The sequence below is a fragment of the Trichosurus vulpecula genome, chromosome 6, assembly GCF_011100635.1.
Source record: "Trichosurus vulpecula isolate mTriVul1 chromosome 6, mTriVul1.pri, whole genome shotgun sequence".
In the NCBI taxonomy this organism is placed as follows: domain Eukaryota; kingdom Metazoa; phylum Chordata; class Mammalia; order Diprotodontia; family Phalangeridae; genus Trichosurus; species Trichosurus vulpecula.
In genome coordinates, this window is record NC_050578.1 from 261,564,110 (window position 1) to 261,636,198 (window position 72,089).

The 72,089-nt window shown below is 36.5% G+C and overlaps 5 protein-coding genes across 5 annotated transcripts in view; all 5 read left to right on the plus strand.

The window, feature by feature from the left end:
• Positions 1-874, plus strand: part of LOC118853463 (olfactory receptor 4C15-like) — a 933-nt gene extending 59 nt beyond the window's left edge. Inside the window, exon 1 of the mRNA XM_036763569.1 lies at positions 1-874. This exon is cut by the window's left edge and continues 59 nt beyond it. Within this exon, the coding sequence (XP_036619464.1) occupies positions 1-874 (874 nt within the window).
• Positions 875-10,232: 9,358 nt separating this feature from the next.
• Positions 10,233-11,138, plus strand: LOC118853477 (olfactory receptor 140-like). Its single transcript, XM_036763583.1, has one exon. The coding sequence runs from the start codon at positions 10,233-10,235 to the stop codon at positions 11,136-11,138; it is 906 nt and encodes a 301-aa protein (XP_036619478.1).
• A 9,505-nt stretch (positions 11,139-20,643) lies between these two features.
• Positions 20,644-21,588, plus strand: LOC118853462 (olfactory receptor 4C15-like). Its single transcript, XM_036763568.1, has one exon. The coding sequence runs from the start codon at positions 20,656-20,658 to the stop codon at positions 21,586-21,588; it is 933 nt and encodes a 310-aa protein (XP_036619463.1). The 5' UTR covers positions 20,644-20,655.
• Positions 21,589-36,597: 15,009 nt separating this feature from the next.
• On the plus strand, positions 36,598-37,527 carry LOC118853768 (olfactory receptor 4C11-like). Its single transcript, XM_036763969.1, has one exon. It carries the CDS (start codon positions 36,598-36,600, stop codon positions 37,525-37,527), a length of 930 nt encoding a protein of 309 aa, XP_036619864.1.
• A 15,300-nt stretch (positions 37,528-52,827) lies between these two features.
• Positions 52,828-53,754, plus strand: LOC118853711 (olfactory receptor 4S2). Its single transcript, XM_036763897.1, has one exon. It carries the CDS (start codon positions 52,828-52,830, stop codon positions 53,752-53,754), a length of 927 nt encoding a protein of 308 aa, XP_036619792.1.
• The last annotated feature ends 18,335 nt before the right edge of the window (positions 53,755-72,089 follow it).

Sequence of the window (72,089 nt, forward strand, 5' to 3'; positions counted from 1 at the left end):
TGTTGATAAAATAGTGTTTGTTGTCTTTTTACTTTTGTACCTTGCAACTCTTGTGGGAAACTTGGTTATTATTTTGACAATCACCAACACTCCCTCTCTCCTAGGCTCTCCTATGTACTTCTTCCTGGCCTTTTTGTCTTTCTTTGATGCATGTTTCTCCTCTGTTGTTGCCCCCAAGTTAATAGTGGACTCCATCTACGTGAAGAACACCATTTCTTTTGAAGGCTGCATGACCCAGCTCTTTGCAGCACATTTCTTTGGTGGTTCTGAGATGATTGTCCTCACATTTATGGCCTTTGACCGATATGTTGCTATTTGCAAGCCACTACATTATGTCACTATTATGAACAAGAACCTGTGTGTTCTGCTGGTTGGTGTGGCCTGGGCAGGAGGTTTCTTGCATTCCTTGATCCAGGTAATATTCATGGCCCAGTTGCCTTTCTGTGGACCCAATGTGATTGATCACTTTATTTGTGACTTGTACCCTTTGTTGAAACTGGCCTGCACTGACACTCGTAGCCTTAGTCTCATGATTATTACAAACAGTGGGCTCATCTGTACAATTAGTTTTGTTCTCCTCCTTATATCTTATGGGGTCATCCTACACTCACTGAGGAAATACAATGCTGAGGCTCGGCACAAAGCCCTTTCCACCTGTGGTTCCCACATCACAGTTGTCGTGTTGTTTTTTGTTCCATGCATTTTTGAATATGCACGTCCTCCATCTACTTTCTCCTATGATAAAACAGTGGAAATATTTTACACTATTCTAATCCCTATGTTAAATCCCTTTATCTATACTTTTAGAAACGCAGAGGTAAAAAATGCCATGAGGAAGTTGTGGACCAGACCGACCATTTCTATTACAAAATAAATAATCAAAATGAAGGTTTCTCATTTGATATATATGTTTAAAAAGATCAATGTCGATTCACTTTTATGTATTAAGATGACAAATGTCATATAGAAGACATACTAGACTAGGACAAGGCATAGGATCAAGGTATTGAAGGCATGAGAAACATTGCAATCTGATCTCTTCAAATAAGTAAGTCATTTCTGCTGTGGAAGGTATATGATTTAAGTCTCCACATTTTTAAAGGGTATCCAAAGGAAATTGAATAGTTAAAAGTATTTAATAGGTGCTAACTATCTACTGGATATGATATCAGACAGTGTGAATAAAAAAGGTAAAACAAAGATTTCCTGACTTCAAAGATCAGGCAATACATATTTATATAAGCATATGCCAAAAATATGTGTATTTAAATTAATTAAAAGTTGAAGGAGAATTGCATGGTAGGATCAAGAATTCTTTAATGTGGCACTTAACAAAAGTTTTGGAGGAAATTAGCAAGTATGAGAGGAAGCAGAAGATGAAGCATAATGCTTCATGAGGTACATAGTCTTTTTCAAAGGGACAGATTAGGACAATATATTTCATTCATCCATTGAGCAAAAGACAGTAAGTCTGGTTGGCTGGACCACAGAATGTGTCAAGAGGAATAATGTGAAAAAAAAACAAGAACAAAATAAACAAACAAAAAACAATACCTGAAAATAAAAGGTCACTTCATAAACAAATTAGAAAATCAAAATTTAGAGATACTTTTTACTATTACATCTAGGGGAAGAGTGCTTGACTAAACAAGCCATAGGGAAGAAATTAAGAGATAAAGTGGAAAATTTTGATAAAATAAAATTTGAGAACATTTGTACAAACAAACCAATGAATTAATATTAGAGAGAAAATACATAGCAAAGAAAGTATATTTGCAGTGAATTTCTCTTCTAAAGTTCTCATATCCAGGACCATTATTGAGTGTATTTAGATATCAAGAAGATTGATAAGGCATAAGTAGTCAAAAATACATAGGTAGTTCTCAAAAGAATAAATGTAAACTGTCAACATTCTTATTAAAAAAAAGTTTCAATGAAGAATAAGAAAAATTATATAAAAGCAGCACTGAAGTTGTTTCTTACACCAATTTCACTGTCAAAGATCACCAGTCAGTGAGTCAACAGCTATTAAGAACTTATGTGCTAGGTTCTGTGCTAATCCCTGGAGATAAATATAAAAGCAAAAACAGAAAAAGACAAACCCTACAGTGAAGGAATTAATATTCTGACATGAGAGACAACACGGAAGCCACTGTACAGAAATGAAGGGGTTAAATTTCTTAAAATATTTTGTCTAAGGTCACCCACCTGATAAATTTCTGCAGGGAGTGATTGGATACTGTTCCTTCTCATGTACAATCTAGAATTTTTTACTGATACAAGTATACATATAGATCATGCTGGTAAAGGTACGAGTAGGAGAGATGAGACAGAATCATGTCATAGTTGATTTTTAAAGAACCCAGAAAGGAATGAAAGAATTTTTATAGCTCAGGTTTTAGCTGATGGGGAGATGCCAAAGGAATGTTTTAAATATAAAGTACGCAGTCAACTGCATTACGGGAATAAATAGTGGTAAGACCCACACCAACAACCAAACTATCTTCTCTTTTCTGCTTGAATGTCCACCATTATAAATTCCTCCCAAGCAGTGTAGTAGATGGAACACTGAAAAAGAACTAGACTTAAGTCCAGTCTCAGATATTTGTTACCTCTATAAACCTGAGTAAGTCAATTAATTCCTCGGTCTTAATGTCTTCATTTATAAAATAAAAGAGTTAGACTCAATGACTTTTCAGGTATTTTCCAAACCTAAATGTGTGGCTACTGGGATATTTCATTGTGGAAGAAATAATCATTCTCTTTAAACTGTTTTTATTTTTCCTTCACTAGAATTCAGTTTATCCATGCACACTGAAAATACATGCATTCACATTTAGATAAAATAAGAAAAAAGATGATCAGTTTAAGTAACACAATTGGATGGTTAGCTCACTGAGATCACTGTGGACTAAAAAAGCCTGATTATTTCCTCTTTTAGAAGAGACAGCTTTATATGGGCTATGAGGCAGTAGTTGAGAGGGAACATTCCAACATTAGTACATGGAAAACATTTTGAGGATACCACATGTATTTTCATTCTCAAGGTCAATAAAGTAGACACTACCTTTAAGTAATGAGTCCAGGGGTGGGGAACCTGCAGCCTCAAGGCCACATGTGGCAGGTTCACCACTCCTGGACTAAACTTTCTTACAAAGCTGCCCATGTGCATAAGCATCTCATGATAAAATAGGCAGCACTGCATTGAGATTGACTTCTACCTAGCACCTCCCAAGCTAAACTGTCCTGATGTTGCTACCGTAGAAGATCTACACCCAGTTAATTCTCCCATTCATTTAATAAAATTTGTTTTGTCTGTACATCAGGGGAGGGTCAGACTGGCACTGTTGTCGACACATTTACAGTAGTTTTGTTGTTGTTATTGTTGTTGTTTTTTTTCTTACCTGATGCTTCTGGAAGAAAGTTTAACAAGACCATATATCCCCAGTGAGAATATATTCTACCTAATATGCCCCTGACAGAGGCACTAAATTCTAGGTTATTGGAGGAAATGAGAGATGATGTCAAAGATTGTGTAAGAAAAGAAAATTTCTATTCTTAGCATCTCAAAAAAATCCAAGTCAGTTAATTATATGTTGCACTCACTTAAATTCAGATTGATATTATTACTGAAAAAAAAATAATCTTTGGATAGTCAACTGACCAAGATTATAAAATGCAAAGGAAGTGTCTTTGGTGAAGGAAGTTCCTCACTTTCTCACTTTACAGAAATGGAAGTACAGGTTCAATATGTATTCTTAAACTTTATGGATAGGTAATATCATAAAATTTTTTTTAAGAAGCAAATCAAAAACTATCCTCTCCAAAATATGAATCTATCACCAAATATTTACTAAGAGTCTAGGTATATGGAAATTAACAAACAGCTATAAGTAAAGAAAAAAATAAGATGTAATTTTATTTCTGTTTCTTGTGAAGTACTTTAACTGTACAGTCAAGAATGAGAGTATTATTTAGAAGGGACCTCAGAGGTAATCTAGCATAATCCATATACTAAAAGATTCCCCGTTATTACATATGCAGTAAGTGGTCTTTCAACCACTGCTTGCAAATCTTCAAGAGTATCTCCCAAGGCAATATTTCTCCTCTTAGAGATGTGGTTATGTGCATTGTTATCAAAATTTTGTAGTATTATTGTTGCTTGGTGTTTTTGTTTGCTTGTTTTCTTTTCCTTTCCCCACACCCACTCAAATCATACCTAAATTTGCCTCTTAACCACTTCCACCCATTTCCTCTGGCTTTGCTCTCAGATTCCAAGGAGAACAAGCCTAATCCCTATTACACACGACCTTTTAAATGCCTGACTACAGCGATCCTATACCTCCTTCCACTCTAAACCAAATTCTTCTTTTCTTCAGACTAAGCATCCCTGGTTCCTTCAAATTCCTATCACACTGTGGACTCCTAGACATTCACAAATACAATCGTCCTTCTCTTGATGTGCCACAACTAACACATTTCCTCACTGAAATTCAAATAAAGTCTTAGTGAGATAGAATACAGAAGCACCAGAATTTACTTATTCCTAGAAACTTTACCTTTCTTAATGTTATTTAAGATCACATTACATAGGTGCTCTTCATGAGAATTATCAAGTTCCTCAAGCTCTCTGAACATCATTTTTTGCATGACATTTGCACTATATTTCTCACAAATTTGTTCTTATTGCAAAATGTGATGATATATACAAAAATAAAAATTAAATTATAATAGAAATGCCATCATTATCATCATTTGAAGTGTAAAATTTTATTATTGGATATCTATTTCTTTGAGTTAATCATATACAAATAAACAATCACAGGGTAATATATGAACTTCCTAACAATTTAACATGAATGGGACCTTGGAATTATAGTTTGGGTGTCATTTAGTCTTACACCCTCTTTTTCCCCAAATAAGGAAGCTGAGTCTCCGAGAAGTTCAGTGGCTTTCCTAAAGTGACAACTAAAGTATCATCCAGATCACTAGCCTCCCTTTCTAATGTTCTTTCTTCTACCTCCAGCTGCACATATCTGATTTTAAAAAGACTTTTCCTTCTTATAGTAGTGGCTGGATAAGCATGGGGGCAGTGGATGTGAGTGTAAAAGTTTGACAGTCTCAGAGAGAAATTAGACACCAGCAAATCTGAGCCCTTAATTTTATGATTAAGGAATCTGAGGCTGATAGGTAGCTTAAGTGTCTTGACCAGGATTATAGGACTAATAAACTTTTTATGTAAAATTTAAACCCAGGTCCAAGACTAAGAACCATATCCACTATACAGCATTGTCTCGGAAAGGATTTAGGTGAAAAGTGGGCCTTTGGGGCAATGGGGCTAAGTTGCGCAGTTGTACTGGAGATGACCTTCAAAATTTTTATAATTCTGACTTTGGCCATGGAACTTCACCAACCCCAAGAATAAATTGTTGGACAGGATAACCAAACAGCAAAATAAGTCTATCATAGTTCTTGGTGACTTCATGAGAAATTAGGAGCTGGTGGTAATTCTATCCTGCTGCAAAGATTCTGGGAAGAGAAGTGCTATTACTAGAAGCACAGTGAAAGTAACAAGAATTTATATATGGTTAACAATCTATCTCATTTATATGAAGAGCTTTCCCACATGATCCCCCTTTCCAACCAGTAATACACCTGCTGAACACACATCATTCAATGTCTTTCGAAACATCAAAAATTATTTTCCCCTGTGGCCATTTGGGGAGATTGTGCCACAACATGCTTGAAGATGTTATGAAATACAATGCAGAGGAGCATCTGAGAGGTAGAAATGAAAATTATTTTTAATTTGAGCCAAAGGTGAATGCAAAGGGATTAATTAGAAGCAGAGTAGCAAATGGGCTCCAACATTCCGAGGTGGAATAAGAGATATTTGAAATCCCTTTGACTGGCAGGTTAAGTACTAGGATAATTTCCTCAATTGTCTTATGGTACAATTCGAATATTCTTTTGCAATGTTAAGGAGCCATAGTTTCTTTTAAGTTTCTCCTGCTGAACATACCTTAAAGAAGTTGCAACTGTTAAGGAAACTTCCTTAGAGAAATAGTGTGCCTTACTAACTCAAAGAAAATATATAACAAAATTTATATATTCAGTGAAATAATGAGCAAATGGGACACAGTGTGATATCCTGAAAACCACACTGGTTTAGGAGTCAGGAGACCTAGATTTTGCCATTAATTGGCTAGTTGTCCTTAGAAAAATTATTTAACCTCTCCGGGTTTCATTCTTAAAAATCTTCAAATGGGAAAGTTGGATTGAATGATCTCTGTAGTCCTGCCTAGCCTTAAATCCAGTGGTTCTTGCATAAAAGAAATGGAAGTTGATGCAAGTGAACATTGATGGACTCTTACCTGTGTCTGTTGCTACTGGAATTCCGAGTGTGAGACTTAGGATGCCACTGAGAAAACTTTAGCTCAGAGAAGATCTCACATATGGAGACCCACTATCTGGCCAGTCTCATCCATTTCCTTCCTGAAAAGAATATCTTTCATCACATCAAGTTGTTTAGCATAGATATTTTGCTAGTTGTATAAGTAGTTGACTATGTTTTTTCTTTAACCAAATGATGTGATGTGAAGTTAATTGGAACAGCTGGCCTCCTAGTATAATATTCTGATGTTATGATAAAAGTGTGGCAAACACAGAAGTTATTAACATCTACATGGACAGTGTATGTAAGTTTTTTTCTTTTTTAAATGCTGGCTCTTAATTTTTGTTAATATGTGGAAAAATGTAAAAATAAGATAAGGAAATCCTGTTCTAAAAAGTTTAATCAAATATACTCAATTATAGCTGATATTCATTGATTGAACAAAAAGGGCTTCCCTCATCCTGTAATTTTTTAATTATTTGCTTTTTTTCTGAATTGGATCTGTGAACCAGGAGCTCAAGAAATATTATTTTGTAAAGAGTAAGGCTTGTTATATCTAATACTATGGTTTAATCTAGTTTCCCAATTATTTTTTACAGTTTTCTTACCTCCCTGAGTCAGGAAAAGAGGTGATTTATGATAGGATTTACAAATATTTTCATAATCATGCTTTACCCTCTTACCTTTAAGAGAGGAAAAAGCCACAACTGACAGCAGGTGTTTCTCTTTCAGTGATGTATACTTACTTCTTATTCTCTGAATAAGCTTAGTAGATTCTTAGCAAGGGAGAGGATTTCACTGTTTAAAAATAACCTGGGCTCTTAAGTAAAGGGAATTTAATGGGGTGACTAGCTGTGCTAAACTTAAAATTGCTTGAAAAGAGATTTGCTTTAGGAAAATGTTTGGAATCAGGAAGTGCTAAGTTTAAATTTTAAATCAATCACAATTTACTGACTTCTAAAATAAGGATAAACATACCGTGACAATTAAATGAGTTAACATATGTAAAGGACTTTTGAATCTTAAAACATTATAAAAATGCAATCTACTTTGTCCCTTCAACTCACAGAATGGACAATGTTTTTTGTGTGTGTGCATGTGTGTCTCTCTTGTTAACTTATCCTGTATTAGTTTATATTATGACTGTTTTGGTCTCTATGTTTTCTCCCGATAATCTTATGAGCACCAGGAAGCCAGGGACCTTCTATCATTTGCACTTTACAATGGTGTGGTCATGGACAAATAATTCAATTTCTCTAGGTCATATCTATAAAAGATGTCCATGCTTCATCAGCTGTGAAATGGAACTAGTAATGACTGTGGCACCTGATTCACAGGTTTTTTCTGAGGTTTTAATGAAACAAAACAGGTAAAATCCTTTGTAAGCATTAAAGCAGTAAAAGGGGTATCCCAAATGTCTTAGTGAAGTTTCCAACTTATAGCTCCAAATAACACCAAGACTTTCAGGATACCCTGGACAGCACCAGGCATTACTAATAATATAATTTAAGAGCCAGTGTTACATTTTAGATAAAAGAACCATCCTCAGAGTGAAGAACATACAGTTTTAAATCCTTCTTCCAACATATGCTAACTGTTTGACTTTGGGCAAGTCACATAAGATCCAAGTTTTCCCAAGAAACTTTCTCTAAAGTGAAGAGTGTAAGCTTGATACGTTGCTAGAAGACAATTCCTCATTAGGAATTTGTTAAGTCAGTGAATAATTATATATACACACAGATAGATAGATAGATAGATAGATAGATAGATAGATAGGTAGATAGATAGATATAGAGAGATAGAGAGATATATGTATATATACACACACACACACATATATATATATATATATATATATATATATATATATATATAAACAGAGGGAGATAAAGAGAGATCAGATAAATATGTAATAGATGATAGTTTTATATATAGTAGGTAGATAGGTGATACATACATAGAGAGGGAGATGAATATAGATGTAAGTGGAGAAATAAATGATGGATAGAAATATAGATGGAGGACACACAGATGAAGATAAATGGATAGATGGATAAATAGAAGCAAATGATAGATAATTGGTAGGTAGATCGATAAATGATGGATAGATATTGATAGCTGGATAGAAGAGTGATAGTTAATAGGTAGGTAATAGACAAATGAGAACTGGATCGACAGAGATTATAAATGGATCAATGATATAAATATATCAAAGGATGAAAACAGTAAGAAATCATCATGTAAAATGTGTTTCAAAACTCTTTGTGTAGTTTTAACCAACTAAAGCCAAAACTGCACTAAGACTTTTGGGATGCCCTTTTTACTCTTTCTGGCTTTCTTCCTACCTATATGACTGGTCCTTGCCAGTCTATTTCCTTATTCCTAGCAAATGAATATGAAAATGAGACAGTTCTCTTCTTCATTCTCACATCTTTATACTTCACATATTTATATTCTCTTCATCATCATTAGTACTAATATTCTAATCTACTCTGTGCTCAGTAGGCACTTCAGGAATCTTTCTTGGATTGAATGACTAGTTTGAATGAATGAAGGAGTGAAATAGTTTGTGTTTCTACATAATTACTTATTAAAATGACCTTGGACTTTGGAATGATTTGTATCTTTGGAGAGAGGCTGACATTGGTCACTTTCTTACCCTACCTGTTATCTCATCATTAAAAACTATAAGCATTATGAAATGTCCTCTTTTAATGCGAAACTATTTTTGATAAGGTCAAGACAAATAAGTTGTTTGTAACTGAATTTTGTTTCAATGTTCTTTCTACAAACATTTATTTATTAAGTGCCTATAGGACATTTGACACCATAGGGATGAACAGAAATAGCATGAACTCTGGGGTCAGAGGAAATGGTTTCAAATCCCTCTTCTGGTGCTGACTGCAAGCATGACTTGGGAAATCAGTTTACCTCAACGGACTTCAGTTTCCTCATGTAAAGCATGACAGAATTAGACTACATACACTCTTGAGTCTTTTCCACATCGTGGTCTATACACCTGTAATTATTTCCCTTGACACCTTTCTGAGACCAGAATAGTGATTAGGAAATGGGAATTTTGGTGGCATGTCAATGACAGGTCATTTTCAAGCCTGGGATACTTTTCAGAAGAGTAGACGTGATACGGTGGGAACCTTGTGGTATAAGAAATGTAGTCTTCCAGAAAACATCAGGACAGATAGACATCTAGTATTCATTAAGCACCTACTATATACCAGGTACTATGCTAATTTCTGGGGATGCAAAGAAAAGCGAAATCCAGTTCCAGTTCACTAAGAGATCACAGTCTAATAGGGAACATAACTTTGTACAAATAAAATATGTACAGGATAAATTGGAGTTGGTCTTAAAGAAAGGTATTAAGAATAAGGAATAAAGGTAAAGGATTCTTGTAGAAAGTGTGACTTAGTTGAGAGTAGAAGGAAGGCAAAGAACCTAGAAGAGAAGATCAATAAGAAGATAGTTGCAAGCATGTGAAATAGCTAGTGAAAGCACTAGGGAGATGGAGTGTCTTATGTGTGGAATAGTATGGAAGTCAGTGTCACTGGTTTACAAATTACACAGAAAGGTATAAATTATAAGGACATTGGAAAGTTAGGAAAGGATGAAGGTCTTTAAAAGTCAAATAGATGACTTGAAATATGATCCTTGTTTCAATAGGAAGACACTAGATATTTGGGATCCTTTAAAGGTCATTGAAATGTAACCCTAAAAAGATTTAGTTTATGTTCACATTTCATCTAGCCATATTTCTCAAGATGATAATACTTCCTTCTCTGCCCTACAGGTAACTCTAATCTCAGTGTCCCCTTCACAAATGGAACATCAGAGAAATGTTACAGAATTTATTCTTTTGGGGCTCTCAGCTATTCCAGAGGTACAAAAAATGTTGTTCTTTGTGTTCATTATTATATATGTCATCACCATTGGGGGCAACCTCCTCATTTTGGTCACCATTGTTTTTAGCCAGGCACTAACCACACCCCTGTATTTTTTCCTGGCTTACCTATCTTTTATTGACACTTGCTATTCTACCTCGGTGACCCCAAAACTCATTGCAGATTGTTTGTATGAGAAGAAAACCATCTCTTTTAATGGGTGTATGACTCAGCTCTTTGCAGAACATTTCTTTGGTGGTGCTGAGATTATCCTGCTCACAGTTATGGCCTATGACCGCTATGTAGCCATCTGTAAGCCCTTGCACTATGTGACTATCATGAACCAGCGTCTATGCGGTCTTCTGGTATTGCTGGCATGGATGTGTGGCTTTCTCCATTCCACAGTTCAGATTCTCCTTGTCTTTCAGTTACCCTTCTGTGGCCCCAACTTGATGGATCACTTTGTTTGTGATTTTTACCCATTGCTGGAACTTGCCTGTACTGACACCTTTGTTACTGGTATCTTGGTAATGGCCAACAGTGGGGTTATATGCCTGGTGAACTTCTTCATGCTGGCTGCCTCCTATGTCATCATCTTGCATTCTCTGAGGTTCCACAGTGTGGAAGGGAGAAGTCGAGCACTCTCTACCTGTAGTTCCCATTTCACTGTAGTTGTCTTGTTCTTTGTACCCTGCGTATTCACATATGTACGACCCTTGTGTACTCTGCGTATTGATAAAACTGTGGCTATATTCTATGGCATTCTCACTCCTATGTTGAACCCCCTGATCTATGCCCTAAGAAACTCAGAGGTAAAAAGTGCCATAAGGAAATTGTGCGGATAATAATTTAGAAAGGCATAAGAGGGAAATAGAAAAAGACATTGGATTAGGAGTCTAAGGCTCTGAGTTCACATGAAAACATTTCTACCTTATTCATACACCTCCTTATCCACACACATTAGCAGACTAAACTAGTTGATTTATGAAGTGACCTTCCACTCTGGATACTGCAAACCTGTGATTTTAAATAAAGAAATGGTAAAGCTGGAATATGAAAATCTCTCTATTTTTGTTCTGTTAATCTTAGACTGCAAACTTTCTTTAAGTAGATGTATGCATAGAACATGAGGGATTTTTTTTCTTTTTATTCCCCTCCCCTGGGATACTGGCTGATTTGTAGTAAATGCTTAATATGTGTTTGTTCATTAATTGACTGACAGAGCGGTTCATATGTGTGGTGATCCAACCCAAGGAGCTGTTCAATTTATATTTGCAAAGCAAACAAATGAGTAGCAATACCAAAGAAGAGAAGGATAATTGCTGGAAGAGGCCTTACATATTATCCATTTAAAAAACCCATTTTCCAGATGAAATTATGATAATGGTAAGGTGCTTTACGATGTCACAACTACTTATTAATATAACCATAGTAGAGTGGTTCAGTGGAAAAAATGCTGGATTTGAAATCAGAAAAGCTGGATTTGAATTCTTCATGTGGGGCTTTCTACAAATATAAACTAGGAAAAGATGCAATTCTGAGTCTCAGTCTTCTCAACTGGAAAATTTGAGACTGCATTCTCCAAGATAACCTCCATGTGGTTATGTTACTAAAAATAAAAGTTGATGTGCTAAGTAAATTAGAAGTGCAAGGAAGAAATTACCTTCTACATCTACGGGGAAAACTCATAACTAAGCAAGTAACAGAGAGGCTTAAAGAATATACAATGAATAATTTTATTATGTGTAATAAATGATATAATATTGATAGTATGCCATATATAATGCAATGTTACATAATATATATTATTGAATATATAATAAAATTTGTTCATACATATATATTTCAAATATATTATATAGTTAAACTTACTGGGTAATCAGGTAAAGAAAATTTTTTTTCAGGATATCTCTCTGATAAAGATTTCATATGCAAGATATATAAGTATTGATTCAAACATATAAAAGATCTAGAACCATTCTCCAAACAGAAAAATGCTCAAAACATATGTATAGAGAAGTTCCAAAACAAGAGACCTCTCAGCAACTATGTGAAAAATGTAACAAAATAATGAAAATTAGAAAAAAAAATCAAACAGTGAGATTCTACCTCCTCCTAAACAGACTGGGAAATGTTATAAAGAGGGGAAAACAAAAATAGTGCAGACCGTGGGAAAATAAACACACTGTTTTTACCACTGAAGTAGCTGTAAATTGGTCTGGCCATTCCATGTAATAATTTAAAACTGTACCCTAAAAGTTACTAAAATATGTGATTCCACTATGTCCAGTTATGTCATTCCTAGACCTTTTCCCCCTTTAAAGAAAGAGAGAAAATATCTGTATTTATAAAAGATCTTTTTGTAGTAACCCCAAACTGGAAACCAAGTGGGTACTCACCTATTATGAAACCACTAAATAAATTAAGGTATATGAATATAATGGGATATTATAGTGCCATTATAAATTATAAAATAGTTTAAGAGGAAACTGGATAAACATCCAAGGACTGGGACAGAGTGAAATTAGAATAATCTTTACAATGTTAACAACATTTCAAAGAAAAAACAGCTTTGAAAAACAATTCTGACAAACAGTGAGTCCAGAAGACTGAATATGAAATACCTCACCTACCTTAGGCAAAATAGTTAATGGATTTAACATGAAAAAATGAGACATCAATTTCTTTACTTGACCTCTGTAAGGATTTATTTAGCTGGATTATGTATATTTCTATTGAGGATTTTCTTTTGTTTTGTCATTGACAGCAGGAGGGAAGGATAATAAGTGATTGTAGAAACAGTTAGATTGAAAGGCAGACCAAATGGTAGACAAAGAATATTCTAAGTGTATACATAAATAAAGGAGTAAATGAACCAAATGGGGGGAGAATTTCACTGTGTTAGCTCTAATGTGCATTTCAACTAAAAATCTCTAATCCTAGGATCCTGTGATTTTAACTCAATTTCTCTCACATCACTTCTAAGTCCACCCATTCTCTACCCCCTCCAATTACAAGGCATGCAATTCTATAGGATTTTAAGTGAAAGAGTAATTTGAGGTGTTAGCTTTATCTGACAGCCATCCAAGTGGCATGGTAGATAGACACCAGGGATTGGAGTCAAGATCTCTGTTCAAAACTGGGATAAAACACTTGAAAGCTCTGTTACACTAAGCATGTCATTTAACCTCTCTGCCTCATTTTCCTCAACAAATATCACTTAGTAATTTCATTGCAGAAAAAAAAGATTTTGACAAAATTCAACACATTCCTACTAAAAACACCAGAAAGCACAGGAATTAAAGGAACTTTTCTTTTTAAAAAATATTATTTATTTTTAGTTTAGAACATTCAGTTTCACAAGTTTTAAGTTTTAGATTTTCTTCCCCTCTCTCCACTCAAGCTAGCATGCAATCTGATATAGACTCTACACTTACATTTATATTAAACATATTATCACATTAGTCATGCTGTAAAGAAGAGCTATACCCAATGGAATGAATCACAAGAAAGAAGAAACAACACAGAAAGGAGATAGAGCAAATAGTATGCTTTGATCTGCATTCAGACTCCTTAACTATTTCTCTGGATCTGGGTAGCATTTTCCATGTTGAGCCTTTTGAGGTTGTCTTAGAACATTCCATTGCTGAGAAGAGCAAAGTCTATCATAGTTAGTCATTGCACAATGTGGCTGTGCCTGTGTATACAATGCTGTCCTGATTCTGCTCCCCTCACTTAGCATCAGTTCATATAAGTCTTTTGTGTTTTTCTGAATTCCACCTTCTCATCACTTTTTATAGCACAATAGTATTCCATTACATTCACATACCACAACTTTTTCAGCCAATGCCCAATTAATGGGCATCCCCTCAATTTCCAATCCTTTGCCACCATAAAAAGCGCTGCTATAAATATTTTGGAAACTTTTCTTAAACTGATAAGAAGTATCTTTATATTACACAAATAATCAGCTAGAAACCTTTCCAATAAGATAAGAGATGAAAAAGGTTATCCATATAACTATTATTATTCACCATTTTAGTAAAAATTCTAGTTGTAGTATAATAAAACAAGAAAATGAAAATGAAGGACTAAAAATTGATAATGAGGAAATAAAACTATCACTTTCTGCAGATGGCATGATGTTTTATCTAAAGAATAATAACAATTAACAACTAAAGCCATGTTGTAGGATGTAAAGTAAAACCACATAAATCATCATTTCCCTATATTACCAAGAAAATGCAGTATGAAAAGATAGAAAGACAAATTCCATTTAAAATTACACAGACTATAAAAGATTTAGAAGTCTACCTGACAAAACAAACTCAGTAACTGTAAGAACATAATGACAAGACACCTCACACAAATATGATGCAAATAGTCGGAAATATATTGACTGCTCGTGGGAAGTCTAATATACTAAAAATGGCAATACTACCTATATTAGTTTATTCATTCAGTGCTGTTACAATCAAACTACCAAAAATGTTTATAGAGAAAGAAAAACAATAACAATTCATCTGGAGGAAAAAAAGGCCACGAATATCAAGAGGATCAAAGAAAAGATTAAATGCAAAGGAAGGGGACTTAGCAGTACCAATTCTCAAACTATACTACCAAACTGTAGTCATCAAAACAACATGATATTGGTTAACAGGTTTTTCAGAGGAATCAGATTAAGTACATAATATGCAGAAATGCATGTATGGGATTACCTACTGTTTGACAAACCCAAAGATCCCAGCTATTCAGGCAAAAACTTATTCTTTCAAACACACTCACACTCACACACACACACACACACACACACACTACAATAACTGGGAAAATAGTCTGGAAGAAACTTGGAATACACGAACATCTTACAATTTATACCAAAATAACCTGAAAATGATTGCATGATTCAGACCTAAGTGGTGGTTTAAGCAAATTAATGGAGCAGGGAATAAATTTATCTTTCAGATCTGTTGATAGAGGAAAATTTCATGACCAAACAAGACATAGAGAAGTTTATGAGCGATAAAATGGATAATTTTGCTTATATAAAATTAAAACCATTTTAGAACTAATACAAAAAATAAACTTAAACTTTGAAGAAAAATAAGGAATTGAGGAAAACACTTGTAGCTAGTTTCTCTGATAAAGGCCATAGATTTCTAAGGTATCAAATGTCTAAAAATCAAATGGATAATTATTACCAATTAATGGTTCAGTGTATGCTAAATAGATAAATAACAAGTCAAGCTGTGATGAATGATATATGGCTTCTAATGTAAATGACATAGAGCCATCTACGTATAGCTATATACACACACACACACACACACACACACACATACACACACAGATCTATGCATGCATGACCGTTAGTCTAGAAATAACAGAATAAAAATGTTTAATAATAAAGAAATATCTAAAATAAATATTGATTTAGTAAGAAAGCATCTAGTTGCGCTTTATGAATTCAAGCCAGCTACTTCAGGTGAATTGTGACCTCAAGTCTTCAAAAAGCTGGTAGGTGTGATTACTAAACAAGTGTCAATGATATTTCAAGGATCACAAGTAGTCTATATGGTGACATAACAAACTCAATAAAGGGGAGGAAATAAAAAAAATTATTAAATATCTTTTATGTGCTAGGTAAGCATTTTAAACTAATATCTTATTTGATTAAAGGGAAAATGTTGAAGTTGTCAAAATAAAAGCTAGAAGAAAACATAATCTGCAAAAAATATAGTCCAGTGAGTTTAGCTTCAACTACTGCAAAATTTCTAGATCAAATCATTAAAAAGATGGTTGATGAACATTTAGAGAAGAAAATAGTGATTACAAAGCACCAGCATAACTTTATCAAGAGCAGATCCCCTCTGACTAACCTCATATTTTGGCTGAATAGCCAAACTAGAAGTTAAAGGAAACACTGTTCTCATACTTTACTTAAATTTTGGAAAAGATGTTGAGAAAGTATTACACAATATTCTTGTGAATAAATAGCACATTATACACTAGAAATTAATACACTAAGGTACATGAATAACTGTTGGCATGACTGCATTCACAGAATAGTTCTAATGGTTCAATGTTGATATATCAGGTAGTTATAGTGGAGAGGATCTATCTTAGACATGGTGCTGATTATGTTTTGTTTTGTTTTTTGTTTTGTTTTTCCCATTCATAATTAGGGGACCATAAGACGTCATTTACTCAAGTTTGAAAAACTGATTATTCCTGTTTTGGTGGTTTGGTAATAGGTTATGGTGGTAGCTCTCAAAAGTCAGAGGTCATGAAGATTAAAATAGTTGATACTGAGGTCTTTCATAAGGGCAGATTGCTTAAGAAAAAGAGATAGGACCAAAACTTCTCATTAAGTAAACTGCCTTTTTAAAGTGAAAATATTTGGAAATGACAGCTTATCGATCAAGTATAGTAGCAAAGGATCTCTACTCTGAAAATGTTGACTAAGCTCTTCAAGTGCCCTCAGAAACAATAACATACAGAGAGTAACTTCTAATTCCATTGGAAGGGGGGGAAGAATTATTAAAGCCAAGGGTTACTTGGTTTTCATTTCTGCCAAGGGCTGGCCCCAGTTCAGACAAGGGCTAATTGGTTAGGTAGGTTTGTTCTTGCACTGACCAGAGACAAAGCTTGTTCTGTATTGCCAATCCTCTCATAAGGGACATTTCTTAGCACCCTGGAGAGAGAGAGACAGACCATTCCCCAAGCCTTTGAACATTGCCTTTGAAAATTGCCAACAATTTCATAAACAATTGGACACTCATCCAGTTCTTAAGGGTTTATCGAAGAGCCAATCCTAAGAACAGAGGGATGGCACCACAAACTTTCTGCTTCAGTAAGACAAGTGAAACGATCTTATTTTCTATATGGAGTTTTGAAAACTGAAATGGAGAATATTCTGTCTTTCTCTCCAAAGAATGGGAAGAACTTTATCAAATGTTTAAGGTTTGTCTGAGAAAGAGCTTTTTGAGGAGTCATGGAGTGCATTCGGATAAGTTGAATGGCATAGCGAATGTCATCCCAGAAGTCTCATCCAGATGCTATATTTTCAAGAATGATAAAAAGACTCCACCACTAAACAGAAGAATACGGGGAGAATATGATGTGTGCATGATATATGGGATGTAAAGTCTCCCAGTTGAGATGGCTAAAGTAGGTTTTATGGTGTTTCTATTATATTTAACAGTCTTGGTAGTGTAGCGCCTATCCCTGAGCTCAGTGTGTATATCCTCTCTTAGACTACTACAGCTCTGGAGACTCTTCCATAATCTGCAGGTAGATATAAAACCAGAATGGAAATGTGATCTTTACCAAAGCTTATCCAGACCTTTAATGTTCTCAGACTAAAGAAAGCTTGCAAGTTGTCAGGATGTGGCTCCGAGATAGAAGGAAACAGTCTTGCACAGTGCTTCATTTCAGTAAGTCAACACCCATTACTCTCAGTTTCTTTCTTTCAGTCTTTAAGACCTGAGGCCCTCATATTAGAAAAAGTATAAGAGAAATTATTATTACCACCAAAGAAACTTCTGATAGCCAAGAAAATCCAATACCCCTTTTGCTTAGCTAAAATATTATGGAAGGAAGTAAAGAATCCCAGGAATAAAGTGACTACCTCATAAGGAGATGAAATCCCTCCTCTTGACTCTAAAATTTTTCAGCTGCTCCCTTTCTCTCTAACATTCTATCTAGACTTTCATTGTGTTCCTTTTTGCTTTAATGTTAGGAAACATGAAGCAGGTCATAAAAATGTACGCAGATATATGAAATCCTAAAAGTATTCAGGATCTCTGTGATTTTAATATTTTAATCTATGAGTTTAATATTTTTATCTATCATCTATCTATCTATCATCTAGCTAGCTAGCTAGGTATATTTCCACGCATTTGTCTGAAAATGCATGCACTATCTGACAAGTATCATCTACTCACGTAAATGTATATGTATACATGCACATACAATTATACATATGTATGCAAATATGTGAATGTAGTTGTAGATGAGTTTTATCCTTCTGCCTCCCCCCATAGAGGTAAAAAAAAATCCTTGAGGTAAGATATCAATTATTATGCTTCTAAATTCCTTCTTTAAATCAGATGTGGTAGATGCCTACCAGAAGAAAGGATAGCAGCTTAGTCAGAAGGGACCTTATTGATCATTAAGACTAACCAAGTCATTCTATAGATGTGAAAATCATTCACCAAAAAATAAAGTGACATATACCATCACAGAATAAGTTAGTGGCAGACAGGGGACTAGGTTTCAGGTCTTCTTATTTGAAAATCATACACACACATACACGTGCCTACATACATATAAACACACACACATGTGCATTTATGTGTGTGTATATATAATTTGATTATTGCTGGGTTTATTAGTGGGGTAGTGAAGTTAATATACTGTTTTTGTTCACTTGTTTTCCCTCTTTCAGAAGAATGGATCAATGGGAATAAATTAACCAATGGCCACACAAAATTTTTAAATTTTCTTCTTAATCAGCTCATGCTTTTGTTTTTGGTTATTCAGTTTTTTGGGGAGATAATAGTAAGGGTAGAACATATTCCAAACAATTCAGATATGATTATGCCTCTTTTCAACAGATAAGGAAGAAAACACTGCATTTATTTATATTATATTGAAGACTGAGATCCAGATCATCTAGATAATTATCCTCAATTCGTGCAGGATTTCTTGTTTATTTGCTTGTTCTGTTAACCCCAAGTACAGGAATTAATGTTAAAAACATTAAATTGTTTGGGGTATGTTATATTATGGATTCCTCTCTTGTATGGGTTATTAAATGTCCACTGAAATCCCTTCTAACTCATTTTTTTTAAATTTTGTGGTATAAATTCAGACTTGCTTCAAGCCTGCTAGAAAATTTTAGACCCATATGCTGTCATCTAATTTGTCAACTATCCTGCCAGCTCTGCATCATTCACAGCTTTAACATGCTGCCTCTGCCCTCATCAAATTCATTGATAAGTATGAGAAATTATTTTGCAAAATCAAAGACCCATGGCCAAAATTTATTCTCTTGAAACTACCACAATATGCAGAGACTCAGAAAAGAATATTCATTAACAATTTTTTCTTCTATCTTGTGATTTTTGGGGTAAGCTTGTTTATTTTTATGAATGCAACCAAAATCCCTTCCTTTTTTTGGATCCGCAATTACTTTCTATGGAAACCTTGTTTCTGCTTTCTTTTACCTTTCCTACTTTGTTATTTTATGAAGTAGTGGATAAATCTATACTTTGGAATAACTGAGTATTTTTAAGTATCTTTCTAGAACCGTATCTTATATTAATCTATGCAAAGAAAGTACCTAATACACCAATCAAGAAGCATAGAATCGGAGCATAAAAAATGGACCTCATATGCCTCCTAGTACAATCCATAAATGAATATGCATTCTGACTCCCACATTCCCCCAGAAAGATTACTTTTCTTTTCTAGCTCTCTAAGGGCAATACAACTCTATCAGAACATTACATTCCAATTTTGAAGAGCTTGCATTTTTAGGAAGATATTGGTAAATCAAACAGCAATCTTTCACTGAAACTTTAATCTTATGCTCACAGTTCTATCCTGTAAGATTAGGCAAATTTATTGGAATCCCTCTTATACATAGGAATATTTCAGAGACTTACAATCATGACCGGACACGAGTTCTTGTGTACTCCAGTCAAAACATTCTCACTTCCTTCAGTTAATTCTCCTATGTACTAAATTTGAGGCCAATGTTTTAGTGATCCTCCTGTGTTTATTCTCCAGTCTGCAATAGACTCGCTGAAATGTGTTTGACGGAAGCAAGTGTAATGCTATGGGAGATTTTTGGAATTGTTCTCTAATGGTAGAATTGCAGGCAGTTTTATAAAATTATGTGTACTTATCTTTATTCCATTAACATAAATGCTCACATATATTTGGATTTCACCCTTCCTACTGCTTTTTAAATACTCTCGTACAAATTAGCTTTCCTACTTTGGGTGAATATAGAACCTGGCTTACTGCCCACCCAACTAAACACCTGGAACTATAGATGTGGTTACATGAGATGTCTGGGAGAGTTTGCTGTACATTTGAACAATTGTTCTTCCCTTCAGGTGATATCTCATTCACCATACACCACATTCACTAAACCAATTTTCAAATATTTGTGCCCACATGGATAGGTAGGGCACCAAAGCCTAAGGAAACATTTAGAAGGATCTTGGAGCAAAAAGGATGCAAATATTAATTTATTTTCCTGGTTTTATTATCTACACTCAAAAGACCCCTTTTGTCTCTTCATTACAGATCATACGTATTTAGTAAGACACAATCCTCAATGTCAAAATTATGGAAAATCAAAGCCAAGTGACTGAGTTCATTCTCCTGGGACTTACTCAAAATCCAGTTGTTCAGAAAATCATATTTATTGTGTTTTTGTTGTTCTACCTTGCAACTCTTGGGGGAAACTTATTTATTATGGTGACCATTACTAGCAGCCCCTCACTCTTTGCTTCCCCTATGTACTTCTTCTTGGCCTTTCTGTCATTCTTGGATGCATGTTTCTCCTCAGTCATTGTTCCCAAGGTCATAGTAGACTCTTTCTTTGAGAAGAAAACCATCTCCTTTGAAGGCTGCATGACTCAGGTTTTTGCAGAACATTTTTTTGGTGCTGCTGAAGTTATTGTCCTCACAGCCATGGCCTATGACCGGTACGTGGCCATCTGTAAGCCCTTACACTATGTGACCATCATGAGTAGGCGTATATGCTTATTACTTGCAGGGGTGGCCTGGGCAGGAGGATTCCTGCACTCTATCATCCAAATGTTCTTCATATTACCATTACCATTTTGTGGCCCCAATGTAATAAATCACTTCATGTGTGACTTGTACCCTTTGCTGGAACTAGCCTGTACTGATACAGATGACCTTGGATTTATGGTGCTAGCCAACAGTGGGTTCATTTGTATTTTAATTTTTTTCCTCTTACTTGTCTCTTATGGAGTCATCCTGTACACCCTGCGGACATACAGCGCAGAAGGACGACGGAAAGCCCTCTCCACCTGTAGTTCCCATATAACAGTTGTGCTTATGTTATTTATTCCATGCATATTTGAGTATGCAAGGCCTCCCACCACTTTCTCCTTTGATAAGATGGTAGAAATATTTTACACTATTCTGACACCTTTTTTAAACCCCTTCATCTATACCTTTAGAAATATGGAGGTAAAAAATGCCATGAGTCAGTTGTGTTGGAGTAAAGTACATTTTATAAAAAAATAAATTCTTTGAAATAAAATTGTTATTTTTCAATAAGCATAAACAATGCCAAAGAATATTCTATTTTATAATTTCCTACTATACTCACAATAAATAGACATATGTGTATGTACATATATATATATAAGTATATGAATGTTTATTATGTGCTTTATACAAATATATAGATATATATACCTACAAATGCATATATATGGTTGTATTACATATGTGCCTGGAAAAAGCTCAGTGAAATTGAATAAAGATGGTGAAGTGATAAGGAAAAATGTCATTCAGCGTCCATATCTGTATCTATGCATGCATGTATACACACACACAAATATACATATATATACACACACATACATATATATACATACATGTGTATACATATGCATGTATGATTCTATGTATATTTTTCCCAGTCCCTTCCTACATCCCTAGTCTTATATCTTACTCGCCTTTATCTATTCTTCAAACAAGTCACACAGCCTGGATAATTCATTAACAAGATGCTCCATCTCCTGACCCCAGGCATTTTCTGGTCCTGTCCCCCAGGATAGGAATACTCTTCTCCTCATTTCTACCCACTGGTTTCCCTGGCTTCTTTTAAGTCCCAAATAAATTCACATCTTCCACAGGAAACCTTTCTCAAACTGTTTCAATTCTAGTTCTTTCCTTTTTTTAATTGTTACTTTTTATGTTGCACACAACTTTTTTTCATATATTTTTGTTTGTTTGTTGTTTCTCCTACTGGATTGTAAAATCTTTGAGGACAGTTGTTGTTCAGTCATTTGTGAGGTGCGTCCAACTCTTCATGACCCTATTTTGGATTTTTCCTTGGGAAAGATAGTAAAATGTTTTTCCAAACTCTTGTTCTAGCTCATTTTATAGATGAGGAACTGTGGCAAAAGGAGTTAAGTGTACTGTTCAGGTTCACAAAGCTAGTAAGTGTCTGAGGCCCAATTTGAACTCACAAAGTTGAACCTTTCTGACCCCAGGTCTGGCCCTCCATCCACTGCACCACATAGCTGACCCCTCCCTCAGAACAGGGGCTATCTTTTGTGTCTTTCCATATCCCCATCATTTAACATAGTACCAGAAAGATTACCTCATTTTTATGTATTTTGAAATGAAAGTATTTTGAAACGAATGTTTTAATAGAGGAAATATATGAATAAAGAATCTCTGTCTCTTTTGTCTTTGTTAATCTACAGAAATACTTGAGTTACCTCAGGGAAAATTACATTTGTGTAATAAGTTCTAACTCCCAAGGAGAAGAGAAAAAAAATATCAAAGAAAAACATTGAGTACATCACACGTCATCCAAGAGCTGGCTTCAAAGCAGGCCAGGGCTAATTGATCAGGGACTTTGACTTTTGCTGAAAAATGGCGTTTGCCTATGTAGACAATTTTCTCATTCAGTAGCTCTTGGAGTCCAAAAGGCCATTCCTCTAGTTCCTGGACTGTGATAAGAATGCTGTCAACTCTCTGATTGATGTCAAGATACTCTTTTTACTCTAAATAATTATTACAGAAAAACAGCTTGGGAATAAATGTATGAAATCTCAGAGTTGCTGCCACGGCACATAAGAAATCCATCCCCTTTCCTTATGAAATTTTGAACACATAAAAGTTTATATTCCAATTTAATACCTAAACTGGAAGTAACTCATTGGAAAGTCTGTCTTGAGCCTTCTAAGAAGGAATCTTTTAAAGACTACCTTGAAATAATCCTTGTCATGCCATGGTTTTAAATATGTTCTAAGAAAACCTTACAATACTTTTCTGCTAAGCAGGTATAAATTGGGTGGTGAAAATTTCACTTGTATGATGTGGTAGGAATAATTATTCCCATCTAAGTTGTCCAATGCAGTGCTTTTCTTCCTTTCTAATATATCTCAACCTTCATCACATATAACATGATTCTGATCTCAGTATCTATGTCTTTATCTAGCTTAGACTGTGGAGAATCTTCCTTGATCTTCAGTTATAGTATATAAAGGAGAATGGAAATGTTGTCTAAATGGAAACTTCTTCATACCCAATATGCCTTAAGCATTATGGAAAGCAATGTTCCACAATATCTTTGTGGCAGAATAGGACAAAAAAAAATTATAATCCATAGATTACAGCAAATTTACACAACTTTCTCTCCACATGACCACTTTCTTGGATTGTGAGGGATCTGTTACAATGCATTATGGGAAAGGAAAAGGGAAAACTTGTGAGACTCAAGTAAATATTTGTTAATTAAGACTCAGTGTTTTCTTTGCTTGTCACTTATTCCCATCCTCATGGTCCCTTCCTTATGGTGGAGTAGGAAGAAGAATAACAGAAGTAATAAGATTCCTTTGTGAAATGATAAAAATCTTCCTTCAATTTGAGAATTTCTTCCTGCTCCCTTCCCTCCCAATTATCCTTCGCTCTTTCCAGATACTCGTATTGCTCCTTATTTCCCTTTGCCCAGGATGTCTACTTATGCATAGATCATACTGCCTTTACTCTTGCACTTTTGATGCATGCATGCTGTTCTCTTCCCCCTCTGTTTCAATAGACAGTTTACACATTAAACGGGTAACTTTGCTGCCTAAAAGATCTTTTGGAATCCTCATAATCATTATCACCCTTATTCATTTAAGTATAATTTAAAATTTGCAAAGTGATTAACATATATTGTCTCATTCAATCCTCACAACAAACTTGCGATTTTTTTAACAGATGACAAAAACAAAGCTGAAAAAAAGCTAGTGACTTAAAGTCAATAAGTCACTGAAGTAAGATGGGAATTCAGTTCTTTTTGACTCAGTTGTATATTCTACCCAGGACAATAAGCTATCTTGTAGATGAATAACGAGATAGAATTTGAAATGGAAGTTTAGCGCTCAAATATGGAGCACCACAAGTGACAGACCAAAGATATTAGACTCTACGTGGTCGTCAGTGGTAGCTACCCTTAGTGTTTCAGCACTATTCAGCATCGAACGTTGGATTTGCTACCAAGCACATATATGACTGATGGAGAAATTTAGGAAGGTTTATCAGACAGCAAGGATGAAATTGAGCTCTACACTCCTTGAATTCAAGCTTTGCATTAATGTCTCATATTCATTTAGTACTTTAAATCTTAAAATCTCTGGGGGAGGGTGCAGATGAAACTAGTCGATCTTATATGACACTGTTACATAGCCAACAAACATAGATACTGGAGAAGTATATATATAAACACATATGATATCTATATATCTATATCTATATTCTTGGTTACAGGTATAGTATTTTATTCAGATTCCATTGTTTCTTACAAAATTTATTTGAATCACTCTCGGTGTATGTCAAAAATTCTTTGTATTTCTAATTTGATTTCAATAGCAATTTCATTAGTTTGGTCATACAGTTAATAATAATACAGATTTTAAATTCATGTATGAGTTTTGATACACAGAGACTTACTAGGAGATGATTGCAATAGGACCTGTAAAGATGATAAGGAGTAACATAGGTTAGTGACCATGTGAATGAATAAGAGATCAGAAATGAATTTGGATGGTGTTGATACGAATGGAGAGAAGGGATTGTGTGGAAGAGGAGTTGTTACCATAAAAATAAATAAGGATTGCCTTAATTTATTCAATCGAGTCACTTCCCATGCACCAAGATTATATTGTGAGTTTCTTGGGGCCAGGGATTGGTTTTTTGCCCCTTTTTGCATCCCCAGAATTTAGCACCATGCCTAGAACATAGTAGGGACTTAATACATATTTACTGATGATAGAAGGAGAAGAAAAAGGAAGGGGAGGAAAAGGAAGGGGAAGAAGAAGAGGAGAAGAAAGAGGAAGAAGTAGAGGAGGGGGAGGAGGACAAGGAGAGAAGAAGAAGAGGATGAAGATGATGATGATGAAGGTAATGCACAATCAATCACAGACTTTAAATTGAGGAAATTTCTTTGAACGGTGCTAAGTTGCACAAAAATTGGCCTCATGTAGGCCAAAGAAACTTTCATGGTTCATCTATAATCTATTAATAATCAAACTAGGTAGGAGTATAATCATTCCAGAAACAAGAATAAAGGAACAAACTGGGGTGCACGAAAAAAGAGTTCTCTGCTTTTATCTTGGCTTATTTCTTCCCATTGACTTTGGTCAAAGGAAGACCTTGAGAGTTCCTAAGTTAGCTGAGGATATTCAAATATTTGCAGTACATTTGTTGGGTGGTACAGAGGTGATTGTCCTCACAGCCTTGGCAATTAATAGGTATGTGACCATCTGTAAGCCCCTGCATTATCATGAGCCAGTATCTCTGCCTGGTTCTGGTGGGGTAGCATAAAGAGGAGGCCTCCTTCATTCTATGATCCACACGTTCTTCCTTTTACCATTGCCTTTCTGTGTCCCTAATGTCATTGGTCGTTTTATGTGTGACTTGTTTCCTTTGCTATAGCTGCCCTGTACTGAAATCTACATACTTGGATTTCTGGTATTGGTCAATAGTGGATTCATCTTCATTCAGATATTTTCCCTCTTACATATCTCCTTTGGTATCATCCTGAACGCCCTGAGGATGTATAACACGGAAGGATTGTACATAGCCATTTCTACCTGCAGATCCCATGTCACAGTGTGGTCCTGCTATTTGTCCCATGCATATTTGAGTACATGCAACCTCCTTCCATTTTCTCCTTTGATGAAATGGTGCAAATATTTTACAGTATTTTGACTCCTTTGCTAAAGCTTTTGACATATACCTTCAGAAATACTAAAGTGAAAAATGCCGTGAAGGACTTGTGGTGCAGAAAAGCACTTCCCTTTGAAAAATAGTTTCAATAAGTATATGACAATAACTCTTAAAAAGATAATACCAAAATAATAACTACATGAAAAATGCTTGAGAATTTCTAACAATGAGCAAAATGCAAAATAACTCAGAGGCTTCACATGATGTCGAGGAATTTGAAGAATGTGCTAAAAGGACAAAAAGGCAATGTTGGAAGGGCTTCAGAAGAAATGTGCATTAATGCACAATTAGTGGAGCTGTGATCTGGTCAACCTTATGCAAAGCAATTCTTGACTATGCCAAGAAATAATAAAATTTTGAACCCATTGATTCTGACATCTTATTGCTAGAGAGTTATCCTAAGGAAACCAAAGATAGAATGAAAGCACATACCAAAATACTAATAGCAGAACTTTTTCAATATCAATGAATTTATAACAAAGAAGTTATTAAGCTGGACTAAGCTGTTATTAAGCACAAGTAAGTAGGGAAGAAGCAATTCTGGGTCACTGAGAATAATCCAAAGGTCAGGTATGATCCAGTAACCTCTCTGACCTATAAGGAAAATCACACTTCCATTATATCCAATAAACCTTTAATGAATTCACAGTTTGAACATGTCTAAAATACAATCTTGAGCTGGTAAAAACAGCATATTTTGAAGTCCAAAGTCAAGGATTTTCCTTCTCAAAATATTCTCATTATCTGCTCTTAATCTCATTTCTCAAAGAAAGGCATGTGTCTGTGAAAGGAGATGCAGTGAAGTTTGTAGAAGGGAAAGTCTATAACCATGAAAATAAATGAAATGCCAAGTAATCACCCCCAAAATTCAGAGTTAGTGCATTACAAACATACCCCAAAGGTCTATTTTATTGGGCCATGAATATTGGTCAGTGTGGTTTGCCCCCTGAATGATAAATCATTATAAAAATCTTCCATATTATAGTGTAAGCCAAGCTTTTCTTCCTTTCCCCCATCCCCCAGCTCCTGCAAGATCTTTAGACTTTCCTGCTTGGAATAAAAATCAGATGTTCCTCTCCAACTGACAAACCTTAAGAATGGACCTCTCAGACATTCCACTCTGGCTAATAAGCTCAAAACAAAGAGTTGAATGACAAAGGACAGGAAATTCTGGAACTGCTTCTTCAGGACCTAGCCAGTTCTCAAAAACAAAATGATTGACAAGATCTTCCCTCCCGAGGGGAGTGACTACCCCTTCTGGAGGGGAACATCCAGGACAGTTACCAGTAGGCCCTCCTTGTTCAGGAAGCTATAAAAGTCCCCGTGTGGAATGAACGAGTGGGATCTCACTCGGAGAGGAAGCTTCCTGGGATCAGTTTCCCTCTAGGGCCTTGATCGAGCTGGGCTGTGGAAACCAGGACCTCCCTCAGCTTTGAGAAGATCAAGTGCTGTAGTTCCCCTGAGAGGTGATGAATCTATGTTGTCTGTGTCTTTGTCTTTGTTGTGTTAATTGTGTTTGTTACTGTATTTCCCCTGTCTTTCAATAAAAACCATCTTCTTTTGGGAGTGTACTTTATTGCCAGCACTAATGCAAATCTGAACCTAACTTAGCTTAACTGAACAGCACCCCCTCCCCAAAAAAAGGACCTAGAGGAACTGATGATTATAAGTTCTTTGTAAATCATTACTTTGATGGGGCAGAGACTATTATCCTAAAAGCCATAATCTATGACAGTTATGTGTTAGTGGTGACAGCTCTGTACTACATGAGCTCAATATGTATATGTCTATGGTTATAGCTTCTGAGTATGGACTTGATAGGAGGATTCCAGCATTCCATGGTCCAGATATACTTCATGCCTCTTTTATCTTTCTATGACAAATGGCATCGCGGATTTTCATGTGAAACTTAGTTTGTACCTTTCGCTGGCATTAGTCTGTTTCAACGCTCACAAAATTGACCTCGTGGTGGTGGTTAACTGTATATTCACATTTTTTTTCTTCTTGCCATTCTATTAATGAACCATATCAAAATCTTTCTCTGTGTATATGCATTTTTAATATAAAAGATCAAGTTTGAACTTGGAGAAGACAATGTTACTCCTTTCTGGTATAATTTATTGACTATATGTGTGGACCTCTGCTCTCTCGGTCTCCATCTTTGTCTCTGTCTCTCTATTTCTCTCTCTGTCTCCTCTCTCTCTTTCTGTCTCTGTGTCTCCTGTCTTTGTCTCCATGTCTCTCTCTGTCTTTCTCTGTCTCTGTCTCTCTCTGCTTCTTGTATGTATCAGTCTATTTATAAGGAGCTGACCTCTGACTCCAAAAAGACCTTGATCAAATTCCTTCCTTCCTTTTTTCCTTCCTTTCTGCTTTCATTATCAACATGGCCAATATGGAAATATGTTGCCTGACCATACAGGTATAATATGTCTCAAATTACTTGTCTTCTAAAGGAAATAGGAGGGAAGGGAAGAAAGGAAGAAGGGAGAAAATTTTGAGCTCAAAATTTATGATAAATGAATGTTTAAAAGTTTTATTAAATCTGATCATAAAAATATTAAAATATTTTTTTCTCAAAAATAACCTCTGCTCTGAAGCAATCTTTCTAACCTTAAAACAAAGTTGGTTGCCTTTTCTTCTTGTTATTGGCTAATTTGTGAACAGAATAGGCAAGCATCTATTAAACAAATTCCATGCCATGCACTCTAAGAGCTGGAGATACAAATAGTAAAAGAAAAAAGTCTTTGCTTTCAAGAAGTCCAGATCCCAAGTAGGAGACACAATAAGTCAAGGATGGTTCTCTTTCATGGTAGATATAAAGCCCATGTTGTAGTTAGGGTCTGGAATACAAATAAGCAGGGAAGATAACCAGTCACTCGGGATGATGGGACGATTTGACAATGTCAATGGATGCAAATTGGTAACTGTTTAGAAAAGGGGAGTGAGCCCAAGGGTCAGAGTGGACTGGATCTCTGGGTTATCTCAGGCAGAACAGGGAATGGGGTGAGAGAGGTCAACATCCTAATGAGAATAGGCATCCAGAATCAGGTGGAAGCTGGACAATAGGGATTGGTGGGAGGAAGTGACAATTTTCTGGCTTCCAATGATGGAGGCTAGCAGTGGAGCTGGCAGTAGGGATGTCCTTTGGAGAGGCAGAGCTTCACATAGTTATCTTCTCTTCTATCAAATAATCCCTGCAACACATTCAGGTAAATTCAGAGGTATGCTGAAAAAAAAAAACAAATTGAATGTGCATTTGTGGATATGTATGTGTGTGCATGTCTGTGTGATTGTGTGTGTGTGAATTGGTAGGTGTGTGGTGGTGTGGGTGTGTGCTGGGGCATGTGGGATTATTATATAGAGAGGGCACAAAGAGATTATTATCAAGAAGAATGGATTATTTAATTTTGCTGCATATCTAGGATTTCATTGGTGTCAGCAACTCTTTGCTATATAAATTCCAAATGATAAATCAACAAGCATTTATTACCCACTATGTGAATGGAAATTGACAACTGTCTGTGATCCAATCGTAGGGAGCTGACAAGGGATGCTGAGCAATCATTACTTTTCCCATGGTCAGATGGCTAGTGTGTTAGAGGCGAGCCTTCAACCCAGGTCTTCTTGACATCAACGTTAGCCTTCTAGTCACTATGTATTTTTAAAGGAATAGTGGATTTAAAGTTCATGAGTACCTTAAAGATTAAATAGTCCTTCTCACTTATTTGAAAAGGGAGGTGACTGTAGACCTGAGAGGATAAACCACTTGTTCAAGGTCATGCTTGGAGTGACACAGCTTGGATTTAAACCTATGTCCTCTGACTCTTAAACCCAGTTCCGGTTGCATTGCATTATAGCTCTCTCCTCATTCAATAGCAACTTATATACACATGATAGATTATTTCATGAGGAGAAACTACCTCAGAAGGGTTGGAAATCTTAGTCATTCACATTTTAGTTTGAACTATGTGATTGCCATTCTGTTTGGAATTTAGCTAAAATTAAACATGCAAGAAAAATCAGACATGATTTTTAAAATATCATTCCTTATGGGTGAGGTAATAACTATGACTTGCCTTCACTGTTCAGGGGCAAATTCCTCATCAGCTATCTTTGCCTTAAAATCTATGAGGGGGAAACTGTGGAGAGCACAATTACCAACATTTTCTTCAAAGAGAAACATTTGTAAACTAGTTTTAAAAGAGAAAAAATACATATTTTTTTCTCATTAGTGTTTCGAAAGCAGGACTTTTTTTGACTTTTCATAAGCACTACTTAGTTCAGTTTCTAACACACAGCCTAGCACATAAAATTTATTGACTGGATCTGTTCTGATGAAACTATGAATACATGAAAGGATTTAGGAAGCCTTTCTGGACAAAGCATATAATCTCATAGATAATAGCAGTCATGAGGTGGATACTCCCTGCCAGAGAGGGGAGAAAAATGTCACTGAAGGCCCAATTTGTCTTCTTCATGATTTGACCCAGGTAAAGCCAACTCTTGCACAAACTAAAGGTGGAAACCCTCAATTAATTACATCTTGTTGCAGGTGATGTCCCTCATTTCCTTGGAGGCTTAAAGTTCATTCCCCAAGTTCCCGAACTTTGATGCAATTACTATAAATGCTTGATTGACTGGAAGTAACACATTTAGCCCTAAATATAGGTTTGGATAAGGAGATTGGGGAGAGAAAAGAATGGAGCCCCAGAGCTGTCGCTACCTGCATTGCAAAAAACCTTTAGTTCCTGGAGAAAGATGTGATAAGGAAAACAGTCTCAATTCTTTTCCTGTCAAGGATAAGAATCTTTTGTAGCATCTCTTATGGAAGGGAGCCTTAGGACAATGACTGAGCAGTGATCCCAGGATGAAGAGAGCTGTTTTGGGTCTCTATATTGGAACAGGCTGGAGCTGAGGCTGAGGGAGAGCTTGTGACACCTCTACTAGCAGCTAAGATCTGGCAGATGGCATCCCGGAAAGGATATTTTTCTGCTCAAGTGGCTGTGTAAGTTTTCAACATTTTTTGTGTGTTTCTCTACTCCCCCCTCCACTAGTAGTGTCAATAATGTTCCTGATAGCATAAATATGTGTGTATCTGGCTTCTTGGCCAACAAAGTCCGTGCAAACACTTCCAGGATCTGGGTCAGAATTCCATCTGTGAACTTGGGGAAGTTTTGCCAGAATTGTAACTATTGTCTAGCTGTCAAGACAAGGAGGGAAGCATGAGTTATTATTTCTCTTATTATCTGTAATCATATTTCAGGATCAGTTGTGCAGAAATATTGCTGGGATAAGCTTCTGTTGTGTTATAATTCTCTTTTGTTCAGTGTTCTCCCAACCATTGCACAGGTGGATAAAAAACTGACTTTTATGTAGTTAAGTAAATAAAGATATGAGATCATCCTCCACGCTATTAGTAATATTTATATTGCCAAGTGCCTATAAGCATATCATGCATATTGTCAAATCCATAGGAAAAATGTAATGATGAGGAATAGATGGCTTGTAGATATAGTTCACACAAGAATGGAAATCATATCTTTGTGAAGCAGTTATTTAATCTGAGTCTCCACAGGCATGATGATTTTCACAGCTCTCTAGACTTGTTTCAAAAACTGAAGGAGCTGGAGAGAGATTCATTAATTTTTATGAACTCTGGATTGGTTATTCTCCCTGTGTACCTTTCTTGTCACTTTTTAGCTCTTGGTGATGGTTCTGGGACAGGGGAGGAATTACAAGTTGTAATCTCCAAATAGCTATTTGGGGGGGGGGGGAAGTCCCTTTTATTATATTTTAGCCTCAGGGTACCTAATTTGGATATAAGGAGTTATAGGAAGCTCAAAATATTCCTCTATAGAGTCATGAAAATCATGCTTTTTCATCAGTTTCTTTTTCCTTTCCCCCATGACTTGAAGTATCCTCTCTTCCCACAATGTTCATCATTTGCCTACTTGGACCTCTATATTGGTACTATATTCCACTTAGCCACTCTTTCTTCCTGGTTATGTGGTTTCAGAGGTTAATTTAACCCTGGGAAAAAATGCCTGCCTGCAGTAATTATCTCTAAAAAGAGAGAAGTGGGAGATAGGATGGAAAGGAAGGAAAGAGTCTATAATATAATACCAAAATGTATTATTTCATACATAATGGGAAGTCATTGAAGCATGAGAAGTTGAGAGATGGCAGAAGCAATGATATAGAACTTTTATAAGTTACCACCGAAAGACCTTATCTACTAGTTTTCTCAATGACTCTTTGCTGACTTGTCAAATAAGTCTAATAAATTCCTGTGCGAGGATAAAACCCCATTACCTCTGTCACTCTGCCTTTGCCTGCCTCTTTGTCATTTTGTCTTTCTGTCTTTGTGTATGTATCCTTCTAACTCCTTTGGCTATTACAATATAGTAGGTAGGTGTATGTGTATATTTATATGTATATGTACATATATATATATATACATATATAGACATATATAGTATATGTATGTCTATATGTGTATATTTTATTTTTGCATCGTAGTGATGAGGTATCATCATTCCTATTTCATGTACATATTGGGGGAATTGAGGCATAACTAGGGTAAGTAACTTGTCTAGCTCCTCAAATAAATTAGCTGATTCAAGAATGCCTGAGTACTTCCGCAGATTAAAGCTATTTCATCTGTATCACAGAGCCTTAGAAAAGATAGAGTCCCTGGTAATCTCCAACTTCATGTTTCAGAGGAAGACTTCAGTAAGAAAGGCAGAGGTTCTTTGCAAAAACAATCTCTGCCTCTTACATCCCAAAACAAGCTCATGTATATTTCAGTTTTAATAATTCTGTGCCCCTAGTAGACTTTCAATTAATATTTGATGTTTCACAGACAACCAGAGAAGGGAAGGTTTTATCTATCCAATATCACAGAATCCCAGAAAATTAAAAAAAAAAGTAAAATACATAGGGAAGAAAAATCAAATTATATTTTTCATTTTTTTATTTATTAGAAGAGCTAGAATACTTCTACTCATTTCCCTTTAAAATGAAAGCAAGGAATATCATATTTTAGTTAATGTATATTATACAAAAAAGAATATGCAAAATCATATTTTGTGGAGAGAAAGGAGAGGATGACAGAAAAATTGGGCACGTATGTATGCGTCTCCATGTCTCTGTATCTGTGTCTCTGTCTCTGCCTGTTTCTCTGTCTCTCTTCTCTCTCCATAAACATGTGTATGGTATATGTATATATGTGAATATATACACATATGTGTATATATATATATATGTATACATGCATATGTGTGTATGTGAATGTGTATGAATGAAGGGAGATAGGAAGAGGAACCACCCTGAAAATGGGTGAGGAGAAGAAAGAGAGAAAAGGGAACAGATGGATGGACACCGAAAGATAAGGAAAAAAAAGGATGATCAGATGGTTCAGGCATTTGCTTTTTCCTGTGACCATGTACAGCTCCCAGCTAAATTCACAGGTTCACAAATTTAAAGCTGGAAAGGAGGCTTGAAATCATCTAGTGAACCTTCCTCAGCTGCAGATGGGGAAACCGAAGCTCAGAAACACTGAGGAATCTATACCAGATCACAGGCATGTCACTTTCAAAAGTCATGCCCCCTAATCAGGCCTCCACCCCTCTTTTTTCAGACTGGATCGCTATTGACAAAAAAAGGCATCTCTAAGTGGAACAGACTTTGATATTTCCTAGACTGAAAAAGAACTAAGTAAAACATCTTCTAGTAGCTGGCCAATTTCCTGGGGAAGACTGTGACTGGGATATTTGGAGGTAGTAAAAACTGACCAGACAAACTATCCATTACTTTATGCATGTTTCCTATTTCTCTACCTCCTTATATACCCACCCCTACCCTTAAGTACCTCAAAGTAGCTCCACTAGCTCAGGAGAAAGGAGTGAGGACCTAGGACTGAAGTAGCTGCCTGATCTTTGACCCTTGGGTCAAAAATACCTAAGCTCCAAATTAAAAGGAAAATACACTCTAAACAAAATTTTCACTTGAAAACCATACCTGTCTGTTATCCTTCCTCCCTCACTTGTTTCATAGTTCGAGCTCTCTGCTTCCTCGCCCTTCAATTTGTATTCCCTTTTCCCCACATTCTTCTATTTAGAACACTCCTCTGTCTCCATCCCGTCTCCTCGTTTTCCTTTCTATTCTGGCTTTCTCCCTCCCTCCCTCCTTTCCTTCCTTCCTTCCTTCCTTCCTTCCTTCCTTCCTTCCTTCCTTCCTTCCTCCCTCCCTCCCTCCCTCCATTCCTCCCTCCCTCCCTCCATTCCTCCCTCTCTACCTCCCTTCCTTTGTTCCATCCTTCATTTCCTTCCTCTCCTGAATTCAAAATATAGCACCATTGGAATATTAATCCCTGAGAAGTTTTTCACTCAATCTTTTTTTTGAGGAAAGTTTGACTTCACACTTTTAAAAATAAGAATGAGATGATCAAGTATTAATGATATCTGTTCTTTTAGGTGGCATCACAGTAATGTGATTAAATACGATTATAAATGTGGAGAGCTGCATGTTGCCTTTGAAGTCTATTTGCTGAACTACAAATTCTTTCTGAGGAAATGGAGGCACACAGAGAATAGCGAACTTGCCTAAAATCAACTGCATAGTAAATGACAGCACTAAAATCTGAGGCCACATTTTCAGTCAAACTTCAGAGTAAAACTTTTCTGGGGGAGAATTCATGTTATAAATGCCAGTTTGTTTTCCTTTTTTATATACAGATGTGTAATTTCAGCCATATAGAGTACTTCAGTTTAGAAGTACCTTATAATTACATATGTGAGTGAATCATTTTAGTTTCAGGTGGTGCTGAGAGGTTAAGTGACTTTCCCCTGGTCACACTGCTACAGTATATCAGAATTCAGACTTAAACTCTGATCTTGCTGACTCTAAGACTTGACCCTCTATTGACTAAGCCACCTACCCTGGGTCTCAGGACATACATATCAGCATATCCGGAGAAGGTGAAAATCCATTATGAGGGCAAACATTCATCATTGTTAGCGTGCACACACACAGTCATATTTTACTGGTAGTTCTGAATATTAAATAATGCTAAATATTGTCAGGCAGCTAGGTGAAACAGTAGAATACTGGATTTGGAGTTGGAAAATCTGAGTTCAAATCTTGTCTAGGACATTTATTAGCTGTATGACCTTGGGTCATTTTGTCCTTTCAATACCAATCAGATAGATCAGCTCAGTGAGATGCCCACTTCTATATTCTGTCCCTAGCAAGAGTCAGAATTAGAAGAAATAAGGCACCTCTGTACATTTATGTTCATGCAAGCATGTATGAAATGTTATCATTATAAATTCATATAAACATAAAAGTATCTTGATTATTAGAACAAACTTAAAACCTTGGCCACCAAATACTTGGAATTCAGAATATAGAACATAATAAGCTATGGTTGTCTTCTTTTTTGGAACCCAAACCCACTGAGATGCTGCAGAATATAGATAAATATAGTAATACAGATGTTAACATCAAGGAACAATTTCTTTCTGTGTTATTTTCCATATCCTCCCATAGCCATACATTTCCATAGTTATTCTTATATTTCGAATACAGTCCATCTTAACTTCTGCCACAATGAATCCTTATATACTTTGTGGTAAAAACCTCCCAGGTGTTAGTGTGTTTACCTCTTAAAATGATTGATATTATCTTGTTTATATTTTGCATTTATTTAATCAAGAGCACGTTAGATTTCCTGTCCATAATGTAAGCTTTGTTAGGCCAAGGATATCTTCTACAATACCTTGAATATTTTTCTTTTAATTAGTATCTGTGATTTCAGCAGTGTAGTCAAATAACAGCACAAAAACTAATTTAAGCAATGTATATTAACAACTTGCTTATAAGTTCATAAGATAATAGTATTATACATTTAGAAATTTCAGGGAGGAATCAAATGAGTAGACTAAGGCACAGAAAACTAAATTTAATGGCCTAATCTTAATAAAAGTAGTAAGGGATATAGGTAGTACTTGAACCCAGTACCTCTGACTCCAAATATAATGTTCCTTCTCCAATACCATGCCATTTGTAGAATTGTTTAGTGAAACAAGAGCTTGGGTGCTTGGATCATGGTTCCATATACAGGACCTGAACATATTTCTTCCTTAGCCCAAGGCCATTGTTCTCTCTCCACTATGAAACACTGCTTATTACCTTACAATTAAAAATGTCTTGCATATCTTTGTTCAGTTGAATACTTTGTCATGATGCTTCTCTTTGAACTTTGTCTTTTAGGAAATTCTCATTATGATCCTTCCTATATCCATGGAAATCATGAAAACACAGAGCAATGTGACTGAATTTGTCCTCCTTGGGCTGACACAGGACCCAGAAAGACGAAAAATTGTATTTGGTGTTTTCTTGATTTTCTACCTTGCCACTATTTTGGGAAACCTGCTCATTGTTGTGACCATCAAGACAAGCCCTACACTTGGATCCCCTATGTACTACTTTCTGTCCTATTTATCTTTTGCAGATGCCTGCTTCTCTACCACTACAGCCCCCAAACTCATTGTAGATAGTGTCTCCAAGAATCAGACCATCTCTTTCAATGAGTGTATTACCCAGGTATTTGCAGCCCATTTTTTTGGCTGCATGGAGATTTTCCTCCTCGTCCTCATGGCCTATGACCGCTATGTGGCCATCTGTAAACCTCTGCGCTATTCAACAATCATAAGTCGTAGGGTCTGTGGCATATTGGTGTGCTTGGCCTGGGTAGGCTCCTGTATCCACTCCACAGCTCAAATCTTCCTTGCCTTAAGTTTGCCCTTTTGTGGTCCTAATTTGATTGACCACTACTTCTGTGATTTGCAACCATTGTTGAGACTGGCCTGTGCAGACACATATGTGGTAAATCTCCTTATTATCTCTAATAGTGGAGTTATATGTATGGTAAGCTTTGTATTACTAATCATCTCCTATATAGTTATCCTATATTCCCTCAGAAATCAGAGTTCAGAAGGGAAGCTCAAAGCCTTGTCTACTTGTAGCTCCCACATCATTGTGGTCATTATCTTCTTTGTACCCTGCATATTCATATATACTCGACCCCCAACCACTTTCCCTGTGGACAAGTTGGTGTCTGTATTTTACACAATTGGTACTCCATTACTCAACCCTTTGATATATACTCTGAGGAACAAGGAAGTAAAAGATGCCATGAGGAAGGTATGGAGGAGAGTTACAGGATCATAGATGAGTGGCCACCTAGCAAACAGTAAATGAAAGGCTATATTCAGCTCTTTTTAGAGATAAAGGTTTTGGGTCCACTTTGGCTGGGCATGCTTGAGGATAACTTTGATATTTATGGAGACATATACAACTTAACCTCAGTGACTTTGTATCCAAATCTACTTGGAAGTTAAAAGACTGGATTTGCCAGGCTTGACCTTTATGCCAGGGTCAGTCAGGTAAGGATATGAGATACTATGAGAAAAAAAAAATTGGATATTTAAGTCCACCCTGGCTGGCTCTGTCTCCCTTCGTCTCTCTGTCTCTCTTTGTCTCTATGTCTCTGTCTGTCTCTGTCTCTCTCTCTTTTCACTCACTCTCTCTCCCTCCCTACCTCTTTACCTCCCTCCCTCCCTCCACTGTTGATGAAACCTATGATGGAAAATATCAATTCCCATGGCTGTGGTGTTGGGTGATGACAATTTCCTCTCATTTTACAAGTTTCCTTAGGTAATCCTTGAGTTACCTGATTGTTGATAAAGCATTTTTTCTGACTCTTAGAAGTCAGTATTTGTTATGTAAATAGAGATTACTCTCTCATCTCAAGTAAGGTGAGTTTGTGTTCTTCAAAGATGAAAGGTACAGGACATCATACTGTCCGCCAAAACAAAGTATCAAGCAAACAAACAAAACCAAAATAAGCATAAAACATAAAAAAGAAAAAAAATCTGTTGTGTAAGAGTTCAGGGTGTGTTTCTTGTGCATATGTCTACCTTTGTACCAACCAAATAGTTTTTGATATTTCAATAAGCCTAAAATCCATCCCATATAGATTATCATGCATTATAAACATTAAAGAAGATAAAGTGTTATTCATGTTTGTAGCATCAACATTTTAGAGCTGTAAGGGAACTTCAAGACCACTAAGTCAAAATTTCTTCATTCTACACAGAGAGGGTCACATAGTCAACAAATGTTGGAGGAAGAACTTAAACCTTTGTCTTTTCTACTCAAGATTGTCAAACCTAGCCTCTCAGCCAATCTTTTGAAAAGGTTCTATCATTTTCTTGTAAGGCTTGATTTTGTGGGTAGTAGACTCAAACCAGGAGGGAAATCTACAATTCGGGGCAGCTAGGTGGCACAGTGATTAGAGCACCGGCCCTGGAATCAGGAAGACCTGAGTTCAAATCCGGCCTCAGATATTTGACACATGTACTAGTTGTGTAACCTTGGGCAAATCATTTAACCTCAATTGCAATGCCTCCCCGCCCCTGCAAAAAACAAACAAAAAAAGAAATCTATAATCCTATGTTCCTGACATAAGAGTATTCTCTTAAAATCTTACATTATTTTGGGGAGACACTGTGGCTTCAGGTCTACCCTATCCCCGTCAGTGGGGCACTGAATATAAGGGAAGTAAGCTATCAATAATCTATGATTAATTTTTCAATATGAGCATATAAGCTTCAGAAATAGGCAAATGTTATAAGTTATATCTTAATTCCTTATTTTTATTGTCTAGACTTAATAAAGTCATGGAAAAATATTAATGCTGCAGATTAAATTTAAATGTGTGCTGTGCATATATATTTTATTTCTTCTAGAGAGCACACTGCTGCTCCATCTAAGTCCATGAAAGTTGAATTCTGATAATTAGTTTAGGCTTCCCACAATAGCCCCTTAGGTCTCCATTCCAGGAGTTTTATAGAACATCCCATGGATAGAAAGTTTGGGAATGACCTACCTATTTCCTAGAAGCAAACTTGGGAAGAATGACTTTGTACCTACTCCATTCTCATAAACATGTCTGATGTCAAGAAGTTCTGTATGTTGGAGAATAAGGGTCTTCACTTTCCATCTCTACCCATAAGAACTGAATCACTCCAGACTATAGAAAAGCAATACAATTCAAATATTGATCATAAGCTATTTCTGGAACTGGCCTTACTAGTTTCCTGGGAGTGAGAAGAAATCTTTTAGCTTGAAACTCAACTGAAGTGAGGAAAAATACAAATATAGACATGAGAATATCAGACTGGCTCATAGAACTGTTCTTCATATACACAGAACAGACTCCAATGGAGTATCTCTTTCAGAGGATAATAACAATAATAATGAAAGCTAGGAATTATTGAGCTCTAAGATTTGCAAATAATTTTATATATAAATACATTGGATCCATGCAACTCTTTTGATGTTTTTTTTTAAAGTTTCTTAGGGTCACATAGATTGTAAGCATCTGAGGCAGAATTCAAACTCAGGTCTTCCTGACTCCAAGTATTGGACTCTATCCGCTGTGCCACCTAGGTCGCTACTGAAAAGTTCTCTTTGAAAGTAACACTACTGGATATGAGTGAGGAAGAAAAAAATCGTCTGAAACGCAGGCAGTCACTGATCTGCCTCCATGGAATTTTATCTTCCTCTTTAAAAGAATTAAATAGCATTAGTCAGATGAAACACAAGACAATGAAATGTTAGCTAGTCAGCTAGCTATTTAGTTCATGAATTTCATGGGAGAAAATTCTGGCTGAATACCAAGGCTCAAATAAAGTATTTTACTTATGCCAAAAGTGGATATCTATGCCTTAAACACCAATTTGTGGTACCAATGTTGATATTGTCCTGTAGTCTGTTGCTTGATCTGTATGGCTTTCCTACGTGGTCACCAACCTCTGGTAAGAGTGGAAAGTGGAGAGGCAGATGTTTTTCTGTCTTGTCCTGCACATCTTATGCATGGTATCCCGTATCCTATAGGAAAAAGGAAAAACATTGTCTCATTATATTAGCATATCACCACTGAGGTGAGGGGTGGGGAGCATCATTCCATCAAATTCCTAGCCTTATCTACTGCCCTGGAGAAAGGGTAGTATCAACACTCCTTTTCAAAGTTCTTATTTCTCTACAGGAACTGCCCAAGGCTCTGAAAGTATTCCATCTTACATTTATGATATAACTGACATTGAAAATATCTCTAAACATTTCACTTAATAATTAACAAAATCCCTGCCCAGAGATGCTGAACCCCTTGTAGGTCATCACCCAATCCCCATATTCTACCTGACACTACTAAATTGCTTATTCCCGTTCCTCTCAACCCATGTCCCACCAAAGTATCAGATAAAAGCAAATGTCCCCTTCCACTGTGCTCTCTGAAAAGCCTTCTCCATAGGTGACATACTTGTTTTCACCATGATTCTTTCTTTCCCATTTCTTCCACTTTCTGCATCTCATCTAGGCCTAGTTACCTCCTAATGATATAGCTTTCCTTGATAACCCTTCTAAGAGTGGGCTACAATTTTACTCATTCTACTTGATTGTTCTAGATGGGGGAGTTTTTTTTTTCTTTTTTTTTTTATTTATTTAATATATTTGGTTTTCAGCATTGATTTTCACAACAGTTTGAATTACAAATTTTCTCCCCATTTCTGCCCTCCCCCCCCACTCCAAGATGGCGTATATTCTGGTTGCCCTGTTCCCCAGTCAGCCCTCCCCTCTATCACCCCCCTCCCCTCTCATCCCCTTTTCCCTTCCTTTCTTGTAGGGCAAGATAAATTTCTATGCCCCATTGCCTGTGTATCTTATTTTTTAGTTGTATACAAAAAGTTTTTTTGTTTTTGAACATCTGATTTTAAAACTTTGAGTTCCAAATTCCCTTCCCTCTTCCCTTCCCACCCACCCTCCCTAAGAAGTTGAGCAATTCAACCTAGGCCACACATGTATTATTATGTATAACCCTTCCACAATATTCATGTTGTGAAAGGCTAACTACATTTTGCTCCTTCCCAACCCATCCCGCTTTATTGAATTTTCTTCCTTGACCCTGTCCCCTTTCCAAAGTGTTTGTTTTGATTACCTCCACCCCCATCTGCCCTCCACTCCATCATCCCCCTGCCTTTTATTTTTTTTTTTTTTATCTTCCTCCCTCTTCTTTCCTGTGGGGTAAGATACCCAACTGAGTATGTATGGTATTACCCCTCAGGCCAAATCTGATGAGAGCAAGGTTCACTCATTCCCCCCTCACCTGCCCACTCCCCTCCTCTCCTAGAACTGCTTCCTCTTGCCACCTTTATGGGAGATAATCCACCCCATTCTATCTCTCCCTATCTCCCTCTCTCAGTAAGTTACTCTCTCATCCCTTAATTTCATTTTATTTCTTTTAGCTATCTTCCCTTCATCCTCAACTCACCCTGTGTCTGCTCTCTTTCTTTTACATATATATATATACACACACACACACACACATACATATACCCATAGATACATGCATACATACACATTCACTTATATATATACATAAACATATATATATGCATATATATATATGCATATTCCCTTCAACTACCCTAATACTGAGGTCTCATGAATCATACTCATCATCTTTCCATGTAGGAATGTAAACAAAACAGTTCAACTTTAGTAAGTCCCTTGCAATTTCCGTTTCTTGATTACCTTTTCATGCTTCTCTTGATTCTTGTGTTTGAAAGTCAAATTTTCTATTCAGTTCTGGTCTTTTCACTGAGAAAGCTTGAAAGTCCTCCATTTTATTGAAAGCCCATATTTTGCCTTGGAACATGATACTCAGTTTTGCTGGGTAGGTGATTCTAGGTTTTAATCCTAGCTCCATTGACCTCCGGAATATCGCATTCCAAGCCCTTCGATCTCTTAATGTAGAAGCTGCCAGGTCTTGGGTTATTCTGATTGGGTTTCCACAATATTCAAATTGTTTCTTTCTGGCTGCTTGCAGTATTTTCTCCTTGATCTGGGAGCTCTGGAATTTGGCAACAATATTCCTAGGAGATTTCTTTTTGGGATCTATTTGCGGAGGCGATCGATGGATTCTTTCAATTTCTATTTTGCCCTGTGGCTCTAGAATATCAGGGCAGTTCTCCTTGATAATTTCCTGAAAGATGGTATCTAGGCTCTTTTTTTGATCATGGCTTTCAGGTAGTCCAATAATTTTAAAATTATCTCTCCTGGATCTATTTTCCAGGTCAGTGGTTTTTCCAAGGAGATATTTCACATTGTCTTCCATTTTTTCATTCCTCTGGTTCTGTTTTATAATATCCTGATTTCTCATAAAGTCACTAGCTTCCACTTGCTCCAATCTAATTTTTAAAGTAGTATTTTCTTCAGTGGTCTTTTGGACCTCCTTTTCCATTTGGCTAATTCTGCCTTTCAAGGAATTCTTCTCCTCATTGGCTTTTTGGAGCTCTTTTGCCATTTGAGTTAGTCTATTTTGTAAGGTGTTGTTTTCTTCAGTGTATTTTTCAGTATTTTTTTGGGTCTCCTTTAGCAAGTCATTGACTTGTTTTTCATGGTTTTCTCGCATCCTTCTTATTTCTCTTCCCAATTTTTCCTCTACTTCTCTAACTTGCTTTTCCAAATCCTTTTTGAGTTCTTCTATGGTCTGGGGCCAGTTCATGTTTTTCTTGGAGGCTTTGGTTGTAGGCTCTATGACTTTGCTGTCTTCTTTAGGCTGTATGTTTTGGTCTTCTTTGTCACCAAAGAAAGAATCCAAAGTCTGAGACTGAATCTGGGCGCGTTTTCGCGTCCTGGCCATATTCCCAACCAACTAACTTGACCCTTGAGTTTTTCAGTGGGGTATGTATGACTGCTTGTAGATTACAGAGTTCTATGTTCTACGTTTGGGGGGGAGGTGCCAGCTCTGTCAGAGCCGCACTCCTCCTTCCCTAAGGACCCCCAGTCCAGACTGGGCTCAGATCTTCGGCAGGCTGTGCACCCCTGCTGTGATCCGCCACTTAATTTCCCCCACCAGGTGGGCCTGGAGCCGGAAGTAACAACAGCTGTAGCTGCCCCACCTCCGCTGCCCCCGGGGCTGGAAGCCGAACCGCGAACTCCTTCCACTCCCGCAGCTTTTCCCACTAACCTTCTCCGCATTCTTTGGTGTTTGTGGGTCGAGGGGTCTGGTAACTGCTCACGTATTCAGGGCGCTAGGGCCCCCTCCGCCCGGCTTCCGGTCTGGATCGTCCACGCCGCTCAGGCTGGGCTCTGCTCCACTCCGTTCCCAGCTCCCAGCTCCCAGCTCCCAGCTCCGTGTGGAATAGAGCTCACCCAGAGACCATCCGGGCTGTCCTGGGCTGGAGCCCTGCTTCCCTCTGCTGTTCTGTGGGTTCTGCCGTTCTAGAATTGGTTCAGAGCCATTTTTATAGGTTTTTGGAGGGACTCGGGTACGGAGCTCACTCTAGTCCGTGCTTACCAGCCGCCATCTTCTAGATGGGGGAGTTTTAATATTTCTTGTTTCCCAATGTCACTTTCCACTTCCAGATTCTCCTTCATGTTCCACCCTCAATGTGTTACTGTCATTTTTTCTACTATTTTCCTCAAATGTACATAGAAATTGTTCACTTATCCTATGAAATGCACTCAATATAATATGTGATCAAAGAATCACAGATTTAGAGTTTCTTCCTTTAACAGATAAAGAAACGGAGGTCTAGAGAGGCAAAACGATTTGACCAAGGTCTAAGAGGTATCAGAGTTTGGATTGTAACCTAGGTCTTCTGGCTCCGAATCTTGGACTCTTTCCACTGAAACACATTGTTTCCCTGCATGAGAATATCTCTTAGCTGGCAGGGGAGGGGGGAGGAGAGGGAGTTTGCAAATATGTTTACGATTAAAATAAAAATCAATGATAACAATATTGTTGTGGTTACTCTGGTTAAATATAATTGTGGTAATTATATTTTGTGGATTTAACTAAGTACATGTGATTGCCATACCTATATCGATATAACTATGTATGTATGTATCATGTTTTATATGTGAACTATCAGCACAGTATTCAGGTAATGACTCAGTAGATAGAGTCAAAAAGACCTAAGTTATAATGCTGACTCAGACACTACCTGTGTGAGCCTGAGTCAATAATTTGACCTCTCCCTGCCTCAGTTTCTACAAAATTATAAAAAAGATTATAATGAGAAATCATTAGGATTTGTGTGAACCTAAAATGAGATAATATTTGTAAAGTGCTTTTCAAACCATAATGTACAACAAAAATGTTAGCTGCTATTACTATGAACACAACAGCATGAATGTGAATGAAATTTGTGACTGAAAGAAAAATCCACAGTCATGGTTAAAGGGAGGCAAAACAAAGTAAAGAAACAAATAAACAAGAAGAAAAGTGAACTTAGCTTTAGGAAATGTTTTGTCCTAAACAGAAAGGTCCTCAGCCTTTAATCCATTATATCATAAATTTCTTGAAGGCAGGGGCTGTCTTTTCTCTCCTTTTCCATCTCCAGGGGTTAGAACAGTGCCTGATATATAGTAGGAATTTAATAATTGTTTATTGATTGATTCTTTAATGAACTGATTGTATCACAAAGTTGCAAAGAACCTCATAGGTCACTTAATTCAATCCAAAGCTGAACTATAATTCCGCATATCATTTGTTCTCAAAATTTTGGGTCGCAGGACCCTTTCACTTTCCTAAAAATTATTGAGGACCCTAAAGAATTTTTGTTTATGTGGGTTGTACCTATCAATTATTATAATATTACAAATTAAAACTCATAAATTAAAATAACTTTTAATTCATTTACATGTAAAATAATAAATCTATTTCATGTTAATAAAATATTTTTAATGAAAACCATGTTTTTCAAAAAAAGAAAAAAAAGTGAGTAGTTGTATTTTTTTTTCAAATCTCTTTAATGACTGTCTTAATACGAAAAATCTGGGTTCTATCTGCTTCTTTTTTCAACACATAGTGATATGTTATTTTGGATGAAGTACATGAAGAAAATCTGGCCTTACACAATATATACTTGAAAAAGGAAAACATATTTAAAATATGAAAGTATTTGTTACCTCATGACTGCCCTGAAAGTGTTTCAGGGAACCCTAGAATCCACATACCACACTTTAAGAACCAATGACCCCTACAGAATACCTAAGAGTAGCCTATTTAGATGTTTTATATATATATTGCCAAAAAAAGCAAAATTCACTACCCTCCTGAGCCATCATAACTCTAATTACTAGGAAGTATTTCCTTGGGGAAGGACATATCCCAGGTCCCTTGTGTTTTACTTCATCCATTTTAAATATACCTGCTGGTAAGAATGGAAAGGCATCTCTCCACATTTGGTGAGGGGTGGGATTTCAAAAGACATCGATAATTGAGGTTGGCTTTGAATATGTCAGTATTAAAAAAACAAACAGGCTTTGCTGTTTTTTCAGAAAGTAAAGATACTGAATACACATTTTCTTAGCCAAAGATCCTCAACATTTTTTCTAATTCCATGGCCTGTTTTGTCAGGAAGAAACAGGGGGACTCAGGACATACCAGACCCTGAAGATCTCTGGTGAGGTGCCCAAGGTGAGAGAGATTACTTGAGAGAATATTTTGTAGAAGGTGACTAGAAACAGCTATAGGTTGGAATTGATCAACTTCAAAGTCCTTTCAGTCTCTAAAATGAAGTGATTTTGTAATATAAATGGATAATGATTCTCTTAATTTACTTTTCTCAATTATATGTAAAACATTTTTAAACTTTTTTTTTAAATTTTGAGTTCCAGATTCTTTTCCTCCCTTCCCCCTCCCCTCCTTGAGAAGGCAAGGAGTTTGAAATTAATTGTATGCATGTGAAGTCATACAAAACATATTTTCACATTAACCATACACAGACAAAAAGAAGTAGTACACATAGGTCTGAATTCGGACTTCATCATTTCTTTCTCTGGAGATGGATAGCATTTTTCATCATAAGTCCTTAAGATAGATATGGATAATTTGGAAAAAGAAAATATGCTTCCCAATGATATGATTTTTTTTCTGCAAAAAGCAAGTTGGGTTCCAGTAGGAGGTCCGACACCACAAAGTGATTGAGAGTATTTGAAATTCTGTTGTTTTCTGATTTATGGAAAGAAAAAAGTTATATGGTAAGTTGAGTTCAAAATTAAGAGGGTCTGCATTAGAATCTTGAAGCTTGCTATGGTCAATAATATGATCATCACCAAATCACTTAGACTTTGTGAGCCTCACCATTATGATCTGTAAAATTAAGGGGTTGGACTAGTTGATCTCTAAGGTTCTTTTTTTATTTTATCAATGAGAAAACAAAGAAAGGATCTATTTAGAAAGAAAAACAAGGAAATAGTAGCATGCTTTCAAAGAAGAAGCCATGTTTATGCACCAGGATAGATTTTTGGATCATTGATTTTTAGATGATTTTCATTTATACAATTGAAATTTTAGTTTCAGTTTAATTTCCAGTTTATTAAACAATATTTTCATGTCAATAACTTCCTCTACTATTGAAATTAATCAACTGAGCTTATGTTTTCAGGTCTATAGAAATACTGCAGTTGACAATGATTGGTCATTCAAGTCAAAAATAAAATGTTTGCATCATCTTTTAGCTCCTATTCATCCGTCCCTCTGGGAACTTCACTTTGTGGAGGCATTGAATCCATTCATTTTTTTCCTGTCAAGCCACATCTCCAGGCAAGCTTTCCTATCTGCAACCATTAGATCGCAAACAAAGACCTTTTTGGTGTGTGTATGTCTAATGTGAAAATATTTTGTATGACTTCACAAGCATATAATTAATGTCAAATTGTTTGCCTTCTCAAGGAAGGTTGGGGGAAGGGAGGAAAAGAATCTCAAACTCAAAATTTTAAAAAAAAATGTTAAAAAAGGTTTACATGTAATTGAGAAAAAAATGAGAGAAACAATATCCATTTCTATTGTAAAATCACTTCATTTCATAGAAAGAAAGGACTTTGAAGGTGACTAATTCCAATCCATAGCTCTCTGAAAGTCAAATGTCTAAAGATGGTGGTTTCAAATTAGATGGACTAAAAAGTGAAGCTAAATGAAATTATAGACTTCTCCATTAACACTTTCTTTTAAATGAAGAGAGGACTGCAGCTAGATTAGTATGGATATTTTCAGACTGAGTGTTTGGTAATGAATGGATTGGTCATGGAGGACACAGTCTAAATTGTATTATCACCTATTCATTCAGCTAATAAATATTTACTGAATGTTGGATACATCTAACATTCTATACTAAGCACAGTGGAGGACAAAAAGAGATAGCTCCTGTCATTGAGGAGTTTGTGGTATGTACCCACATAGTTAAGACAAAACAAAAGCCTGATAACCATGACAAATTGATTCTCCAATAGTTTGGGGCTACTCCTGAAACCTATGTGCGATGTGTAATAAAATCTAAAGTCTCTTATGCTCTAATTCCATTCATAGTTGAAAGAAGTTGGAATTTTATTTTTTTAAAAAAAATATTTAGCTATCATATCCAGACTGGGAAATTGGCTCTATTGAAGTACCCAAGAGAACTCCATCCTGTCCATAACCTGATGCAATTTTATTAGGAAATAATGAGATTATAGTGAAAATTTTCATGAAAATGGAGTAGGCAATAGATAGATAGACAGACAGATAGATAGCAAGACAGATAGACTGACAGACAGATAGGAAGATAGAGGCAAGTTTCCAATCATCATGGTTCATTTTATATTATAATATTAATTCAGTATTTATCTTGTCAGAAAGCAGTAACACATCTCTAAACGTAGAATAAAAGGCAATGGCCTAAGATGACAGAATTTCAATTTCTATGTAGCCTCCTATAGTATACATTGAGAATTTCTGGAAAGATAATGTATGGTGGATAGAGAGAAAGCCTCAATTTTAGGCAGCCTTGGGATCAACACAGTATCTATGTGACTCTGTGACAGCCACTTAATCTAATTTCTTTTGGTTATTCTCTAAGGCTATACATTGCACAAAATGTCTTGACCTTGTCTAGAGAGTTCACCTAACTTAATATCACCTACTTCAAATGTTTCCTGTTAGAATCAAATGAGTTAGTATGTGCAGTTTTCTGCAAACCTCATAGCACTACGAAACTAGTCATTATTATATTCATTCCTCCTCCTACAGTATTGGAAAGACAAAAAACATTTTAAAGTTGTGGCCCTTTATCCCAAGCAAAATAAACTAGTAATACTATACACTTTTAAGATTTACCACCTAAAGGAGTGATTTCTCATGAGACAAAATCAGTGAAAGGGAGAATTCCACAACAGTTGGCTTTAAACAGCTCCTTTGATTTTCTTTTTCCTTTGACTTCATTATCCCTTCCCCTAAAAAGCCTACATGGTCTTCGATTGGGAAATAACTTCTCCTTTCCAACATTTTAGTTGTAATCATCTTACTTTCTGACAGGTAGATGATATAGACGATAGGTAGGTAGACAAATACATAGATGACAGATGGATACAGCATTTATTAAGAACTAATTATTTTAGTATATTTTCGTTATGGTGTATGATTGTTAATATTTTATTTTAAATAAATTTTAAAGCATGATTATGTACGTATTTACATCTTAAATCTTCTTTTGGAGGACAGGGAGGAAATTGCTGAGTTTATAACAGCAAGACAAACAGATTGAACTTAGAACATTTCAATTAATGCTTGCCATTTTCCTTGTATGTTAAACAAACTGAGGTCTGACTTAATTCAGCAGGCATCATAACTGAGTTTGCAGACATGGGTAATTGCTGAAGAGTTGATCAGGACAGTTTATAACCAGATGGTTTGTGATTGACCAGAAATTAAAAAAAAAAAACTGGAGATCTGTTGGGCAGTAGTGAGAACAATTAAGAACTTTATTCATTATTTTTTAAAAGGAATAAAAAAGAAACACTGTCTTAGATAGCCTCATGTGGCCTCAGCCAGGGAGAAGTTACCTAGGAAGCAAGAAACAAGGTCAAATGTCACAGGGGAGAGCAAGAGACCCAAAGTCCCCTGAAGCATCCCTTTGAAAAGAAGATAGAAGGATGATTAATCATTTTATTAATGAACTTTTCATGATGACAAATTCCAAATAAATTCTTCAGTCTGAGGGAAGTAAATATAATGGAAATACCCTTGAATTGAAATCAGGAGACCCAAGTTGATTTCCAGATATGACACTTTCTGGCTGTGTAACTGTAAGGAAATCATTTCAACTCTCAGTTTCTCCATCTGTAAAAATCAAGATAATAGTATTTATTCAAATTACTTCCAGTGATAGAGAATCTATCAGAGTAATTTTTAGTGTGCTATGTAATTATTATGTGGTTTATCAGAGTTTTCTTGTTGCTGTTGCTAAATGCACGCTCAAAGAAGTTTGGCTACATTTTCAAGTGTATGTGTGTGTCTATGTGAGTTTGTATTGTTACAGGTATGGAATGGAATGGTCTCCCAGATGCCTTTATCTCTGATAGTAGTATTTCTGTCTGTTTGGCATGTACTTATGTGGGGGTTGTATGGTGTGTGTATGTATGAATGTATGTGTATGCATATATGCATGTATGTATGTATGTATGTATGCATGCATGTATGTATGCATATATGTCTTGTGGCACAGGTAGGGATTAGAGTGATCTCACAGATCCCTTTATCTTTGAGAGCATTATTTGTATCCATATGGTGTGTATGCATGTGGTGTGTGTGTGTGTATGTGTGTGTTCAAGTGTGTATGGTGTGAGGGTATGAATTTTTGTATATATGTATGTATGTATGTATGTATGTTTGTGTATGGTATATTCAGGTATGGATTAAAATGGATGGTCTCCCTGGTCCCTTCCTCTCTGAGATTATTATTTGTGTGTGTGTGTGTGTGTGTGTGTGTGTGTGTGTGTGTGTGTGATGCGTAGGTATGTGGGGTGTGTGTATAGTATATTGAGCCAATTTTTGTTTTTCTTTTCTGGGATGAGAATTGTGAAATTTTAACGCAAATCTTTAAGAATAGACACACTGAGAGGGTATGACATCTAACAAAGAAACACTAGCTCTTATCCATTGACGACAAACTGTACAATATATTCTTCACTTTTTATAAAAGTAAAGCAAAATAAAATGCTCACTTGATCCCACCCACTCCTAAACCTACTATCCATCAGTCTTTTCTCTTGCAAAAGTTTTAGAAGGAGATTTTTATATACATTATCTAAAATTCCTTGGCTCTCATTCACTTCTCCAATACTTGTAACCTGGCTTGCTCTCTCCAAGGTAGAAATCCAAATTTTAGTTAGTATATTCAATGATTTTTGTCATTCATTCTTTTTTACCTTTTAGCATGACTGATTGATGGCTTTTCTTTCTGGATATTTTCTCTTCCAAGGGATTTATAACACTATCTCTCTCTTGGTTCTCCTCTCACCTCTCTGACTTGCTCTATATGGCCATGCTCCAGTGCTTTGTCTTGGACCTTCATTTCTCCACGCTCCCCCTCAGAGCAAATTCACTAGATCCCATGGGTTCAATGATCATCTCTATGTAGTAGATTCCCAGATGCATACAGCAAAGTTTTGTATCTCTTTCACAAACTCCCATCATGCTTCACTCATATAAGTCCACCTGGTCATCTCCTAGGGATTTCACAATCAATAAATTGACAACAAAACTCGTTATCTTTCCTACTTGACCCACACAATCTCCTAAATACCTATTTTCTGTCCATGGTACTTCCATTCTTTTACTTTCTCAACCTCCCAATATTAGAGTTGACTTCACATTTTCATACTCTTTCATCCCTAAATTCCACTCCATGTAAAACGTTGTTGATTTTACCTACAAAATATGTCTAACATCAGTCCCCTTCTCCTCAGCGGCACCATCCCACATGAGTTCAAGCCCAAATCATATCTTACTTGGGACCCAGAAGGTTATAAACAGCCTCCAAATTACCATGGCTGCATTATTTTCCTGTCTCTTTCTCCTAGCCACTCTCTATCCAGCTGTAAAAAGGATATCCCTAAGGCATCAACCTGACTACAACATTTCCTAGCTCAAAAAACATTATATACACCCTGACCACCTCAAGATAAAAATATCAATCCTTCCATTTGTCAATTAAAAGTTGTAATAATCTGACTTCGAACTATCACTCCAGATTGGTTGCACATGACTCTCAGTCACTCACTGTACATTTCAGCCAATTTGTCACATTTAATGATTTCTATCAGTGACATTCCATGTCCTGTGTGTCTGTGCCATTACCAGATATATTCTCCTTCTATATTTTTCTATCTTAAAATTTTTAGCCAAATTTTCAATGATTGCTTCAAGTGTCACCTCTTATATGGTGTCCGTACTGAATTTCCAATTATTAGTGCTACTTCACCCACAAAATTACTTTATTATCTACCTTGTGTACTTTTGGTATTTTCTCACCTTACCATATGTCTCTCCACTAGAATCCAAGCACTTAAAGGGCATGTACTCTTTTCTTTTCTTTGTATTTTTAGTAATAATGTATGGCATACAACAGCTTACTTAACTGAACTCAATTGAGCCTTTTTTAATCTATTGTATAAAGAAAGGAATAATATTAAGTAACAGCCTGTGAATTTGAGGCTACCATCACTGCTGAAAGCCATATTCCATTTGACATATCTATATCTATACCTATCTATCCATCTGTCTAGATTTTTATATATATATATATATATATATAGAGAGAGAGAGAGAGAGAGAGAGAGAGAGACAGAGAGATGGATGGAGATATAGACAGCTAGATATGTCTGTATCTATGTATACACACATATACATATACACACATACAGGTATATATGCACACATATATGTAAATATGTATGTATACACACGAGCATATGTATATGTGTACATACACACATCTGTATATGTATATGCATGTCTACATATGTGTATCTATAGATATAAGTACAGATACATAGATACTGCTACACCTGTCTCGTATCTCATTTTTACCCCGTTTCCTCTTTTAATCTTCCCTCCTTCTCAAGTGTTCTCAAGTCAGGAAAGAAATAAATTCATGCTGGGTTTCTCTTTGAGTTATATATGTTGTCATGGAAAAAGCCATGGAGTGGAGCTAAGAACTTGTTTTTATTTTATTTGACTTTATTTTGCAGAAGGGAAGGCAGGGCCAATGGGGTTAAGTGACTTGCCCAAGGTCACACAGCTGGTAAATGTGTCAAATGTTTGAGGCTGGCTTTGAACTGAGGTACTCCTGACTCCAGGGCCCGTGCCCTACTCACTGCACCACCTAGCTGCCCCCAGAACTTGCTTTAAATCTAGAATTGTACCTTAAGTGGTTTTGTGACTGAGTGTTTTCCTCATTTATAAATTAGAGATATAAAATTTGCATAGCTTATCTCATGAAGTTTCAATGGGAAAAAAGCACTGATGAAATAAGAATGGTCATTATTATTTTAATTTATACTATTGATTTATTTCTGAATCATTTCAGATGGACTGATTTTGTTTTTCCCCTGGGGTATGTGGCTACACAAAGAAAGTCCATGGAGAACATAAACAATGTGACTGAATTTATGTTCTGGGGACTTTCTCAGAATCCAGAAGTAGAGAAGATATGCTTTGTGTTTTTTACCTTTTTCTATACAATCATCCTTCTGGGCAACCTCCTCATAATAACAACCATCCGCATTGGCAACCTTTTTAATTCACCCATGTACTTCTTCCTAAATTACTTATCTTTTGTAGACATTTGCTACTCTTCTGTCACAGCCCCCAAGATGATTGCAGACTTATTGGCATTGCAGAAAAGCATCAGCTATGCAGGTTGCATGATGCAACTGTTTGGGGTCCACTTCTTTGGCTGCACAGAGATCTTCATCCTCACGGTGATGGCTTATGACAGATATGTAGCCATATGTAGGCCTTTACATTACATGACCATCATGAACAGGGACAGGTGCAATAAGATGCTGCTGGGGACATGGGTAGGTGGTTTTGTCCATTCCATCATCCAAGTGGCACTGGTAGTCCAGTTGCCTTTCTGTGGCCCCAATGAAATTGATCACTATTTTTGTGATGTGCATCCTGTACTGAAACTTGCCTGTACTGACACCCACGTTGTAGGGGCTGTGGTGACAGCCAACAGTGGAACCATTGCTTTAGGGAGCTTTGTTATCTTACTAATGTCCTACACAGTCATCCTGGTGTCCCTGAGGAAACACTCAGCTGAAGGCAGGCGCAAAGCACTCTCTACCTGCGGTTCACACGTAGCTGTGGTCATTATATTTTTTGGTCCCTGCACATTCATGTATATGCGGCCGGACACAACTTTTTCAGAAGATAAGATGGTGGCAGTGTTTTATACCATTATCACTCCCATGTTGAACCCCTTGATTTACACATTGAGAAATGCAGAAGTAAAGAATTCCATGAAGAAGTTATGGACCAGGAAAATCTTTCTACAGAAGTAATTCACACAATAGTAGTGACCGTTTCTTTCAAATATTTCCCCAAAATGCCAGAAGTGCCTTGGCTTCATCACATTTCCCTGTTCCTTTTCCCAATATCTCTTAAACTTCCCTCTTGAGTCAAACATATCATGAGATATTGTCACAATACCAATCAATAAACAGTTATTAAATATCTTCTGTGTACCAGGCACTGTAGTAGCTAGGTGGCACAGTGGATAAGAGTGCTGGGCCTGCAGTCAGGAAGACTTATCTTCCTGAGTTCTAATCTGACCTAGGATACTTACTAGTTGTGTGACCCTGGGCAAGTCACTTTACCTTATTTGCCTTAGTTTACTCATCTGTGAAATAAGCTGAAGGAGGAAATGTTAAACCACTCTACTATCTTTGCCAAGAAACCCTCAGGTGGGGTCATGAAGAGTCCCGCATAAATGAAATGACAGAACAACAACCAAGCACTATAGTAAATTAAAGAGATATGAAGATATGAATGGATCATAAGATCATAAGTTTAGAGTTGGAAGGGATGTTAGAGGCCATCTCATCAAATGATTGGAATAAATGGCCTCATTGACAATGAAAAGAGAATTTTCATCTTACAGAGAAAAGAAATGCTAGGGAAGGTGGCCTAGCCATACCAGATATCAAACTGTACTATAAACCAGCAGTCATCAAAACTGCTTGGTACTGGCTAAGAAACAGTGGTGGATGAGTGGAATAGGTTAGGCACACAAGACACAGTAGTCAAAGACTATAGCAATCTACTCTTTGATAAACCCAAAGAATCCAGCTTCTGGGCTAAGAATTCAGTATTTCACAAAAACTGCTGGGAAAATTGGAAAATGGTAGAGCAGAAAATGGGCATATGTCTTACACCATATATCAAAATAAGTCAAAATGGGTTTAATATTTAGGAATAAAGGCTGATAGCATAAGCATTTTGGGAGAACAAGGAATAATTTACCTATCAGATTTATGGGAAAGGAAAGAATTCACGACACAACAAGAAACAGACAGCATTAAAAAATGCAAAATGGATAATTTTGATTATGTTAAATTAAAAAGTTTCTGTATTAAAAAAGCCAATGCAATAAAGATTAGGAGGGAAGCAAAAAATTGGGAGAAAATCTTTACAACTAATATCCAAGGCCTCATCTCTAAAATATACAGGGAATTGAGCCGAATTTATAGGAATACATCAATCTCCAATTGAGAAATGGTCAAAGGATGTGAACAGGCAGTTTTCAGAGGAAGAAATTAAAGATATCTATATGCATAAGAAAAATGCTCTAAATCACTACTGATTAGAAAAATGCAAATTAAAACAACTCTTAGGTACCACATCTCTCCTGTCAGATAATGCAGGAGAGGAAGTGGGAAAATTGGAACACTGTTGCATTGCTGGTGGAGTTGTGAACTCATCCAGCCATTCTGGAGAGCAATTTGGAACTATTCCCAAAAGGGTATAAAAATGTTCATACCCTTTGACCCAACAATACCACTTTTAGGGTTGTATCCCAAAAAGATTACCCAAGTGGGAAAAGGACCCGTATGTACAAAAATATTTATAGCAGCTCTTTTTGCAGTAGCAAAGAATTAGAAATCAAGAGGATGCCCATCAGTTGGGGAATGGCTGAACAAGTTGTGACATATGAATGAAATGGAGTCCTATTCTGCTATGAGAAACGAGGAAGATATGAACTTCACAATAACTTGGAAAAAACCTACACAATATAATGCTGAGTGAGCAGAGCGGAATGAGGAGAACATTATACGCAACCACAGATATATTAATTCTGTGATGACTAACCTTGATAGATTTCACTCTTCTCAGCAATACAAGGTTCAAAGACAACTCCAAAAGACTCATGATGGCACGAGCTGCAGATTGAGGCAAACTGATTGCTCTACATTTTTTTTTCTCTTCTGTTTTTGTTTTTTTTTTTTTGCTTTGTTTTGTTTTGTTTTGGTTCTTTCTCATGATTCATTCCATTGGTCATAATTCTTCTTTACAACCTGACCATTGTGTAAATCAGTTCAATGTGAAGTTATATGTAGAAGATATGTTGGATTCCATGACATCTTGGGGAGGTGGCGAGGGGAGGAGGGGAAGAAAATCTAGAGCTCAAAATCATGTAGAACTGAGTGTTGTAAACTAAAAATAAAATTCTTTATTAAAAAAATTAAGGCCCAGAAAGGTAAGCCAACAAGATTTTACTAAGGTCTTACCCTGTGTTTGCAACAGTACTAAGTACTGAGAACAAAAAGAAAAAATCAGAATAGTAAGTACATTCAATGATCTCACAATCTAATAGGCCTCAAAGGGAGAGGATAAGAGATTTTCCAAAGTCACTTGACTATTTAGTATCAAGGGCAGGATTCACATGTAGATTTTCCTCACTCACAAGCCACAGTATTCACTGAAGGCATTGCCTCTCACACAAAGAGGACCAAAACCATAGGCAATAATATGCACTTACATTTCTAAACATTTAGAAAGCACTTTCTTTCCAACAGCCTTGTAAGTCAAGGTTTATTAACCCTTTGTAGCCAGAATGGACTTTGTTTTCTTTGAATGACTCAGCTCGCCTCGTTGAGCTTCCCTGGACGCTGGGGCTCGCTCTTCCGGGGCAGGACCAGAGCTTCCTGTGTGATGAGTCGTGGCGCTGGCTGAGGGGAGGTGTGTTAACGTGGTCTATGCTGGGGGAGGGGCCAAGTCAAGAACCAATCGGCCCTGGTCGTTCAGGCGGCGCTTGATGATGTCAAAAACTCTATAAGAGGGGAGAGGACGGCTTGAAGATCCTCCTTTCCTTTTCCGGTTGGAGCCAGAGACGCCTACAGCCGAAGCTGAGCTGCCGGTAGCAGAGCTGACTAGAGGCTAGTGGGTAATCTTCTTACCGTAGAGGGGAAGCATTTATACGATTTTGCCTTATACCATCTCGCTTCTCTGTGGCCTCCTATTTACCCTTGTGAGGCGGACTTATTGGGCCTGGAAGCTTTTGATGAAAATATCAAAATGGGGACGCTGGTTTGTGGGATTGTTACTGTGGAGTGTAAATACATGCTTTAGTTCTCCTGCCTTCTGCCTAGAGAATTCCTTATATCCTGCGGTTCCGGATCTTTTAGGCACATATGAGATTCTCTTTGAAATCATAAATTCTGCCTTCCTAATATACCCTTTAATACATATGAGGAAACAGGCTTGGAGAGGTTAAGTAAATTCTTTGGTGTCACACAGTTGCCAAGTTTCAGAGTTGTAATTTTTAACTTAGGTCAAGACATGATAGCATCTGGAACTAGAGGAAATGTAGAGATTAGTTAATTTAACCCATTCATATTCACGAATATCAGAACTGGAAGGTACCACTAAGCCACTTATTCCTACCTGAGCCAAAACTCTTTTTATAGATGAAGAATACAAGTTTCATATAGGTGACATGAATCACACATGGTCACTCAGCTGGTAGAGTCCATTCTCCTTAGTCCCACTCAATAGCTTTATAAAAAAGTACATATCTGAAGTAGCAACCTAAAATGGTCATGTAGCCTTTCCTTTAAAAACAGTAGAGATGAGGTTTCTCATCCCTACTAAGGCAGTCAAATCTCCATCTCATTTTACAGATAAAGAAACTGAGGCAAACAGGGTTTAGTGAATGGCCCAGGATAACACAGCTACTAAATGTCTGAGGCCAGATTTGAACTCAGGAAAATTACTCTTTCTGATTGCAATCTGGGCATTCTATGCCATCTAGATGTCCTATGGAGGCATTCTATTTAACTTTATGATCCTAATCGTTACTTTTTTTTTCTTTTTAATATGAAAAGCCAAAGTTCTGCCCCTAGTTTCATCCTGGGAGGATGGGGGCAACCAGAATAATTTTCATTGATTTTGTACATGATGGTAGCTACTGAAATACTTGAAGATAACTAACAGATTTTTCTATATTTTTATTCTTTAACAAAGAGTAAAGTGCTATATTACTTGAACTGAATTCATGTGTGATATAATAAAGACCTTCACTACCTGGATTTCCATCCCCTGAATAGTTATCCACTTATCACTGCTCTTCCTACAATGTGGAACTTAAATGGAACTAAATATAGTATTGCTGGAATGATCTGAATTGATCTGAGTAGGACATGATTATCAGTTCTTAAACCCTGAGAACTGTAATTTCTTTAATTTTTTTTTCTGGTAAAGCAGTAGGGGGTAAGTGCCTTTCCCTTGGTCAAATAAATAGTGCCTGAAGTCAGATTTTAAGTTAGGTACTCTTGACTTGAGCTGTTGTTTTCATCCAAGGCACAACCTAGCTGCCCCCACTCCATGGTATTTTCAATGCTGACAAAGATGCTCTCATTTGGGGATCTGGGAAGATCTTTTTATATGATTTATTGAAATTGAAGAAATTATGTAAAATTTCTTTCAGAGAAACATATACATAGCTGTTTTCCTTATCTTGTGCTTGTAAAGTTGATTTTTAAAATCCAGATATAAATTCACGCACTTTTTTGTTTCATTTTGTTCTCCCATTAAATTGTTCCCTACTAGATTTGGATCAAAGTTCTAGGTTGATGATAGTTTATTTTGGATCCTTACTGTCATCCAATGTAGTAACCATCTGTCCTACCTTTGTGCTATCCAGAATTTAATAAGTATCTCATTTATAGCTTTATTGAAGTCACTGATAAAAAATGTTAAATAGTGTAACACCGTATTGTATTTCAGTTGACGTATCCTTCCAAATTATATTTGACTATTCGTTCAGAGTGATCACTGAACCAACTCTGATATCACTATCTAGTTTAAATTCTCCAATTTATCTCTAAGAATAGAATAAGGTACTTTGTCAAATACTTTTACATACTATAACTATACTCCTTCCCTTGCTTCTATCAGCTCAATTAATATGAAAAGAAATTAGAAAGAGGCATTTAATCTAAGATAATCTGTTCTTGACAAAGAAATGAAATTTCTATGATCATCATTTTCTCTTCTAGATTATCACTAAGCACACTTTTAACAATATAGTTTAGAGGACTTCTTGTACAAAGATAGCAGAGGGAAAAAGAACTCCCTGGAGTCCTCCCAAGTTCCCATCCAAACAACCTTCAAAACCACATAAAAACCAATTTTGGAACAGGGAAGCAACTCACCAGCACAGCAGGAAGGGTCTGTCTCACTGAGGTGTAAGGGGAGCTCAGAAAAAAGGAGGAACAGGCCACAAACCAGGGTGTCTACAATACGCTTCTGAGCCCTAGGGCAAGGCACCAATGAGGACCAGTCCACCCAAGTGGCAAGCCAGCACCTGGAGGCAAGCCAGCAATCTTATACCATGAGCACAGCAAAACCTCAACCCCAGGGCAGGCCACCAGTGGGGCCCTCCCCCATTGCTTACCAGGCGCAAGACCCTACCCCTGGGGCTGGCCAACAGAAAGGCCCCTTCCTCCCTAGTCAAATTCCAATTCTCCCAGATGCAGAAGAAAATATTGCAAGCAGCCAGAAAGAAACATTGCAAATATCATAGAATCATAGTCAGGAATACACAAAATTTTGCAGCTTCTATATTAAAGAACTGGAGGGGTTGGTTCATGATCTTGTAGAAGGCAAAGGAGTTAAGAGGACAACCACGAATCATCAATTCATCAAAACTGAATAAAATCCTTCAAAGGAAAAATGGATCTTTAATGAAATAGGGCACTTTCAAGCATTCCTCATTTTAAAAGATGAGAGCTGCATGAAAAAAAATCTATAAATGCAAGGGTCAAGAGAAACAAAAAGATTAAAAAAGAAAGAAAATATAAGAAATTCAATAAGGTTATAATGTTTATATTTCTACATGGCAAGATATTTGTAACTCTAAAGAATTTTGTCACTATAAGGGCAATTAGAAGGACATAGAGGCTGCACGGGTGAGATGGCAATGATGGGATGGTATCCAAAAAAGCAAAATAAAGAGGTGAGAAAGAATATTGCACTGGGAGAAGAGGGAAGAGGGGCTAGCATGGGGGCAAATTATCTCACATAAAAGAATAATCAAAGAGCTATTACAGTGACAGAGAAAATGGGGAGGTGGAGGGCCAGGTTTGAACGTTATTCTTATCAGAATTGGCCCAGAGGGAATAACATATACACTCAGTTGAGTATAGAATCTAATTTACCCTCTATGGAAATAAAAAGGAATGGGAATAAGAGGAGGGGAGGACTGATAAAAGGCAGATCAAATTGGGGGAGGCATTCATCAGAAGTAAAATATTTGTGAGGAGGGACAAAGTGAACGGTAAGAGAGACAGAAAGATAAAGAAAGGGAGAATAAGATGGAGAGTAATAGACAGTTATTATGTCTATAAATGGGAATGGGATGAATTACCACATAAAACAGAAGCAGAAAGAAGAATCAGTCAAAAACCAGAATCCTACAAGGTGTTGTTTATAGGAAACATATTTAAAGTACAGCAACACACACAGAGAAAGCAAGGGTAGCAATCAGGATCTTAGACAAAGCAAAAACAAAAAGAGATCTAATTAAAAAATAAGGAAGGAAAATGTGTATTGGTAAAAGGCACCATAGACAATGAAGTATTATAAATACAAAATATATGTGCACCAAAGGGTATGGCATCTAAATATCTAAAGGAAAAGTTAAATGAGACACAGAAGGAAATAGATAAAACTATGCTAATGGAGAACTTCAACTTTATACTTTTTGAAATAGAAAAATCATATGATAAATAAGCAAGAAATTAATGAGGTAAATAGAATTCTAGAAAAGTTAGATATGATAGATCTCTGGGGAAAATTGATTGTGAATAGAAAGGAATACTCCTGTTTCTCTGCAGTACATGAGAACTACACAAAAGTTGACCATGCATTATGTATGGCACAACCTCAAAACCAAATGCAGAAAACCAAAAATATTAAACGCAACCTTCTTAGACCATAAAGCAATGAAAATTGTACTGAATAAAGGGCAGCAAAAAGAGGAATTAAAATTAATTGGAAAGTAAATAATCTAATCTTAAATAATAAATGAGTCAAAATAAATTATCGAAATAATGGATAATTTCAATAAGAGAATGACCACAAAGAGAGATCATACCAATATTTATGGGATGCAGCCAAAGTAGTACTTAGAGGAAAATGTGTATCTCTAAATGCTCACATCAATATAATAGAGAAAGAGTAGATCAGTGAATAGGAAATGCCAAATAATAAATAAGAAAAAAAATTAAAATCCTCAAATAAACATTAAACTGGAAATCTTGAAAATTCAAAGGAGAGGTTAATAAAAATGAAAGTAAGAATAACATTGAACTAATAAAAAATAGAAACTGATTTAATTGGGAAAAAACAATAACATATGTATGTATATATGTGTGTGTATATATATATATATATATATATATATATATATATATATATATCTCACTGGTTAATTTGATTAACAAAGGACAAAAAGGACAACTGAATTTCCAGTAAAAATATGGAAGGAGGGCAGCTAGGTGGCACAGTGAGTAGAACACCAGCCATGGAGTCAGGAGGACCTGAGTTGAAATCCAACCTCAGACACTTGACACAATCACTATCTGTGTGATCTTGGGCAAATCACTTAACCCCAATCACCCTGCCTTCCCGCTCCAAGAAAAAATGAAAGGAATGAATTCAAGACCAATGGATAGTGAATAAAAATAATCATTAGGAGCTATTTTGCCTAATTACATGCCATTAGATCTAACAAACTAAGTGAAATAGATGAATATTTATAAAATTATCAATTGCCAGAATTAACAGAACAGTAAATAAAATCCTTAAATCCAGTCTTAGAAAAAGAAATTCAGCAAGCCATCAACAAACTTTCTGAAGAGATATACAAGGTCAGATGGATTCACAAGCAAATTCTACCAAATATTTAAAGAACAATCAACCTCAATACTATATAAACTATTTGGAAAAATAGGAGAAGAAGGAGTTTTACCAAGTCCTTTCAAGAAACAAATATGGTGCTGATACCTAACCCAGGAAGTGCAAATTAAATGAATAAATAAAACTGTAGACCAATATCCCTAAAGAATCTTGATGCAAAAATTTTAAATAAAACACTAGCAAGGAGATAACAGCAATATGTCACAGGAATCATACACTATGACCAAGTGAGATTTATAACAGGAATGCAGGGTAGACTCAATATTAAGAAAACTATTAGCATAATTGACCATATCAACAACAAAACCAATAGAAATTATATGATTTGATACCCAAAAAAGCCTTTGACAAAATACAAAACCCATTCTTATTGAAAACACTAGAAAGCAAATAAATAAGTGGAGCTTATCTTAAAATTAAAAGTAATACTTACCTGAAACCTTCACCAAGCTTTATCTGTAATGGGGATAGATTATGACAATCATTATTCAATACTTTACTAGAAATGCTAGCTATATCAATAAGAGAAGAAAAATAAATTGAAGAAATTTGAATGAGCAAAGAGGAAAGAAACTGATCACTCTACACAGATTATGTCACGGTATATTTCAAGAATCCTAGACTACCAACTCAAAAAGTAGTCGAAATAATTAAAAACTAGAGCAAATTTACAGGACACAAAATAAACCCACAGAAATCATCACCATTTCTATATATTACCAAAATAGTCCAGTAGCAAGAAATAGAAAGAGAAATTGCATTTAAAATAATTGTACACAATGTAAAACACTTAAAAATTCTTAAAAGGTACAAATATCATCTTTCCATGCAGAAATATAAACAATTTAACCTTATTGAATTTTTTATATTATATTTTCTTTCTTTTTTTTAGGTCAAGAGAAACCCAATTGAACACAATTACAAAACACTTTTCACACAAATAAAATCAGATCTAAACAATGGCAAAAATATTCATTTTTCATGGGTAGGCTGATCCAATATAATAAAAATGACAATTCTAACTAAATCAATCTACTTATTCAGTGGATACCAATCAAACTACCAAAAATATTTTATAGAGCTAGGAAAAAAAATAACAAAACTCATCTGAAAGAATAAAAGGTCAATGATATCAAAGGAGTCAATGAATAATAAATGTAAAGGAAGGTGGACTGGCCATACCAGATCTCAAACAATATTATAAAGTGGCAATTATGAAAAAAAATATGGTACTGGCTAAAGAACAGAGTGGTGGATCACTAGAATAGATTAGGCAAACAAGATTGAGCAGTAAATAAACATAGTAATCTAATATCTGATGAATCTCCAAATCCAAACTTTTGGAACAAAAACTGATTACTTGACAAAAAGTGCATGGAAACTAGAAAACAATATGGCAAAAAAATATGTATACCCTAATATCCCACACTGTATACCAAGATAAGATCACAGGGGATCTGTGATTTAATTAGAAATGGTGATACCATAAAAAAATTGAGAGATCATAGAATATTTTATTTATCAAATATATGTATAAGGGAAGAATTTTTGGCCAGAAAGATATAGAGATAATTACAAAATGTTAAATGGATAATTTTGATTATATATGTGTGTGTATATATATACACATATATGTACATATATATATTTGAAATGCACAAACAAAATCAATGCAAACAAAATTAGGACAACAGAACACTGGGAAAATATAGAAAGTATCTTTGATAAAGAAAGCATAAGATTTTCTTAAATATATAGAGAACTGAGTCAGATTTACAAGAGTATAATTCATTCTCCAACTGATAAATGGTAAAAGGATATGAACAGGCTCTTTTCAGAGAAAAAATAATGCTAACTCTAATCATAAAAAATATGCTCTAAATCACTATTAATTAGAGAAATAAAAATTAAATAGCAATGAGGTGCCATGTCATACCTATCAGATTGGCTACTATGGAAAAAGGAAATTAATAAATGTTGGCAGGTGTGTGGGAAAACTGAGACACTAATGCACTTTTGATGGAATTATGGACTGATCCAACCATTCTGTAGAGCAACTTGAAAGTATAAAACTAATTTATGTCCTTTGGTCCAGCAATCCCACTGCTAGGTCTGTATCCCCAAGTGATTTTTTTAGACAAGGGAAATCAAAGCTTCGCCATATTGGATAGACTCTTAAGGGACCTGAGCATTTGTGATGCTTATGCCAATGGGCAGATTCAATCTAAGCTGAGCTAGATTGAGTCTGAGGGCCTTCATGGAGGCAAGATGAGAATTATATACAGAAAGATTGTGGGAGGGTTTGAGGGATGGTCAAATAATCTGGGGTAACTAGCGGATGGGTTTAGGGAGGGTCTTGAGGAGTCTAAGGAAGATCTTGATAGGACTGGGGTAACTAGAGATCAAAACTCTAGGACTGAGATTAAGGGTGGGAACTTGAAGACAACAGCCAATAGAGGTCTATGGTAACAGAGCTAGGGTATAGCTATTTTGATATCTTCAAGGGTGGGAAACAGCCAGAAAGCAATCCAGAAGTAACCAGACAATGGAAGGCTAGGGTAGGCTATTTGGGCATTAAAAGGCAGATATATAGGGAAGATTCAGGGCAGTGTTCATGGGGGTTTCCATGATCTAAACCTCATTGTTCCTCCTTCCAATGATTGGGACCCAAATTCTTTTGGGGTAAGGGATGAATATGTCAGCTTCTGAAATTGATTCCTGCTGGCAAGGGGTGTAGAGCTGTCCCTGCCTCGATGGGACCCATTCAAGGGGTACATGGTCTGAGCAGTTATCTGAAAGTTGATGGCTTGGAGCCTGGAAGAGACAAACCTGGCAAAGAGGTTAAGCAAACAAGAACCAAACAGGCAGTGTAGGAGTATAGAGAAAGAACAATTTCCCTGGCATAACCCAAGGGGCTGGGATTTGACCTCTATGATGCAGTGATTAATGACTATTATTTGCCTAGCTCTCCTAAACACTTGTTCTGTGTACCACGCTACTTCAGGGTTCAGGAGTATGTAGCACACCCAAATTAAGTCAAGAGTATCTAAGAGCAAGGCCTGATATTTGGTGAGCCTGTGGTTAGCCAGGCACTGATGGCTCTCTGTTTCTAGGATGTTCTGAATTCCATAGGGAGTCAGACCTTCTAAGGGCTGCCCAACGAGAGGTTTAGAAGCTTCCACAATTAGAATGGCTGTAGCAGCCACAGATTCTAATTGTTTTGAAAAACAGGCAGCTAGCCTGGGGTCAGGTCCTAAGGATGGATTAGGACTCCCAAAGTCTGTCCTCTCCTTTCATCAACATACAGACTGAAAGGTTTTTTCTAGATTAGGTAAAGCTAATACTGGAGTGGTGGTCAGTTTAGTTTTCAAAGTCCCAAAAGCTTTAGCCTGGTGGGGCCCCACTCTAGAGTGAGTAAGTCAGGGCCTTGAGTAGCAATTAATGGTTGCCGTCCTTCCCAGCCTTGGGTTTAATTGGATATTGACTGCAATGTGGGAACACTTTAGGATCTTGGAGGGAAACTATAGATGGAATAGCAGAAACAAACTCCTCTAGGAATTCCCTGATCCCAAACAATTGGCTAACTGTCTCCCACACCTCAGGGGGGAACATGGGGAGATCTGGTACACAGAGGGAAAAGGGAGCTAGGAGGTTTGACTAGAGAAAATTGGCTCCCCAATCTCAACATCAGGTCCCTTCCCAACAAGGGGGCAGGGTAAGAGGAGAGCATAAGGAAGTAGTGTACAAACAACAGATCCTCAAGTAGGCCAGGGAGGGGGTATGTCAGGAGACATCCCTTAATTTACCCTTCAATGCCCATGACCCGATGGGTCGAGTGGTAGGTAGGGTCAGAGTAATTAGTTAAAACACAAGAGTACATAGCCATAATAAAGTGGATAACCTTACCTTCAGTCTCCATTTTGCCCAGGGCTCAGCTAGAGAGATGGAGAAAGTGGGAGTGCTGCCAAACCCCAGGCTCCCTCATCCTTCTGAGTCTTGAGAAGACTGGAGGACAGGGTACTGGGTGGAGGCTCCACCACTTTTCCAGCCTCAGAGGCAGTCCTTCCTCCAACGTCCCTCCTGGTCATGTGGGCATGGTCCTGGAGGTGCCAGTCCTGAGGGCTTCCTCTGGGTGGGGAGGCATGCCCTGGAGGGGCACTCCTTATACTAGTGACCCTCCTTGTGCCATTGAAAGCAGATTTCCCCACTGCCCAAGCTGCTGAGCTTCTTCCAATGGGGCCCCCTGGAGGGGCACTCCTGGGGTCTTTTCCTGGCCATGGCAGCAGCCAAAAAATGAGCATGTTCACTGTTTCTAGCTCTTTCCCTGCATTCTCTTTCTTCTGCTGCGACTAGGCCTATGTTGCTAAAGATTCCAAAGTCCATCTCCAGTAACTGGGGATGAGGTGTTTGGAGTCCCATTGCCAGTTTCTGTAGTTTCCTCCTAATTTCTGGGGAAGACTGATCAATGAAATACATGCTAAGGATTGCTGCCCCTTCTATAGAATCAGGATGCCTACTGCCCAGAGAATTGAAAGAATCTGGCATACACTTCTACATGGGGCATCTGTCCATGTCCTCCATGCTTCAGAAGCTGTGCCCAAGTCCATGGCCTCCAACATAACCACTGGACCAAGAAGCACCTGAGGAAGTCAGGCTGACTACTAGACAGCCTGCTAGCTGTCTGACCTACTGGGACCTTTGAGGTCAGTCCAGAAAAACACCTCCAAGGTACTTGGAGAGCTAGAAGGAGATAGGGAAAGGGGGAGGCTTCCAGTCTTGGCTGGAGAAGAACTTGAGATTAGCGGTATTCCAGGTGTCAGGGAACCATATGATAAGGTTTGGGGTTAAGGGGTGCTTAAGACCCCAAAATTCTGATGGGCTGGGTCATGCTAAATTAATTGGATTCAAGTCTTCTCAGCCAAGAAAAAACAAAGTTTATTAAAGATTCATAATATTGGGTTGACTCTTAGGGAGCCAAAGTATTTGTGACACTTATGCCAATGGGCCAGATCTATCTGAGCTGAGCTAGATTGAATCTGAGCCACGAAGAAATTTTTTTAAAAAGGGAAAAAGAACTATTTACATACATAAAAAAATATTTATAGCAGCTCTTTTTATGGTTTCTAAGAACTGGAAATTGAGAGGACCCCATCAATTAAGGTATAGCTGGACAAGTTGTGGTACATGAAAGTAATGGAATATTATTTTGCTTTAAGAAATGACAAGAAGAATGATTTCTGGGGAAAAAATCTGGTAAGATTTACGTGAAATGATGCAAAATGAAGTGAGCAAAACCAAGAGACTACTTAACATGGTAACAGCAGTACTGTGCAATGAAGAATTGTGAATGACTTAGTCATACTCAGCAATACAGCAATCCAAGAAAATTCCAAAGGATTCATGATGAAAAATGATATCCACTCACAGAGCAAGAACTGATTTTTTCTGAATACAGACTGAAACATATTATTTTTCAATTTCTTTCTGTTTTCCTCCCTCCCTCCTTCCCTTTGCCCTCCCTTTCTCCCTTCTTTCCTTCCTTCCTTCCTTCCTTCCTTCCTTCCTTCCTTCCTTCCTTCCTTCCTTCCTTCCTTTTGTCTTCTTGCACACAATGACAAATACAGAAATGTTTTGCATGACTACACACGTATAGCCTGTACCAGATTGCTTACTGTCTCAAGGAGTGGGGAGAGGAGGGAAAGAGGCATAGAATTCATACCTCAAAACTTTAGGGAAAAAAACAACAAATGTTACAAAAATCTACATGTAATTGGGGGAATATTATATAAAACAATAATGTTGTTTAGAATTTTCTAAGAATGAAAGTCAACCTTGCTAAATCACAGTTTTCATACTTTACTCTTACCTTTTTTGAAAACATTTCATCTCCTAAAGTACAGTTTTTGGTGTCATCAATAATAAAAGAACAACTGGGTGAAGTAGATGGTAAGTTTTGATACACTATACAACTAGATTACTTCCCATTGTTTCAGTGAAGGTTTAAAATGATGATTTAAGTTTATTGTCTGTTACCTCTCTTTTCAAGGTAATCTCTAAAGTCATTTACTCCATCTTCCAACCGTATTTATTCATGCCTTGTACGTTGAATACTGACTGCCCCAGTAGCCAGAAATTAACAACCTACCTGGACTCTCAGGAGAACTAGACTATCACCTATTGTGTCTCCAATTGCCAGTCTGGGATGATGGGAAATGTATTTGGTTAATTATCAAAGGACTAGGATTCTATCTAGTCTTAGTTCCAGTACCAATTTACTATGTGATGTGATTGAGGTATTTAAATCTTCTTTGTCTTGGTTTCCTTACCAGTAAAAGTAAGGGCATTTGACTATATCATCTTTAAGGCAAAAAAAATCAGCCATAATATTCTATGTGGCAACAGCTCATAGTCAACAAGCATTCCTTAAGCTCTGTGTGCTAGGCTTCAGTTCTAGCCTTCCAAGTGCCCCAAACCAACCTACCCGTCTACTACACTTGTTCCAAATTGTCCCAAGACCTGGAAACACCTGTTTGCAATGAGTGTCACCAAACTGCTTCCTGACCATGCCCTAGGTCTGATGTGTCCTCTTCCACTCGTTATCACAATAATAGAGGTTCAATTTTTACATGACACTTCAACATTAGCAAACTAATATCCTCAGAATATTTTTTGAGGTGGGTAGCTCAAATAGTATTCTCTTCCTTTTTCCCCATGGGAAAAAAAAATGAGAATTAGGGAGATTGTACAACGCCACACAACTACTTGGCATTGGAGCTGTCACAGTAATTATCCATAGGCTATAAGTTTTCTTACTTGTTCCTTAGTCCAGAAGCCTTGTAAAATATTCCATAAAATCAGTCTTAGTAAAATATTCCCCAATTGCATACAACCTGGGCAACGCCAATGCTTATACTTGAGAAATACTCCTTGTTTTTGTTGTTTAGCCATGGTGCTCTCTGTATAATTACTAAAATGCTAGCATTTACATTAAAATTTGTCAAAGGATTTATGAAAGTTTAAATAAATTGTGTCTCCTGGCAACACTTATCACCCACCCTTACCACCACTGCTACATAGATACCTGTCCAATACACATGTTAGCCTGATATCAGACTACTACGGAACTATTTGTAGATTGATTAAATGTAATTTCCTTGTTCTTGGCTCTGTATTTTTGGATGTTAGAGGATAATGCTTTCTTAGGGACACAGAACTTCCTGGACCCTAGAGAATATAATCAGCCTGGCAACTTCCCAAGGCTTGGAGGTGGAAAATAACTTTTGAATCAGGCAGAAGTCTCTGACAAAGTCCTTTAACAATCAGCTTGCTGCCAATGGATTCTCAAAAATAACTGGTCTGTATCAGGGAACTCAGAGGCTCTCCTCTCTTTGTCTCTCTGTCTCTATCCATATGTATCGCTACCTCTGTCTCTATATCTATTTTTATCTCTCTGTCTCTCTATATATATCTATGTCACTGTCTTTCTCTTCCTTTGTAACTGTTTCTCTCTATATCTTCTCTGTTCATCTGCCTCCCCTTCTCTCTCTCTCTCTCTCTCTCTCTCTCTCTCTCTCTCTCTCTCTCTCTCTCTCTGTCTCTCTCTGTTTCTCTCCTTTGTTTGTCTCTCTGCCTTTGTTTCTCTGTGGATCTACAACTTTTTTTCCTGGAAAACTGATTCTCTTTTCATTTCTCTTTCTCGTTATATCTGTGTTTTTCAGTCCATCTCTATCTGTCTCTCTGTCTCTGCTGACAAATTTTTTAGAACTCTGCCATTTAGAGCAACCACATTTCAGGAATCTGGAAGAAACAACCTAATCTGTAACCATTAGAGCTGTTCAAAAGCTCAGCAAGTCTTGGGTACCCCTCAATAGCGATTTAAAACCTCTATTAAGCAAGGCCTTAAAACTTTGACAGGAATGTTCTAAAAATGGCTTGTGTTCATATTCTGATTGGACTACATGGCCTCTGTGGTTGCTCACTCCCAGAATGGAAACCCCATTAACAATGCAGCTAGACACATTCTCTGCTATGTATAGATTTAAAGAGTTGGATAGAGAAAAGTGCTCTTAACACTCCTGAGGGCCACCTGAACCAGATTCAAATGTAATTGAGAGGTATTTAACAAAAAATAAAATATTGTTATATGGATTTGGCTTTTTATAAGTCAATATATGCCTGCTGAGATGATAATATATGCCTTAGTTGCCTCCTTCCATTGGCATTTTACAACACTGATCTAGAGCGCCGGGGGATTAAATGACTTCCAGGTCACCAAGCCAAGATGTGTTGGTACATATGGTACTTTGGGAGCTGAGGCTAAGTCTATCCACTAGGCCACATTGGCATATGTTAGGTAAATTATGAATGTCTATCATTTTATTGATGATGATTATGATAGCAGTGACAGTTTTGTAGCACTAAACATTATTTAAAGTACTTTCTTCATCACAAATCTATAAAACAGAAAGAACATATATTTATATTATATTCAAATTTAATCACTAGTCACTCTGCTTTATTGAAGAATTGGAGTATAGGCAAGAGGAATAGAGGTGAACTATAACTTTTTCATCTACCTTAATGAAGGGAGGGTTGACCTAAAACAAAATGTAAAATCCTTGATGGCAGAAACTGTTTAATTTTGTCTTTTGTCACTAGCACCAAACACACAGTGTTTGGCAAGTAGTGGATATTTAATAAATATTTGTTAATTTGAATTGAATTGATGTGATTAATCATGGATCCATCGAAATGCATAAATATTTGAAATATATAAAATATAATGAATAACATATTTCCATCTAAATTATTGAATTTGTACTAAAAATTATCACCAGGTTTTAATCAAGAATTACTACGTCCAATTGAGTGATGTTAGCTACTACTGCTGCTGCTGCTGCTGCTGCTACTTTTACTACTATCACCAACATTACCACTGTGTTAAAATGTCATAATACTCAACAATTTTAGGATCCATTGACTTGGAGTATGTGTTCAATAGTTCCAAATGTCACATTTCAATATCCTTTAGGAAGGACTTTTAAAAGATGAGGTGTTTTCAAAGGAAAGTGACCAGGAAAATTAGGACACTGAAAACAGCGTCATGTAGTTAGACTGACAAAAGCAACAGGGGGAAGAAGAAAAGATGCTACAGGATTTAATTTCTTTCTTCCAAAATATGAAGGGATATCAAGTAAAAGAGGGGTTAGACATTTGTTTCTTAGCTGGCCCTAGGGTAAAAATCTAGGACATGAAAGTATATTATATTACAACTTTCAGCTCAATATAAAAGAAATCTTAAAACTTGTAGCTATCCAAAATGGAATTGGCAATTCTCAAAAGATAATACTAGAGGTCATTTATATAGTGTTTTAAAATTTTCAAAATACTTTACATTCATTAACCCATTTTAATCACTGGGTAACCTTGGGAGGAACATCCTATACCTTGTCCCCTTCATACATATCAGGAAAGTGTCCCTGAGTGACTTGTTCATGTTCATAAATGTGAGGTAGGATTCAAACTCATGGCCTTATTATCTCTAAACTGACATTGGAAGAAGGTGCTTAATTTAGGCATTTTCTTTCCTCTTAATAAATAACTTTGTAGCAAAGACTCAGTAACCACTCCTCAGAAATGTCCTAGAAAAAGCTGTTAACTAGCTATGGGTTTGAATCAAAGATGTCACATGTCCTTTCCTAATCACAAAATTTCCCAGGGCATGGGTATCTACCAATACCTGCATTTATTCTGACCTTCCTGTTCCCTTATGAAAGAATCAAATCAAACCAAATACAATACTTTTAAAAATATTATAAAATTAAATAGAACACAAAGGTAAAAATACACATTGACATCCATGACTTACATACTGGAGGGATGATTTGAACTCACATCCAGCTACTCAACATTTAATTCCCTTTGCACTGCAGTATAGTGTTCTATCCTTGACTTTCACTCTCTTGGGCTTCCTTGTTCTTTCTTTGATTTTCTTCTTATCTCCTACATAAATCCTATCTCTTTAATATATTATTTGACATGTAAAAATAAAAAATATTTGAGAAGAGGTGCTAAAGACTATCTACTCAATCCATACTTGGACAAGAATATCTATCACAAAATTCCCCCATAATGAGCATCTAACCTTCATTTTATTTTTTTTTCCTGCCATTTTATTTTTTTTTAATTTTTTTAATTTTTTTAAATTTAAATTTATTTATTTAACATATTTGGTTTTCAGCATTGATTTTCCCAACAGTTTGAATTACAAATTTTCTCCCCATTTCTACCCTCCCCCCCACTCCAAGATGGCATATATTCTGGTTGCCCTGTTCCCCAGTCAGCCCTCCCCTCTATCACCCCCCTCCCCTCCCATCCCTTTTTCCCTTCCTTTCTTGTAGGGCAAGATAAATTTCTA

Coding starts and splice junctions, on each gene's coding strand:
- LOC118853711 (XM_036763897.1), top strand. CDS start 52,828: ATGGAGAACATAAACAATGTGACTGAATTTATGTTCTGGGGACTTTCT.
- LOC118853462 (XM_036763568.1), top strand. CDS start 20,656: ATGGAAAATCAAAGCCAAGTGACTGAGTTCATTCTCCTGGGACTTACT.
- LOC118853768 (XM_036763969.1), top strand. CDS start 36,598: ATGGAAATCATGAAAACACAGAGCAATGTGACTGAATTTGTCCTCCTT.
- LOC118853477 (XM_036763583.1), top strand. CDS start 10,233: ATGGAACATCAGAGAAATGTTACAGAATTTATTCTTTTGGGGCTCTCA.